Below are 72,089 nucleotides of genomic sequence, written 5' to 3' on the forward strand. Positions count from 1 at the left end.
CTGTGTTGACCGTCTGGTGAGGTCCATGTGTAAAGCCGCCTTTTAGGTTGTTGGAAGAGAGTATTCGTTATACACAGCGAGTTTTCCTGGCAAAATTCTATCAGCCTGCGTCCCGCTTCGTTTTGTTCTCCCAGACCATACTTGCCTGTGATCCCTGTTGTCATTTGACTTCCCACCTTGGCATTCCAGTCTCCTGTAATGAAAATAATGTCTCTTTTTGGTGTATTATCCAGTAGGTCCTGCAGATCCTCATAGAACTGATCTACATCTGCTTCTTCAGCAGCTGTGGTTGGGGCGTATATTTGGATCACTGTAATGTTGAAAGGCTTTCCTTGCACTCGAATTGAGATCATTCTGTCATTTTTTGGGTTGTATCCAAGCACTGCTTTAGCGAATTTCTTATTAATTATGAAGGCTACTCCATTTCTTTGATGTTCCTCTTGTCCGCAGTAGTAGATCTGGTGGTCATCTGATGTGAAGTGGCCCATTCCAGTCCATCTCAGTTCGCTGACCCCCAGAATGTCTATCTTTAGTCTTGACATCTCACCAATAACAACATCCAATTTGCCTTGGCTCATAGATCTTACATTCCAGGTTCCTATGGTGTGTTGATCTTTAGAGCATCGGATTCGTCGTTCACCTCCAGTACCGTCGGCCGCTAGCCTTCCTTTCGGCTTTGAGCTAGCTGCGTCATCACATCTGGGGCTAGTTGAACTTATCCTCTGCTCCTCCCCAGTAGCATTTTGGCCATCTTCCGACCTGGGAGTCCCATCTTCCAATGGCATACCGACATATCTCTGTTTGTACTGGTCCATTTAGTTTTCTTGGCAAGTATACTGGAGTGGTTTGCCATTGCCTTCCCCAGGGATCACGCTTGGTCTGACCTCTCTGCCACAACCGTCCCGTCTTGGGTGTCCCTTCACGGTTTCGCTCATGACATCATTGAGGTGCTCAAGCTCCAGCGCCCCGACAAGGCGGTGATCCTTTGCTGTGCCTACTAGAACAGATAAAATCCCAACTACCGACCTCTTGGATTACACAACTGACAAATTATATAAGAAGTTGTGGGCTTCCTGTCTCCTGCACCTCAACTGGCCAAGTAAGAAAGGGTTCTATACAAAGAATTTTGGATATAGAAGCACAAAAAGATATAGCCACCCACAGTAAGACTGCTAACCTAAAATGGCTGAGTCAATATAAACGTATCTTTCAAACTGCTATCTAAAAATGCAAATACCAAGACATCTCAGGGAGGTATTCACTCGAGCCAGATTTGATCAGCTCGAGACAATGGTTAGATACAGGAGATTTAACAGCATCCCTTATAATGAATGGAGTTGTATCTGTGGGGCACCTGAAATTGAGGATATAGCACACATATTATTTGATTGCAAATTGTATCAAAAGATGAGAGACTTCCACCTTGGTCCATATATCAAACGGACAATGTATTGGGAATCTCACATCAGAACAACATATTTTATGTGCAGCCAAGACCCAAAAATAACATATAAAACAGCTCTGTACTTAAGCAAAACAATATGTCTGAGAACCACATATGTAGGGCTGATTGGGGTAAATTGTAGGGGTGATAAGGAAATATGATGTATATACTCAGCTTGATCAGTTTTATAATGTCTTATATTTATTTACTGTATTGTTATGTCTTATTTTAACTTACTACGTGGAGTGTGATCGGGTCTTGTCAGGCCTTGTTGTTCTGTTTCTTATTGTGATATGGCCTAAGGGCTAATCAATAAAATTACTATTAAAAGATATTTCTGAAGCAACTGAGAAATTATCTAATTGGCTTAACATGGTTGGAAATGTGTATGATAAGGAATTGGGCACACATATAATTGATAAAGGAGCAGAAATTTGCAGTGATGAATTTAAGCAATTTTTAAGATCATAGGATATTGAATGGACGGAAATTAGTTAATTTAGGAATGAAGAAGGGGTTGCAGAAAAAAGAATGCAATTTTTGAATGAGATGAAAAAATGTATGTTGAAGGACAGCCATATGTCAAATGTGTATTGGCCGGAGTTGTTATACACTTGCAACTATTTAATGAATAGATTGTGGGATCAATGTTCGCAGGACATTCCTTTTCGTAAAATGTATAATTATGTGCCAAACTACAAGTACTTAAGGATTTTTGGACAGAAGGCTAATGTGTTGTCACCTGCAAATGAGAGAACTTACAAAAAACGGAGGTACAGAGAAATGACTTTCATTGGGTACCACAAAAGGTTTTATAAAATTTTGGACACTCCTAAAACAGTAAAGTTAGCTAAAATCGCCTATTTTGAAAAGCCAAGAGATTGGAACCAGATTCATTCAAACACAAAGAGCTTACACGTAGGCCTGTTTGATCAAGAAAAAATTTGTTTCTAAATTCGATTCGTAATTGGGGTGTTTTTTTGTTTCGATATTTAAAATATTTACAAAACTTTCCAAAAAAATGTTTTGTTATTTACGAAATTTCGTAAATATTTACAAAACATTTTAGAAACAAATTTTTTCTTGATCAAACAGGCCTAAGTGTGAATGTTGCAGTAATGCTCACCTTGATCAATGATTAGCATTGAATGGCTTTCATTTCTCCCACCCTGGACATTCCATAGATAATATTAGATGATATAACTCTCCATTTGCCTAGTTTCCAACAGACCTCTGAGGATGATGCCTGCCATAGATGTGGGCAAAATGTCAGGAGAGAATGCTTCTGGGTCATACATACAGCCCTGAAAACTCACACAAGCGGCCTCCGCGCGCCATCCGGCTCCGGCTCCTGCGCCCTTCTCCTCCTCCTCCTCGGGTGAGCGCGCGCGCGCCATCCAATCGCCTCCGGCTTCTGCGCCCCCCTCCTCCTCCTCCTCCTCCTCCTAGCACTTCCTGCAACACAGCTGGGAGGAGGAGGAGGGGGGGGGCGCAGAAGCCGGAGCCGGATGGCGCGCGGAGGCCGCTGGTGAGCGCGCGCGCGCGCCATCCAATCGCCTCCGGCTTCTGCGCCCCCCTCCTCCTCCTCCTCCTCCTCCTAGCACTTCCTGCAACACAGCTGGGAGGAGGAGGAGGAGGAGGAGGAGGGGGGCGCAGAAGCCGGAGCCGGATGGCGCGCGGAGGCCGCTTGTGAGTGCGCGCGCGCCATCCAATCAGCTTCTGCCACGGTGCACTGCTGGGGTGCTTGGGAGCGCCGGATTGGCTCCCAGGCACCAGCAGCAGCACTCAGTCAGCACAGCAGCCTCCATCCCATTAACGACACGAGCTGAAGCTCGTAAAATATATGGGGCTGCTGTTTCGATATTTTTAAACCCTTCCGGGTTTAAAAAAGTGTTTTGATATCGCGTTGGAAATGGTAAAAATAACGATTTAATTACGAAATAACGAATTAACGAACTAAAACCAACAGGCCTACTTACACGGTTTCCCTAAAGTTAGTGAGAACTTAAAGTTAAGTTAAAGTTAGTGAGAACACGGTTTCCCTAAAGTTAGTGGGCACACAGAAGACTGGACGACTTGGAAGGCGCTGAACAGACTGCGCTCTGGCATCACAAGATGCAGAGCCAACCTCAAGAAATGGGGCTACAAAGTGGAATCCACAACATGTGAGTGTGGAGAGGAGCAAACCACTGACCACCTGCTGCAATGGAACCGGAGCCCTGCCACTTGGCCAATGGAGGACCTTCTTGCAGCAACACCAGAAGCACTCCAAGTGGCCAGCTACTGGTCAAAGGACATTTAATCAACTACCAAACTCACAAATTTTGTATTTTGTCTGTTTGTTTGCTTTGTTCAGTTAGAAATGTAATATAATTGACTGGTTGCCCTGACACGACAAATTAATAAGTGAGAAGACAGAATGTGAAGGGATTCGGGTGACACCTTGTGATGAAGTTAGGCAACAGCAACAGCAACATCACTCAATTAAAGTGGAGGAAAGTGAACAGGGAATAGATTCTCCCCAACAGGTACTCAAAAGTTCACCCAAAAGCAAAACAACAAAAACAGCAGACAGAACAAGCGTACAGGTTAAGCAAGAGAGACAAGAAGAGAAAATTAAGTTGGAACAAGTAAGCGCAGGGAGCAAGAGAGATGAAATTAAATACATATCCATTCTTTGCTTGTCCAATCCAGGTACATTCCAGAGAGTTCCGGTGGGTAAAGACTATACTGATGATGACTGTGATTTCTAAATTGTTTTGTTCAAAGAATGTAACAGTGTAACAGTGATATGTTTTAAAGATGTGTTTTGAAAATGTGTTTTGCAGAAGATGTGAGTATTTTGTGTATTGTAGTTTATAAGATTAAGATTGTATTACATATTCCCTGTGCTGCTTATGTATTGAAATAAGAGATTGCTACATACAATTGTTCTGTTTTGATAAATGGTGTTATAAGTAATTGAGAGAAGGAAATGTATGTCACTTATAGAGGTTAAGTTGTTGTAGTAGTTAAGACAATGTGTGTATAGTAAGAACAGGAAATTACATTTAAAGAGGGGAAATTGTCACTGTGTATTTTCATGTATGATGTGTGCTTAAATGTAATCTCATGTAGTAGAAATGTGATTGCAATAGGATTGTAAGGCCAGGATGTATGTTTACACAGTAGAGTTAAAAACAGCAAAGCAACGAGCTGTGAGAATGTGACCTGTGACCCTGAGATTTCTAGCTGTGTGAAACTTTAAGGAGTTTAAGGAGTAGCTGTGAGATAACCACAAGCCAGCTGCAGTTTTGTTTTCGTTTGCACTTCCTTTGCTCAGTGTACTTCACGTCTGCTCACTTATGGTGTTGGTTGTGTTTTGGAACTGCTTAAGTAAAACTGAACCTGCTTTTTACTGACAACTCCACAGTCCATTATTCTGAGTTTTTACAATACTTCTGCTGACGCGAACAGTTTCTGGGATACCCTTTTCTCACCTGTTTTGCATTAAAACATCCCCAGAATACCTCTGATGGAGGAGGGTAAAGGTATATTTAGCCCAGTCTTATTTTACGACCGTCTAACAAGGAACCCCAAGGAAGTCCATAAAGAGGGCTCTGGTAATAACATCTCCCTTTTCCCAGGAATGTATATATTTAGATCTATGGTGTTTGTAACACTAGCTAGAGCACTAGTTCTCAACCTGTGGGTCACCAGATATTTGGGTGCCTCTACATTGTAGAAGTAATGTAGTTTGTACCCACTTTAACTTCCATAGCTTCATGTTATGGAATCCCAGGAATTGTAGTTTTACAGGGCCCTTAGTCTTCCCTGGGTTCATCTACACCAATGGTTCTCAGCCTGTGGGTCACCAGGTATTTGGGTGCCTCTACATTGTAGAAGTAATGTAGTTTGTCCCCACTTTAGCTTCCATAGCTTCATGTTATGGAATCCCAGGAATTGTAGTTTTACAGGGCCCTTAGTCTTCCCTGGGTTCATCTACACCAATGGTTCTCAACCTGTGGGTCACCAGGTATTTGGGTGCCTCTACATTGTAGAAGTAATGTAGTTTGTCCCCACTTTAGCTTCCATAGCTTTATGTTACGGAATCTGGGGAGTTGTAGTTTTACAGGGCCCTTAGTCTTCCCTGGGTTCATCTATGCCAATGGTTCTCAACCTTTGGGTCACCAGGTATTTGGGTGCCTCTACATTGTAGAAGTAATGTAGTTTGTCCCCACTTTAGCTGCCATAGCTTCATGTTACGGAATCCGGGGAGTTGTAGTTTTACAGGGCCCTTAGTCTTCCCTGGGTTCATCTACGCCAATGGTTCTCAACCTGTGGGTCACCAGGTATTTGGGTGCCTCTACATTGTAGAAGTAATGTAGTTTGTCCCCACTTTAGCTTCCATAGCTTCATGTTACGGAATCCCAGGAATTATAGTTTTACAGGGCCCTTAGTCTTCCCTGGGTTCATCTATGCCAATGGTTCTCAACCTGTGGGTCACCAGGTATTTGGGTGCCTCTACATTGTAGAAGTAATGTAGTTTGTCCCCACTTTAGCTGCCATAGCTTCATGTTATGGAATATGGGGAGCTGTAGTTTTACAGGGTCCTTAGTCTTCCCTGGGTGCATCTACACCAGTGGTTCTCAACCTGAGGGTTCCCAGGTGTTTTGGACTACATCTCCCAGAAATCCCAGCCAATTCACCAGCTGTTTGGATTTCTGGGAGTTGAAGGCCAAAACATCTGGGAACCCACAGGTTGAGAACCACTGAGCTAGAGACAATAACACTTGATAGCCTTATCACTCTCCACTATCTTATCTTATCCTATTTGTTGTCGATCTACTTATTTGGGCTTCACGCAATTCTACCATTTGCCAAGATATATGATCCTATACGCAAATCTAACATTTTCCAAAATATACAATTTTTCTAGAATATCATTTTAAACTTGGACGTTATCATTCTTTCTTCGAGAATCATAGAAAGAGTTGGAAGGGACCTCATGGGCCATCCAGTCCAACCGCCTGCCAAGAAGCAGGAATATTGCATTCAAATCACCCCTGACAGATGGCCACCCAGCCTCTGTTTAAAAGCTTCCAAAAAAGGAGCCTCCACCACACTCCAGGGCAGAGAGTTCCACTGCTGAACGGCTCTCACAGTCAGGAAGTTCTTCCTCATGTTCAGATGGAATCTCCTTTCTTGTAGTTCGAAGCCATTATTCCGCGTCCTAGTTTCCAGGGAAGCAGAAAACAAGCTTGCTCCCTCCTTCCTGTGGCTTCCTTTCACATATTTATACATGGCTATCATATATCCTCTCAGCCTTCTCTTCTTCAGGCTAAATATGCCCAGCTCCTTAAGCCACTCCTCATAGGGCTTGTTCTCCAGACCCTTGATCATTTTAGTTGCTGTAGTGAATCTTAGTCGCCCTCCTCTGGACACATTCCAGCTTGTCAATATCTCTCTTGAATTGTGGTGCCCAGAATTGGACACAATATTCCAGGTGTGGTCTAACCAAAGCAGAATAGAGGGGTAGCATTACTTTCCTAGATCTAGTCACTATGCTCCTATTGATGCAAGCCAAAATCCCATTGGCTTTTTTGTCGCCACATCACATTGTTGGCTCATGTTTAACTTGGTGTCCACAAGGACTCCAAGATCTTTTTCACACGTACTGCTCTCGAGCCAGGCATTGTCCCCCATTCTGTATCTGTGCATTTCATTTTTCCTGCCAAAGTGGAGTATCTTGCATTTGTCACTGTTGAACTTCATTTTGTTAGTTTTGGCCCATCTCTCTAATCTGTCAAGATCGTTTTGAATTCTGCTCCTGTCCTCTGGAGTATTGGCTATCCCTCCCAATTTGGTGTCATCTGCAAACTTGATTATCATGCCTTCTAGCCCTTCATCTAAATCGTTAATAAAGATGTTGAACAGGACCGGGCCCAGGACGGAACCCTGCGGCACTCCACTTGTCACTTCTTTCCAAGATGAAGAGGAAGCATTGGTGAGCACCATTTAACCAATTACAGATCCACCTCACCGTAGTTTTGGACTGGTTTCCTTGCCAGAAGGTCATGGGGAACCTTGTCAAAAGAAGGCCTTACTGAAATCCAGGTACGCTACATCCACGGCATTCCCTGCATCTACCCAGCTTGTAACTATTATCGAAAAAAGAGATCAGATTAGTCTGGCATGACTTGTTTTTGATAAATCCATGTTGACTATGAGCGATGACCGCATTTGTTTCTAAGTGTTTGCAGACCACTTCCTTAACAATCTTTTCCAGAATCTTGCCTGGTATCGACGTGAGGCTGACCGGACGGTAATTGTTTGGGTCATCCTTTTTTCCCTTCTTGAAGATTGGGACCACATTGGCCCTTCTCCAATCTGCTGGAACTTCTCCTGTTCTCCAAGAACTCTCAAAGATGATTGCCAATGGTTCCGAAATGACTTCCACTAGTTCCTTCAGTTCTCTTGGGTGTAGTTGATCTGGCCCTGGGGACTTGAACTCATTTAGAGTGGCCAGGTATTCCTGGACGACTTGTTTCCCAATTTGGAGTTGGATGTCCTCAAATCCCTCATCCACTCCGTCTTGCTGAGGTTGAAGATGACTTTCTTTTTGTGAGAAGACCAAGGCAAAGAAGGTATTAAGTAGGTCTGCCTTTTCCCTACCCCCTGTCAGCATTGCCCCATCTTCTCCTTGGAGAGGCCCTATCACCTCCTTGTTTTTCCTTTTTCTACTGACATAAGAAAAGAAGCCCTTTTTATTGTTTTTAATGTCCCTGGCAAGCCTGAGCTCGTTTAATCCCAGAGCCCATTTAAACGAAAATCCTAAAGTTTAACTGTGTCCGGTGTGAAGAGAAAATCCCAAAGTTTAACTGTGTCCGGTGAGAAGCGATACTTCACTTTGTCTGTTCTACATTTCACATCAATAGCTTCATGAAGTGATCAGGAACATCCTGTTTACTAGCGTTGTGGGCCAGGTGTTTTCTCAAGTCAGTTAATTAAACATCTCCTCAGCTTTGCTCACCAAAATTCTAGCGAGATTCCCAAGCAACTGCTTCCTATCCCTGCTAGCACATCAATGCCAGCCATCACATCACCTGCTTATAAGAAAATACGTCCATGAGAATGTAAACATGGGAAAATTACTGTTGCTTGTTTTCAAACAGTTTGTTGAGGAAGACATTTTACAGATGAAAAAGACAAAAGATGTCACACACAAGATGTTTGGTGAGAATTGATAGAATAATCTATTACAGCAAATGAGGATGGAGACAAATTGTTGCAGCTGACATAATACATCTTATTCTATGCTGTGCTATGTACTCTCTTTCAAATTCTGTACAAATGGAGATAGAAAGGAACACTGGAAGGTGTCTTTGATGGAGGAAACACATAAAATCTAAGATGAAATTGTCCCCCAATGAAAGAGTTCCTTGGGTGGTGGGCAGTATGGTGTTTGGAGAGGACATTGGTAGGGCTCTAGGACATATTCATTGTGCTATACACTCTCTTTCTTCTTGTACGTAATATTAGAATTGCTCACAAATGTTATGAAGAGTTCCCTCTCCAAACACCTGGGGAGCTGCAGAATTTTGAAAAGTTCTTATAGGAAAAGTGAACTTAATATGAATGAATGAAACAAATGGGGGGGGGGGACTGGTGGCACAACAGGTTAAACCGCTGAGCTGCTGAACATGCTGACCAAAAGGTTGGCAGTTTGAATCTGGGGAGTGAGGTGAACTCCCACTGTTAGGTCCAGCTTCTGCCAACCTAGCAGTTTGAAAACATGCAAATGTGAGTAGCTCAATAGGTAGTGCTTCTGCAGAACTTTAATGGCACTCCATGCTGTCTTTGCTGGCCACATAACCTTGGAGGCGTCTATGGACAATGTCAGCTCTTTGACTTAGAAATGGAGCTGAGCACCAGCCCCCAGAAATGGACACGACTAGACTTATTGTCAGGGGAAAACTTTACCTAAACCAAATTGGACACATTGACTGTGCTGACTGAGCAGAAATATTTTAGAATGAGTGGAACTTTTTCATTATCTTTTCACAACAATGATGAAGGCAATTTGTCAATTGTCAGGTTCATGATTTCTTAGAGTGCTGACAAAAGAAATATCTATATCTATAAATTTCCTACTGGCGTCCAACGGGGAAGCAAAACTCTAAAACCCCTCCACAAAACTCCACCAAAATTGCCATGCCCCAAGGACAACCCACTAGGTACAAACTAATCCAGTCAGAAATCAAAACAACACAACCACACACAGAAAAAACGGCAAAACAACTGAGCATGCGCACTGGCGCAAAGTCCCCAGCGCGCACGCACACATGGCCGAACGGCTAACGCACTTCCCTCCCTCCCTCGTCCCGCCCAGCGCGAACACGTCACCGCACTTCCCCACGGCACACACACACACACAAACAATGCAACTTCCCCCCTTCCCCTTCCCTCCACCCCCTCCTTCATCTTACTACTCCCACGCTGCCTCCAAGCCCCGCTCCGCACACTCCAAGCCCCTCCCTTCGCCCCACCCCTTCAATCCCCGAGACACTCCTTCCCTCCTCCCACCCCCGCCGGAAAGACACGCCCCCTCCCTTCGCCCCACCCCTTCCCTCCCTGAGACACTCCTGGAAGGAAAGGGGTGGGGTGAAGGGAGGGGGCGTGTCTAACCGGAGAGGGAGGGAGGAGGGAAGGAGTGAGTCACGGAGGAAAGGGGTGGGGTGAAGGGAGGGGGCATGTCTTCAAAGTCGCCCCCTCCCTTCTCCCCACCCCTTCCCTCCCTGAGTCACTCCTTCCCTCCTTCCACCCCCTCCGGAAAGACACGCCCCCTCCCTTCACCCCACCCCTTTCCTTCCAGGAGTCAATCAGGGAGGGAAGGGGTGGGGCGAAGGGAGGGGGCGTGTCTTTCCGGAGGGGGTGGGAGGAGGGAAGGAGTGACTCAGGGAGGGAAGGGGTGGGAAGAAGGGAGGGGGCAACTTTGAAGACACAATGATGGATCCGGACCAAAGCATTCAATACGCCCAAATATCCACACAGATGGAGTTTGAGGGAAATAGACCTTGACATTTGGGAGTTGTAGTCACTGGGATTCATAGTTCACCAACACTCAAAGAGCATCCTGAACCCCCATGACCAACAGAAGATACTCAAGTTTACACATAAGCATAAAGAAGGTGGAGGAAGGAGGGATGCCAGAGAGAGAGAGAGAGGGGGGGGGGGAAGGAAGGAGTGTGAGAGAGAGAAAGAGGGAAAGAGGGCGAGTGAAGGAAGGAAGAGAGGCCAGGCAGAGACTTCAAAACTCTTACTAAAGGCCACAGCAACGCGTGGCAGGGCACAGCTAGTGATTATATAATATCATTTAATGGGTGTAGACTACCAAGGGATAATAGCTTACAGAAAGAGAATGGTAAATTTGTAGAGCTTTTTGATTGTGTGTGTGTGTGTTTTGGAAGGCTGAGTGAAGGAAGATAGACACTTTTGAACTGTGGTGTTGGAGAAAAAATCTGAGAGTGCTTTGGACCACAAGGATATCCAACCAGTCCATACTTCAGGACAGAAAGCCCGACCTCTCACTGGAGGGAAGGATATTAGAGGCAAAGATGAAGTACTTTGGCCACATCATGAGAAGACAGGAAAACTTAGAGAAGACAATGATGTTGGGGAAAATCGAAGGAAAAAGGAAGAGGGGTCGACCAAGGGAAAGGTGTATGGATGGTATCCTTGAAGTGACTGGTTTGACTTTGAAGGAGCTGGGGGTGGTGATAGCTGACAGAGAACTCTGCGAAGGCTAGTTTCAGCTGAGCAATTGATGCAAAGGCAGTAGAACAGAATGAGACAAAATCTCTTTATGATTATGATAAACTTATGAGTCAAGTTTGCTTCAGGCCCTGTGAGTGGGGAAGAAGTTTCGGAACATTAAATGAAGAGTAAATTTCCTTTAAAATCACAGGATTAAATTGTAAGCCGTTGGAATTACAGTAGACTCCCAGTTAACCAAAACAAAACCAATCAGAGCTCTCAAGAAACCAGCAAAAATACGGTAAAATGCATCTATAATTCAGGAAAGCTCTACTACATTAAAGTAGGTTTATCTTTTGTCTTAATTTGTCCTAATTTCAACTACTGAATTTCAAAATTAATATCAAATCATTACAGAGTTTATGGTATGGTGTAGATCCATGATGGCGAACCTATGACATGCGTGTCAGCAATGACACGCTTAGCCATTTTTATGCTACGCGGCCACGTACAGAGAAGTATGGGGCCACATGCCAAGAAAGACATTTCATCCTTGGCTCCTGCATGGCCAGGTGCGGTAGCTAAGGATTAAAGATTTGCTGTAGTGTAGTGTAGACACAGGGCCCCCAGAAATGCGTCCCCCGTGGCATTCTGCTGTACTGGAGGTCTGTAGGCCAAAACAACAGAACTTCAGCATAGAGCGTCTTTTTCTGGGACGTTCTGGTTAGGCTTTTTGGGGATCCTTCACCTCACAACCAGCGAAGCAGAGAGCAGCAGAATGCTGTGGGGTACGCATCTCTGGGGGCCCTGTGATCGCCATTGCCAGCAGCCACATAAGCACTGCAACCATTGTCCAATCTACTATTCTGGGGTGTCGTGGATTTCTAATTGACCATAATTACTGAGATAAGTGGGGGGGGGGGTGTGGACTGGGAGAGGCAAGGGCCTGTGCTATGGGTGCCATTTCCCACCATTAGAAATAGTAGCAGATGAAGTTAGTAGCACATGCTCGGATTTGATGTGTACAAAATACCAACCTTCAATTGAAGATTTAGCCAATGAAATTCAACAACAAAAAAGTCACTCATAGGCAGGTGACTTAAAGATTTCCCCCTGACTTATTTTAGCTCACGGCACCCCACACAAGTTAAATAATATCAAGACCAACAAAAGAAACCGACTAATGAGTGAACATTATATTGTATATTACAATTATACGTTTTTTGTTATTTAAACTATAAATACCACGAAATTATGTTTTTCTGTCTCTTGACACACCACCCGAGTTATGCTCCGTGTTTTGGCGAATTTTGACACCAAGCTCAAAAGGTTGCCCATCACTGGTGTAGATATAATATTGGTCAGACCTGTTTCCAAAAATAACTCTCAACATTTATTCTGCACCTCAATCCCTATGAGTGCTAGTTGGTTAACTCAGAGTCTATTGCATTTTGTATACTTTATGATGAACTTTCACGAGGAACAGCACAAATTTTGTGAGGTTTGGGTGTCAGAAACATTCCTACTACAGTTTCTTCACTGAGCTCTTTGACTCCTGGAGGCAGCTGGAGATGGAACGCTTTCAACAGGCTAGTCAAGAAGAGGAAGTGCTGCATCCTCCCCATGTGTTCTCCCAAACACGCCCGAGCCCCTGCAAGGGAAATAAAGGCAGAAAATGAATATGTATCACATACAGTAAACAGAGAACAATCTGAAAATTGGGCTATGAATGTGTAAGTCATGGTCTACTTCTCCATCTCAAAGGAACCCATCAGATTCAAATGAGAAGAGAAGCAATTCTGCTTAAACATTAGGAAGGACGCATTAAATTTAAACAGCAACATTTTTTTACTACTGTCAAACAGAAAAGGAATAGTGAGAAACAGAGAGGAAGGAGTAAATGATGCAGAAGCAAGCCTACAACCACTTCATTGGTAAACACTTTCCCTAATAATAAAATATAAAGTTGTGAAAAATCAAACCAGAGAACTAAAAGTGGAAGATTGACTTGTTTATAAAGCTATTGTCCTCCCAACCCTAGGAATTGTGGGAGTTGAAGTCCAAGACACCCGGAGGGCTGAAGTTTGCCCATGCCTAGGCTAACCCCTCGTTCTGTTTACTGGGAAGTTACTCTAATCAGTAGGGGTGAGGGTGAACCCGTGGACATATACTGAGCCATGATCGAGGCTCTCATCAATTTCACTATGGAACACTGATGGGAGGGATGAGCGGGTATGTTTCCTACACTATGATTTCTGTATTTTTTTTCCTTATGAATGTGACCCTAGCCTGACCTTTCTGCGCTATTCCCCTTTATAAAAATTGTATAAAAATATAAGAAGCCACTCTCAGTGACCCTGGGAAGGAGGAAATATCCTGTTGAAAAGAACCTTGTCAAAAGACATATTTGCATGGACAATACAGTGGGCCGTGACCTTGGAGCTTGGAGTCGGTCCCCCCCAGCGGATGGTGCCCACTTGGCATAAACAATCATATCTCAACAGGACAAAGGGCCTTCGGAAAGCCACACTTTGTCCTGATCTGTTTGCTTATTCAAGCTTCTCTCAGCCGAAACTTCAGTCAAGATTGACTCATTGTTCTCATATCCCGTCTTAAAGAAAATCTGGATTTTGGCTATCTCGCCAGACCTCAATGTTGATTGCCACTCATCAAGACAATAGGCTGGTCAGCTAGAAGGCCCCTTCATCAAGACAATAGGCTGGTCGGCTAGAAGGCCATTTGGACACCACATATTTCCATAATCCACTCAAGAGTTCACTGTTTCCCTCTCGTCCTGCCTCCCTCTCTCCTGATTGGCCAGGAAGCCGAGGCGGCAGAAGCTCATCCATTGGCTAAGGCACTCAGGAGGCAGCCAAGCCTCCTCCCAGCTGTCGAGCACCAGCCAATCATCACCGAGCCAGCAGAGGCTTGGGGAGCAGGAAATTCAAATCTGACAGCTCTGTTTTATTTATAAAAAGGCCTTACTTTGTGCTCACTGTATACTTTGCTCATCGAATTATTGTGGCTTTGCATCCTTTCAAGCTGGATTGCAATAAAATCAACTTGGTGGTGCTTCCTTCAGCTTTGGTGAGATTCTTTTGGGAACTTAGGGAAATTTTAAAATGTGGCTTCTTCTTTCTTTTGCTCACCATATTGGCGAGCCCTCTTTGGTGGGTTCACAGGGTCTCTCCTTCCAGGGCGAGACTCTTCTAAATTCCTCCTAGATATCAGGGGCATTGCTGTTTTGATTTGGAAAAGATTCGACCCATTGACTACAATGGAAACTTTAAAGGCTCAATCCTCAGTCATTTTATTTATTTATTATTTTTTATTATTTATTTCACAGTTTTCTATACCGAGCTTCTCAACCTCATTGAGGGACTCAGCCCGGTTTCCAGCCATAAAAACAAACACTCATTAAAATATCATATAGCACAGATTACAAAAACAACTTTAAAAACACTATATGTAAACATTACAGTGGTCAGTCGTCCTATTAAGATGGGTCTACATCAACTTCCATCCAGGGTCTTATAGTGTTATCTCATTCGTTGAAGACCTGACTTCACAGCCACGTCTTCACCTGTTTCCTAAATGTTAAGATGGATGGGGCGGTTCTGACCTCCAGAGGGAGAGAGTTCCAGAGTTGCGGGGCCACCACTGAGAAGGCCCTGTCCCTCGTCCCCACCAGGTGCGCTTGCGAGGCCGGTGGGACCGAGAGCAGGGCCTCTCCAGGTGATCTTAATAGGCCTGGGTAACAACGCAAAAATTTGTTTCTAAAATCGATATGTATTTGGGGGTTTTTTTTGTTTCGATATTTAAAATAATTACAAAATTTTCCCTTAAAAAAGTTCGGTATTTACGAAATTTCGTTAATATTTACAAAACATTTTGTAAAGATGGCGCCCTTTTTTTTTCAATATTTTTTAAATATTTTTTTAATTTAATTATTAATTTAGTAGAATAGGGAGGAGAAATTATTATTGAGGGAAGGCAGGCACTCACTCTGGCAGGCCCTCTCGCTCGCCGCTCGCTCGCCGCTCGCCCTCTCGCTAGGATGGGTTCCTTCCAGGAGGGGCTCTTTTTCCCAGGCTGCCAAACTACAACTCCCAGGATGCTACAGCATTGAGCCAATGTGGTGCCAAACCTCATCCAGGCTGCAGTGTAGATCGCTGCAGGATGGAGGGGTTTCCTGCCTCGAATTGAGAGAGAGAGAGAGAGAGAGAGAGAGAAGAGGAAGCAAGTGAGACGTTTCCAAGGCTCTGCTGATCTGCTTCTGCCATGGCTGAGAAAGAAGGGCACAATGGGGGCTGCCTTTCCAACCAGGAGGGAAAGAAAGGGGAGCCTTCTTTGGAAGAGAGCTCAGAACCCCCCTGCGAAAGGTGCGAGAGAGAGAGAAAGAAGAGAAAAGGAAAGAAAGAGAAGGAGACCTCCCTCTCGCCCTCTCGCTCGCCCTCTCGCTCGCCCTCTCACTCGCCGCTCGCCCTCTCGCTCGCCGCTCGCCCTCTCACTCGCCCTCTCGCTCGCCGCTCGCCCTCTCGCTCGCCGCTCGCCCTCTCGCTCGCCGCTCGCTCGCCGCTCGCCCTCGCCCTCTCGCTCGCCCTCTCGCTCGCCCTCTCGCTCGCCCTCTCGCTCGCTTGCTCAGCCGGCGCCGAGAGAGGAGAGCTCCCAGCAAGCATTGCCAGGCGGCCATCTTACGTATTTCCGAAATAAAAAAGATGGAGGATGCCGTTTCGATATTTAAAAACACTTCCAGGTTTAAAAATAAGTTTTGTAATCGTTTTGTAATTCAAAAATTAACGAATTTTTTAACGAATTACGAATTAACGAAACGAATTGCCCAGCCCTAGATCTTAATAATCTTGATGGTTTGTAGGGGAGAATACATTCGGAGAGGTAAACAGGGCCGGAGACGTTTAGGGCTATATAGGTCAACACCAGCACTTTGAATTGTGCTCGGAAGCTAATTGGCAGCCAGTGGAGCTGGCGTAACAGCGGAGTGGTGTGCTCCCTGTACCCAGCCCCGGTTAGTAATCTGGCTGCCGCGCGTTGGACTTGCTGCAGCTTCTGGGCAGTCTTCAAAGGCAACCCCACGTAGATAGCGTTGCAGTAGTCTAAGCGGGATGTAACCAAAGCGTGTACTACCGTGGCCAAGTCAGCCCTCCCAAGGTACTAGGCCTGGGCGGTTTCATTTGTTAATTTTGTAATTCGTTAAATATTCGTAATTTTTTGCAATTACAAAACGATTACAAAACATATTTTCAAACCCGGAAGTGTTTTTAAATATCGAAACGGCATCCTCCATCTTTTTTACGGGCTTCCGCCCGTTTCGGAAATAACGTTTTAGGGATGGAGGATGCTGGGTGCGCCGGGAGCCAATCCGGCGCTCCCAAGCACCGTGGCTCATTCTTATTGGGCGGGCTGCCCTTTAAAAGCGGCTCCGCGTGGCCGCAGTGCTCATTGCGAAGGCGAGGAGACGGGAGGTGCGGGAGGGAGGCTTGGCTCTTGGCTGCTTGCTTGCATTCATTCATTCATTCATTGCTTGTGCTTGCATTCATTCATTCATTCATTGCTGGGAGCAGCGGGGAGGCTTTGACCTGTTTTCGCCCCACAACAGGGTAGGGCAAGCATTTTGTTAATTTTCCATTTTTAAATATTTCTGAAAAAATATCTTTCTTTTATTCTTCAAAAAATTCAAAAAATATTCTAAAAAAAGAAAAGACCCTTGTGTGCCTGTGTGTGAGAGTTTGTCCCTGTCCTGTGGCTGTGTTTGCTCCACAACAGGGCAAGCTTTGTTAATTTTCCATTTTTAAATATTTCTGAAAAATATCTTTCTTTTATTCTTCAAAAAATTAATTTTTTTTTAAAAAAAACGAAATTAATGAAATTAAGAAAATTTCGTAAATACTGAACTTTTTCAAAGGAAAATTTTGTAATTATTTTAAATATCAAAACGCAAAAACCCCCCAAATACAAATCGATTTTAGAAACAAATTTTTGCGTTGTTACCCAGGCCTACAAGGTACGGACGCAGCTGGCGCACAAGTTTTAATTGTGCGAATGCTCCCCTGACCACCGCTGAGACCTGGGGTTCCAGGCTCAGCGATGAATTCAGGAGAACTCCCAAGTTGCGTACCTGAGCTTTTAGGGGGAGTGTGACCCCGTCTAGCACAGGCTGTAACCCCGTACCGTGTTCGGTCTTACGACTGACCAGGAGTACCTCTGTCTTGTCTGGATTTAGTTTCAATCTGTTGTCCCTCATCCAGTCTGAGACAGCGGCCAAGCACCGGTTCATGACCTGAACAGCCTCCTTAGTGGTAGGTGGAAATGAGTGATAGAGTTGGACATCATCTGCGTACAGATGACATCGCACTCCAAAACTCCGGATGATCTCTCCCAACGGCTTAATGTAAATGTTAAACAACATAGGGGACAGTATTGAACCCTGCGGGACTCCACCGTGCAATGGCCGAGGAGTCGAGCAGGAGTCCCCTAGTGAAACCTTCTGAGAACGACTCTCGAGAAAAGACCGGAGCCACTGCAAGGCAGTGCCCCCAAGACCCATTCCCGCAAGGCGTCCCAGAAGGATACTGTGGTCGACAGTATCGAAGGCCGAAGAGAGGTCCAGCAGAACCAACAGGGACACACTGTCCAGTTCCCGGCGCAGATCATCAACTAAGGTGACCAAGGCTGCCTCAGTGCCATGTCCCGGCCTAAAGCCAGACTGTGACGGGTCTAGATAGTCCGTGTTCACCAGGAATTCCTGGAGTTGCGAGTTTTAAGGCCCCTTTGCATGAAATCTACATCAATTTTAGACGCCATTTACAACTGGAGGCCTGCCAAGTTTCAAAATCATTCACCAATCTACTGATATTTTACAATTCTTTTAATTTGTTACCATAACATTTATAAAATAAGACAAACCGCAAGAGAGGGGGCTGAATTGTAGTCGCTGGTTGTGTCCATTCTCATCCAATCAGAGCATGGACACAACCAGGATTTTTTTTGGCTGAGAATCAGAAAGAGAGAGAAAAAAATCTTCAACACCCATCATGCTCTGAGAGGAACTCAGAGACTTTTCAATGCCCACCTCATGCAAGTGATGCTGGGAAAGTGAGTATCCAGCAGGGCCCTCTCTGGCACCCTTTGTGGCAGTCATTAGGAAGAAAAGTAATTAGAAACTAATGAAATTAATGAGGAAGTCTTACCTTAAAGGCTTTCTTAAGGTTCGGGGGTAGAATTCTGGTGGAAGGGAAATTAACAGATGGAACAGGACTGGGACAAGGCAGGAGAAGCCATATCTTAAGTAAACAAATACAAGGACGGCTATGTGCTAAATGCGGAAGGTCAGAGAATTGGCTCTAAAAGTAAATCGATAATTATTGATCCAAACGAACATCTGAAGATATGGTACAACAGCGCCATCTATCCTCCATCTGTTGTAAATAGCAGGTAATTCAGTCCTATGAACAATCCTACATAAGTAAGAATATAGGAAAATAATGTGAAAGTAATTACAGAAGAATTAATAAGGGAAATGCTTGCTTTGAATAAGTTAAAGATACATATATGAAGATATATGGAGTCATATATGTGTGAAGAGATATATGAAGTTAAGATTCACTTAATTCATCTAGGAACGTGGCTGGTCAGCTGATGAAAGGGGAGCAGTGGAAATTATAGTATCTTGCCAACAAGTGTTCTTGGCCACGATTCCTCGAGGACAAACTGATATTGATTAGATTGTGTAAATGTCAAGAGAGTTATGCGCATGTGCGAACTAGGTAATTCTGCCTATAAATACTGGATGCTTTGGGGGTAGTGCTCTGTGCCACATCAGCCATTTTGAGAAGCTGGGGCGCCCTTACCCGGGGTAAGCATTAAATTCTGTGAACTAGCAAAAACTGTCTCTGTCTCTTCCTTCTCCACTGATCTCTTGGAATCCTGGAAATCGGGGACACCCCCGCAACATATGGCGCACCGAATAGGGACTGGAGAGCAGGGGAGAAGGAAAAGGTAAGCCTTTTGGGGGGGCTAATGCCTCATTCGGGGGGGGAGACAAGACATGGATCAGGGGAGATGAAAAAGGGTACCCACAAAAAAAAATCGCCTCCACTGGCCTGTTCCTTCCTCGGCCCCTTGACTGAAGTGCATTGAGAAGTAACAGCTGCAGTTCCAGAAAAAGGGAGAAGCTAGCTTTTAAGGTATAGGAAGGCATTTGTGGATATGCCTGGGGAAACATTTTGAGGGAACATTTTTTCAAAAGAGGTACTGCAGACCTCAAGTAAAAACCCCCCTGAGTGATGCTTTCACAGAAATCTCACTCTCAGGTTGGAAAGATGCACTTTTAAAAAGGGAAAAAGTGTTCATAAAAATTATGTTGATCATATGTGTTGTGTGTTGTGATATTTGGCTGTGTCTATATGCATTATCCCTTCTCGCTGCTTTGCAACCTTATGTTTGTGTTTGTTTTGGCTTTGTTTCTTTGTCAAATAGAAGGATGTTTATAATGAAAAGAGACTAATGGTTATAGGCTTCCGGGAAAAAGCCAAAAGAGAAAAAAATGAGAAAAAAAAGGAAAAGAGAAAAGAAAACATGTGAAATATGGTGCCTGTCTTTTGGAAAAAATGGAAAATGTCTGTTTACATTTCCTGAAAACTTGAATGTGTGTATGGCTAGCAAAAAGAATGCGTGTAGCTGTTTGCGTTGTGTGAAAAATAATCTTTAAAGGTTTCAAATAAAAGGAAAAAGAGGATAATTCAGGAAAAACCTGGAACAATACATATGATGATGGGGAAATGCCAAGTATGTGGGTAAGAGAAACCAAGAAGAAAGTTAAGGTATGTTGAGAATATATAGGAAAGCAGGGAAAAAGTAAGTCAGAACAGAGAATATGGTCAATCACAGGAGAAAAACCAGAGTGTGTGATTACCATGTGGAAAAAGAAATGAAAAGAGAGAGAATGAGAATGTAGAAGAAAGTCATACAGTAGTGATGAAATGTCAGTACAGAAATAAAGAGTGAATAAAGATAATGAAAGAAGAAAATTGTTGAGATGTGTGAGATTGAGAAGTGTGAGAAGTGAATGATTAGATTCCCTTTTGAGGAGGGAATTGCAGTAAAGAATAAGTGAATGCATGTATGAAATCAGTTTTGGGATGAATAAGATTGTTGTGTGAGGTTGATTGTGTGTAAATACTTGGTGGGGTTAAAAAAGGGAAATTATTATGTGTTGAGAGTATTCAAGAGTGGCCACTTGAATGCCCTCACTGGGAAAGGAAAAAATTGGAAACTTTTTGAAAGAAAAAAAATTGATATTAGTTTTGAAACTGTCTCAGAGAGAGAGAAAAAAAGTAGTGACAATTTGAGATACATTTAAATATAGAAGATTTTGTGGGGAGAGCTGTGATAAATTGAATGTTATGGGGTTACTTTGCCAATATTTTATTAATTGAGATGCTTTTTTAAGGTTCAAAAATGTTAGTAACTGAAGTGGTAGGGGAATGAAGATAAGCTATTGCAATATGATGTGGAAGTGAAGGAGGATTAAGCATTAAGGAAAGAAGTACAGATTTTGGAAATGTTAATTAATTGTATAACTACATTGGCCTGTTACAGTATCCCCCTGTTTTACCAGAGGATTTAAAGTGGCTGAAAGATCCTGGGGAGTGTAACACCTGAGACAGGAGTGGAAAGGGTCTGCTACTTGACGAATTCCCACTGTTACAAGGAAGTGCCAAATCGTGGATGAACTAAGCCTGCTTCAAAAAGAAGACTATACAGCAGAGGGCCCTGACTTACAGCAAATAAACTTAAGAGTTGGATGACTGAATAAAGAACTAATTAAACTACACATAAAAAAATAAAAAGATATATTTCAAAGACTTAGAACATAAGAGAATAAAGTTGCCCTGAATAGGAGAGAGATCTAGCTTTTGGAAACTGCAAGCAAGAAAGAAGAAAGAAGAAAGAAGATTGAATGGACTTTTTGGGTGAAGAGGGTGTGATTGTGGGACTCCTTATTGCATTGGGATTGGTTTGGTTGGGTTACAATTATAAACATGTCTTTTGGGGGAAAGCCTATACATTTCGGCATGTGGTATACATATTACCTGATTATGTTGAGTATGCTTATCCCGAAGATAGTGCAGGGAGGATGGGAGCAGAACATATTCCACCAGATGATTCGGGATATAGCGAATGAGACAGAAGTTACTGAATGTTGGATTTGTAGTCATGGGCCTACTTCCCAGCGTGAGGGATGGCCACTAATGGTAGGAACATTATTAAGTCAAAAAGGATGGAGCACTTTACGGCCTCAAAATTATGAGATGACTGAAACTTTACTTGATCCAGGACAAGCTATAGTAACACATGAAGGGACTTCACCGGAGGCCCCAGCATGCATTACTTGGGAAAAAGATGAGTGATGGACACAAGATCAGGAAAGCCCTCTCCACACACACCAAATAGAACTTGGTCATTATCCCAATTGCAATCTCCTTCTCCATGTATTCAAAACAGAGGCTTCTGAAGACATTAGCCTCCTAGCCCGTTTGGAACACTCAAAAAGGGTAAAAAGATTTGATGGAGTTATTTCACCGGGATTGGGTACTCACATTAAACAGGCCCAGGCAAAAGTGGCCAGCCGGAGTCGTGACCCACCAAAGGCTCCTATCAAGGAGTTGCCTCAGGGCCAGGGGGAACCACCCAATGAAAGACCACAGCAGAGTCGAGGAGAATCAAATCCTGCAAAAGTGGTAAAGGAGGTGGAAGCCCATCAGGAAGTGCCTAAATCTTTGGTAGCCAAAGGAGGGTTATCTCCGGGGTTGTACTGGATCTGTGGCCAGTGGGCAGGAAAGATTTTGCCACCTTTTTGGGAGGGTACGTGCACTATAGGTACCCTAATGCTAGCAGATGTGACAATATACACAGAACAACAATCCCAAATGACTTGGAGAAGGGAGCGTGAAGAACAACGTTTAAAAAGAGCTTATGATGAAACATTTGGATATGACCCAGACCGAACTTATTTAAATGAAGGAGAAAGGCTGGGAGCCATCTTGTTCCCTGCTGTGGGTGTAGCTCTAAATATAAGACAGATTCGGAGACTCTCAGCTCAAGTGGAGAAGCTGGCAAACAAAACTGTGGCTGGAATAAGAGCTCTGCAGGCGGAAGTTGATTCCTTGGCAGGGGTCCTGATGCAACACAAACTTGCTTTGGACTACCTATTGTCTGTAGAAGGAGGACTATGTTCTTTTCTTAATACCACATGTTGCCACTATATCAACAAGTCAGGAAAGGTCGAGTCTGATATAAATAAGATACAGGAAGTAGTATCTACCATCAGAACTGGATACGTCCCAAAGGGAGAGAGTGTTTTTGGTTGGTTAACTTCTTGGTTGCCGAATTTACAATGGTTAAAAGACCTTATCATCATAGGATTTGTTATTTTGATAATTGGTATTCTAATCATGTTCCTACTACCTTGTGTGATTACTTGCTTAAGAAATATGATTGAAGGAATTGTCACTGCTGCTAATGTCCGACATGGAAAACAATTGAAACAAATTATGACTATGGAGATAGAAGAGATGCAGCAGTTATCCAGGGAGGACAAGGTGATATAATCACACTTAGGGTGTGACTCCGAAAAGTGAAAGTTTTCTTCGTCACAAGATTTTGTGGGGTATGTGGCAGTCATTAGGAAGAAAAGTAATTAGAAACTAATGAAATTAATGAGGAAGTCTTACCATAAAGGCTTTCTTAAGGTTCGGGGGTAGAATTCTGGTGGAAGGGAAATTAACAGATGGAACAGGACTGGGACAAGGCAGGAGAAGCCATATCTTAAGTAAACAAATGCAAGGACGGCTATGTGCTAAATGCGGAAGGTCAGAGAATTGGCTCTAAAAGTAAATCGATAATTATTGATCCAAACGAACATCTGAAGATATGGTACAACAGCGCCATCTATCCTCCATCTGTTGTAAATAGCAGGTAATTCAGTCCTATGAACAATCCTACATAAGTAAGAATATAGGAAAATAATGTGAAAGTAATTACAGAAGAATTAATAAGGGAAATGCTTGCTTTGAATAAGTTAAAGATACATATATGAAGATATATGGAGTCATATATGTGTGAAGAGATATATGAAGTTAAGATTCACTTAATTCATCTAGGAACGTGGCTGGTCAGCTGATGAAAGGGGAGCAGTGGAAATTATAGTATCTTGCCAACAAGTGTTCTTGGCCACGATTCCTCGAGGACAAACTGATATTGATTAGATTGTGTAAATGTCAAGAGAGTTATGCGCATGTGCGAACTAGGTAATTCTGCCTATAAATACTGGATGCTTTTGAGGTAGTCCTCTGTGCCACATCAGCCATTTTGAGAAGCTGGGGCGCCCTTACCCGGGGTAAGCATTAAATTCTGTGAACTAGCAAAAGCTGTCTCTGTCTCTTCCTTCTCCACTGATCTCTTGGAATCCTGGAAATCGGGGACACCCCTGCAACACCTTAATACATTTTGGTCAGCTTTTCTGCTCCCTCCTCCCCATTCTGTTTTTGGAGGTTATACAAAATGGACCACCAAATATTACAAATCATTTTCGTTCAAAGTGATTCAGGCCCAAACCTCTTTCCTATGATGCTGAGAGAATATGTTTACCTGCTCCAAATAACAGGAACTCCTTTCTAGTAATGAAATTTCCATCTTTGTCCAAAAAATGATTAGGATTGAATTCTTCAGGAGTCTCCCAGTGCTGAGGATCATAAAAAATATCATACATATCGGGTATAACCACTGTCTCCTGAAAGATAGAAACAACGGAAGACAAATATTTAGTTGGAATGGGCTATTTAATAGCTTATTAAATAGCCCAACCATGTATTTTGCAGTTGCTGAGGCTTGCACAATGTAAATTTCCACTCACCTAATTATACGATGGTTGTGTTACTTAACCCTTCCAACATATGCCTTATTGCCAATGTTCCTACTGTGCAGTGTACAATGGGAATAGACAATTGATATTTTTGCTATCCTAATGGATCAATATGTGGACAAATAGTTGTGGACCATCCAAAAAGGTCCAAAATATGGCAGAAATTCTTCTTGGTTAGTCTTAACTCAAATAGAATCATTTAACCATTTGTTGGATGATGAGCTAACACATAGATAAAACAAAGGCCTCTTCTGCACTGCCATATAATCCAGATAATCAAAGCAAATAATCCACATTATCTTCTTTGATCTGGATTATATGAGTCTACGCTGCCATATAATCCAGTTCAAAGCATCTGGATTTTATATGACAATGTAGAAGGAGCCCAAAGGAGTTAATGATTTATTTAGAGCATTTATGCCTTTGCCCTCTTCTGAGACAAAGCAGTGTTTCCTGTCCAAGCTCACCAGTGAGTTTCCATGGTCAAATGGGGATTTAAACCTTAGTCTCAAGAATCATACTCCAACACTCACATACTACACCATGCTTTCTCTGTCCTGTCTGGATCTACATCTCCCTAAATGCCAACTTGTGAACCTCCTTGTTTTTGGGATACAGAAGTGCAGTCCGAATTGTAATCTGTACCTTTGGGATGAAATATCTCCCTATATTCACGTCTTTAGTAGTTTGCCTTCCAATCCCCATGAACACGACAAATCTGTAACGCATGATCTCATGAAACACAGCGTTAGTATAAGGCAGCTGCTTATGGTCTTCATAGCAGATGGAAGAGGAACCCAACACATCATCTATCTCCTTGATGATTTTATCTGAGGAAATAGACAGAAAAGGATGAAAGCTGAATTTTGAATATTACAGATTATTTGATAAAATGAACGAATTGATAAAGCTGTATTATACTCAATTGAAATGTCTAATGATTCACAAATCACTTTCAATTGATTACATTTTTGTTCTGCTTTTCTTCCAAAATGCCATTGAAATCTTAAACTGGTTCCCCTCAATCCAAGCATAACATTTCTATCCTATTTTAAATAGACATTTAAGACTTTGGCTGCCATATAATCCAGTTCCTGAACCCAGATAGTCTGTTTTGAACTGAATTATATAAATCTACATGGCCATACAATCCAGTGTAAAGCAGATAATGTGGATTCAGAAACTGGATTATAAGGCAGTGTAGATGGGGCCTAAATCAAGGGGTGTTAAGTAGTGTTTTATGTATTTGAATGTGTCTGCGGACATTAATGGAGATGGATGATTGTCATGTGGGATTTTTTCCTGGTCACTGACCGCAATGAAAGATTTGGAATAATTTGTTATAAGTTATTTTTAATGACTATATAATTATACAGTTGTTTTCCATTTTAGAAGTAGTAGTAGTAGTAGTAGTAGTAGTAATAATAATAATAATAATAATAATAATAATAAATTGTATTTTGTTCTATCTCCCTGAGGGTACTCAGGGTGGATTCCAGCATATACAGACACAAAGGCTAACATTCAATGTTTAGAAACAACAACACACAGAAACACAGATAAAGGTAAAGGCTTCCTCTTCATCTCCGACTCTGGGACATGGTCCTCATCTCCATTTCTAAGCCAAAGAGCCTGCATTGTCTGTAGACATCTCTTAGATCATGTGGCCAACATAACTGCCTGGAGCGCCATTTATCTTCCTGCCAAGGTGGTACCTATTGATCTACTCACATTTGCATGTGTTCGAACTGCTAGGTTTACAGAAGCTGGGGCTCACAGTGTGAACTCACCTCGTCCCACGGATTTGAACCACCACCCTTCCAGTCAGCAAGTTCAGGAGCTCAGCGATTTAACCTGTTGTGCCACTGATCATATGTTCAATCTCATTAGTGGGAGGCATTATTAGAGGAGAAGATGGATCTAATTGCCCCTGTTTCTAAGCACAAAGACCTTTTTTACCTTGGATATCTGGACGATTTGTCAAAAGGAGGATTGCCCATTGCATAAACAATGCAGATACATGTGTTCCAGCAATAAAGAGGTCACTAATACAATCATCCAGGCTATCTTCATCAAATGTCGAGGTAGGATCTTTCTTCTGTTCCTGAAAATGTGAATGGTGAAGTATATTTTATGACTGATAACAAAGCTACTCCACAATGTTGTCTTTAATCCTGCATGTATGTATGAGCCTTAAGGGCCTCATTCAATAAGGAGGGGGGGGGGGGAGTTGGGTGAATCATCTTTCAAGTGTGACATTCAGAGGCCTTCTGTTTACACCGTAAATTAAGAACTTAACAATAGTTCCCATCCCACCTTAAAATACCCAGTTTCAGTTATATCTATGCGCAGAGAGAGCAGTGGAGTTGATGTTTCCCCAACTTCACAAGTCTAATGTTTCTATTCATTGTAAAGACGAAATCCATTGGAAGCAGTACCGATTGATGGGCATCATGGTATTCCAGCATTAAAATGAATACAAATGATAAGAAGACACCACCACCACCACACCACCCCACCACCACATGGGATGAGGTTGCATTTGATGAGGTCATATGAGTTGTGTTTGTAACTCTGGGGCTGCCTGTACTTGGATACAAATCTGATACTTACTTTCTCTATATGAAGAAGGTAGTAATCAATGAAATCCTGTGGCTCATGAGAGGACAGTTCCTCCTTATGTTTAAGTATTTCTTTTTTCCCTAATGAAAGCATAATCTTTGTTCTCTCTAGTACCTTCATGTGAGGCCCTGGAAGACGCTTCATGATCCATGGGAACAATTCAAACAACTACAATGGAGAAAAGCAAAGGCCTATTATTAATATGGAGGAGGCAACACAGTCCATCAGTGAAAATAGTTTTGACACATGTAAGTTGCTTTGGACCTTTCTACACTGACCACTTTGATTAGTTTCAAATTGGTTTGGCAGAAACTGGTTTTGTTGTGCAGATGACTGGGTTGCCATTTTCTCAACAGGGTTGAGACCAGGATGCTGATGACATTAACCATGGAAGGTGGGCTCAAACCAATTCTAGAATCCACAGTATTCACATATTCACAGTTTGACAGCCATTGAGAATATATTATTTTTGCAATTTCCTGCTTGGGGAATGTGCAACATAAGCTGAAGTGACAGTTAGCAGTGGAGATTTGCAACAACCTATCCCAGGGGTTCAGTTGGCCAACCGAGGCCTAGCCATGCTCTTGGTTGTCTCCGATATACATCAGTGCATTCGGTGTTCACATCACAGAGTTGGTTTCATTGTGTGATGTGCCTTATATTGTGGCAGCACTGCAATGCATTCAGGGGTTTATTACAGAGTTTTCCCCAATTTAATTTAAGACAGTTTAAACTCCTTAAAATCACTGCAGCGTGCTTTTGCAATGTGCATAGTACAGTCACCACAGTTTTAAGCTAGCTGGTTGGTTTAGATGAGCCCTTTGCCATCACTACGTTTCTTGGAGGAAAGGAGACTTGTTTCCTTTCGGCTTAATTTTCTCACTCTTGCTACATTACTCAATTAATTAGAAGGGATGCTCCAAATTAATTCTGTGTTCACCCACTTTCTTAATTGCTTTTCAAACGTTCCAGTTTTCCCCTCCCACTACTACTTTGTCCTCAGTTTACTACAGTTACTACAACACAGTCTGAGCTCTGCGAGTGCAGTATTTTCCTGAGTGAAGCAGAGAACATTTGAGGATCTAGACATTCATAGGGATACCAAAGTGCTTGTTTATATGAGGTAAAGCTATTGTCTTCCCAACCCTGTTATATGCCTGCAAAATGTGGACCATCTACAGTAGTCACACTCAACTTCTGGAATAATTCCATCAGCATTGCCTCCAAGAAATCCTGCAAATCTCTTGGGAAGACAGGCAAACAAATGTCAGCATACTGGAAGAAGCAAAGACCACCACCATTGAAGCCATGATCCTCCACCATCAACTTTGCTGGACAGGCCACATTGTCCGAATGTCTGATGACCATCTCCTAAAGCATGCTCCTTACGATGCTCTCAACTCAAGTTGGAAAACGAAATGTTGGTGGACAGGAAAATTGATTTAAAGATGGGTCAAAGCCAATCTTTAAAATTGTGGCATAGACACTGAGAACTGACAAGTCCAGACTCTTGAGTGTCTAACTGGAGGTCAGCTGTTATTGACAATGCTGTGGAATTTAAAGAGGCATGAATGGAGGGAGAAATGGAGAAATGTGTCAAGAGGAAGGCACGCCAAGCCAATCCTGACTGGGACTGCCCTCCACCTGGACACTGATGTCCTCACTGTGGAAGAACATGCAGGTCAAGAATAGATCTCTACAGTCACCTACAGACCCATTGCCAAGACACAACACTTGGAAGGCCATCATATCCAGACACAAGGGATCACCAGTGATGATGATGATGATCACGATGACTACAGTTATGGTTAACTGAATTCAGAGTGCTTAGGCACTGAAGCAATTTTTATTTATTTATTTATTATTCAAACTTATATGCCGCCACTCCCCTGGGGCTCGGAGCGGCTTACAAGAACAGGCTAAAATCTAACACAATTTAAAAACAATTTAAAACAATTTAAAAACAGCAACATCAAAGGCCTGTCGAAACAAATATGTCTTACATGCCCTGCGGAAAGCTGATAAGTCCCACAAGGCACGGACTTCAGGTGGCAGAGTATTCCAGAGTGATGGTGCCACTGTGAAGAAACACTGTGTATATATGGGAAACATGGGGAAGGACCAAGGGGAACCCATCTCTGCATGCACAAGGCAAGAGCAAGTTGAGATACAGGTAGCAAAATCCAGCCAAGAGGGCCCTTCTAACTGATCCACAAAGCAGGCTCAATCTTGGGTCTGGGATGCTGGGTGTAATAGATTCTAACCTTTGCCGGTTAGGCCGAAGCCTGAGAGTCAGTGGGCTGGGTCTCCATCTTGGTAGGGCAGCTTAGAATAGCTGACATCTTAGTATAGGCAAAGAGGCAAGGGGAGGAGTCAGCCAACTCCTGATTGGTTTAAGCACCAAGGGGAGGAGTTGGGTGAGAGTGAAAAAGGCTGTCACTTCTGACAGGAGAGGGAGATGGGTTCTGAGAGAACAGAGAGAGGGATTCTAAGAGAGACAGGGAAAGATTCTAACAGAGCAGGGAGTAGGATTTCAACAGAGAAGAAGTATTATAGACAGGGAGAAGGAAGCTTTTGAATGACTTGATCTGTTAGGGAATATGAAAAGGACAAGGGCTTCAGTATTACTTGACTAGGAGAGTCAGTGAGAAGACTTGTCAGCTTGTATTTAGGAGAGAATACAAGTAGGCTTATTGCCCTATAGTGGAGAGTAGACTAGAGGAAGTCTGGTTACTCTGTAAGACAGTCAGGGTGACTGATCTTAGAAACACACTGTTTCAGAGGGTTGAATAGTGTGAAGAAGGTAACTCACTTCAAATAAAAGCTACTGTATTTTATGAGTTGTCATCTTCTTAAAGTTCAATAAACCTGTTATTAGTTCATCGTTAACTGGTCTCTGCCTTGTCTGTCATACTTAGTGAAACCAAGTCAGCCTAAACATCTTTATAGTCCAGTCAGCAAGCAAAGGAGCCCAAAAAGAAGAAACAGAAGCCTAGGCACATATTACCTCAAATACATTCACATCTTGTTTCCTCAAACAGTAAAATTCAGGTGGTGGCGGCAAAAATCTACCAGTATCATCGGTCTCTCACATCATTAGTCATTCCCTAACTCAAATTCCTGTCACGCAAGGTGATCGGTCAGCGTTCTCTATTACAGTGGTGTCAGGTGGGGATTTAAAAGCAAATATCTCCCCTGCCAGTAATACATCACAGTGGATCCCCTCACGTTGGGTGGGATCCGCAGCGCGTTCTTGTTTACATTGGTGGCAGCGGTGGGATTGAAATTTTCCCCCCTGTCACACAGGTGCGATAGAGACCCCTCGCCTTTCGTTCTTGTTTACACTGGGTCAAGCATTCGTCCACTTAGAAAGATGTGTCTTCTCAATAAGATTTTTGCCTCCCCCCCCCACCTCATGCAACTCAGCAGAAAGTATTCATCTTTACACAGGATTTGTTCTGGTCTCCCTTGACCAAATTCAACACCATTGCAAGGGTTTAATGATCGTTGTTAAGGACTTGGAATGTTTTCAAGATCCATTCAATTGAATGTAATTAACAAGTTTTACTTACAATATGACCAAGGGAACCTCCAAATTTGGTGATAAATTCAATGGAATCAACCAGTTCCTTAAAGTTTTCATCTTCAAGAGGGAACCGGTGTCCAAAAAGCATGTTACATGTCACATTGGAGACTGAATTGATGATAGGCAATGCAGGATCAAATGGCTGCCCTGTAAATGAAGTTCCATTAATATCAGTTCAACTTCTTAATACTCTGATTTGGATTTCCTTTTGGAGAAAGAGAACTTTTGTTTGTGACATCAACAAAGATATGACAAACACTACACCAATGGCAAGTACAGACCACACAAGGATTTATGCAATCTGAAAGACATACCAACATAATATCTGGGTCAGGCTTTAGCACAGCTGGCAAATCACCAGCAATGATAAGATCTGCCAGAGCCCCTAGTGGCAGAGTGGGTTAAAGCCCTGTGCCGGCAGGACTGAAGACCAACAGGTAGCAGGTTCGAATCCGGGGAGAGGCGGATGAGCTCCCTCTATCAGCTCCAGCTCCTCATGCGGGGACATGAGAGAAGCCTGCCACAAGGATGATAAAAACATCAAATCATCCGGGCGTCCCCTGGGCAACGTCCTTGCAGACGGCCAATTCTCTCACACCAGAAGTGACTTGCAGTTTCTCAGGTCACTCCTGACACAACAAAAAAAATCTGTCAACCAAAAGGTTGCCAGTTCAAAGCCCTGGGTCGACATGAACTTCTGACTATCAGCCCAGATTACTGTTTACCTAAGCAGTTCAAAAACAGCTTGAGCTGTAAGTAGAGAAATTAGGTACTGCTAAAACAAGCAAGCGGAGGTATTTTACACACCATAAAGAAAAAATATTAGAAAATTCCCAGCAACCAAAAAGGAAGGAGGAAGTCCTAATGGCTCTTTGTCATAGAGAATGGAGTGACAGCATCCCCTGTGGCTGGATTCAAGCACAACCCACAAAGGAACAAAACAACTGGATGTTGACACAACATACCTCCTTTCTGTTCTGTATATCCAAAACGGCATTGAATGTTTGCGGTGTATGTGTACTATGATCTGCTCTGAGTCCCCTTGGGGAGATAGGGCAGAATATAAATAAAGTGTTGTTGTTATTATTATTATTATTATTATTATTATTATTATTATTATTACATACCCTTTTCACATGCAAAAATCTCTACAAGCTTCTGGGCATCCACTTCTATTTGGCTCTCCATGCTTTTTCTCCCTGTCCCCAATTTCCTCATGGTAACCACTGCAAACCGCCTCTGTTGCTTCCAGAGGTCTCCATTTGAAAACGTAATACCTGTGGACACCCAAAATCAATATGCAATTATTACTCACAAAATTCAGGCCAAATAAAATAAGTAAGCCTATTATGCACTGTGTCAATGCATCCAGACATTGCTCATGATTTCAAAACCTATGACATATCGATTGAGCCTCCTTTATCAAGAATTCTGCAATCTCAAAATTTTCAGAAGTTGAAACTTTTAGCCTTATCATAATCACAACCTTGAAGGCAAAAGTCGCATTGAGTCGCCAATTTAGGCTGAAAAATGAAATAAAGCAAATAAATAAATAAATGAAAGTCTGTGGTTAGAGGAGAAAGGTTCCCACCAACCCTTATCTCCCTCTAGTGTTGCAACACAATTAGTGAATTCAAAAGATGTGAGGTTATTCCATTTTTTAAATGAATTCTTCCTCCAGATTGAAATAGTGCCATGTTGCAATGACATTTAGCAGCTCTGCTGAAGGAGAGGTACTACATGTAGCATTTACAAGTTGGATACGAGAGGCTCTGAGGATTGCACCATATCTCTCCTACTCATTCCCATTCCCAGTGAGAAAAAATGTGGGCCAAGGGTTTAGTGTTTATGTTAATCTTTGGAAAATCATTGTTTTAAGCGATGTATCAATGCTACTTGGCACTAGAGGGATTGTCTAAGGTGTTTAAAGATTCCACTAAAAGAAGAGCAAGGCAGTCACAAGGAACCAAGCTGTGTTGAAGAGCAGTGAAGTGGCAGGAGAAGCAGATCCAACAAAAAAGATGACTGATGGGATGGGAGAAGCTCTGAGTGTGTGGTGGAAGCTCCTTCTTTGGAGGCTTTTAAAGAGAGGCTGGGTGGCCATCTGTCGGAAATGCTTTGATTGTGCTTTTCCCGAATGGCAGGTGGTTGGACTGGATGGCCTGTGTGGTCTCTTCCAACCCTATGGTTCTATGACTCAAAGAGAGAAGGATTCTGGCATTCACATAGCCTATACCTGTGTTCCCAGTGCATTGTGTAGGACTATTTTCCAAGTCTTTGCTTTTCGGTTAGTGGAGTAATGCTACCCTAAAAAAAGCACAGGGGCTACCTAACAATGCAAGGCCCAAGGAAACTTACCTTTTCCTCTTTTTATAAATGTAACATATGGACTGCTCCCCTTTCCTGATAATTCTTCTGAGTGACCGATCAGTCCTTCCTTCACAGTTTCGAATCCAGACAGTAGTACTATTGGCATATCTCCCAACCACAAAGTGTAAACATTTCCATACTGTTTTGACATCTGCCATTTGGATTAAAGCAAGAAGGAGCAATGTTATGAACTATTTCAGTCAAGAACTTTCTGAATATGTATATGCTTTCTAATACAAACACATATTGCATTAGCTGTGCTGCACCCTGCTTGACACAGATATCAAATAAACCCACAGGTTACAATGCTAGTGCAAGCTTTCTTTGCTTTTAAAAAGTGGAGACACTTAGATGAGCAGTGATGGCGTAACCCACCATTAATGAACATATTTTAATTTCTATATTACTATTGTAAGAAGCAGATGACCTCACAACCTCTGTGGATGCTTGCCATAGATGCAGGCGAAACGTCAGGACAGAATGCCTCTAGAACATGTCCATATAGTCCGAAAAAAACCTACAACAATCCAGCAGATGCAAGTTTCTATTTGTAGAATTGAGAAGAAGGAAGATATTTCCCAAGTCATGAAAATTGCTCTGAAGGTTTGGAGGACAATCCATAGCAGATCTGTGGGCAAGAACGGGGTGCACCTACACTGTGGAAGTAATGCATTTTGACACCACTTTAATTACCTTGGGCCCATGTTATGTACCAACAGCTGCTTATGTGGAAGAAAGGGATGCATCAAGTCTAATTGAATGAACAGAAACATTCCCATTCAACACTGCATTCTGTTCATTGCATATTCACTATTTGTATCACTAGGGCAGTGTTTCCCAACCTGGGGGTTGTGACCCCTGGGGGGGTGGTGGTTGCGGTGGGGTGTCAGAGGGGTCACAATAGAAAATCAGAAAACTATTTTCTGTTGATCATGGGAGTTCTCTGTGTGAAGTTTGGCCCGATTCTATCATTGGTGGAGTTTAGAATGTAGGTGAGCTATTAATCCCAGCAACTACATCCCCAAATGTCAAGGTCTATGAACTCCATCAGTGTTCATATTTGGACATATTGAGTATCCATGCCAAGTTTGGTCCAGATACATCATTGTTTGAGTCCACAGTGCTCTCTGGATGTAGGTGAATTGCACCTTCAAAACTCAAGGTCAATGTCCACCAAACCCTTCCAGTATTTTCTGTTGGTCATGGGAGTTCTATGTGCCAAATTTGGTTCAATTCCATCATTGCAGGAGTTCAGAACGCTCTTTGATTGTAGGTGAACTATAAATCCAAGCAACTACAACTCCCAAATGGTACCCCCCCCCCCCCCGCAACTCCATCAGTATTTAAATTTGGGCATATTGGGTATTTGTGTCAAGTTTAGTCCAGTGAAGGAAAATACATCCTGCATATCAGATATTTACATTACGATTACATTACCATGCTACAACCAAACATACTAATAACAATTTTCCATATCAAACTTTTTTTCTAGCCTACATTTAATGCAGAAAAAAACATAACCCTTTGATTCAGATCCATAAGTTATTTTTGCATATTTAGAGAGAAGTACCTTGTTAATTGTTCTTTCATTCAATCCAATCCCAAACCTTATTCGCCATAGGCCTCCAATGATGGGAAGAGAAAGAGGCCCAGGAGGGTAACGTTGGTGTGACCACCATCTTTTCATCAAGTATAGAAGCAGAAGAATCGCCAGCAGAGCACTCAAAGGCTCCTGGATCGCCACCATTCTGCTGCCTCTTCTTCCACTCTCAATATTTCCAACAGCTATGGGAGAGTTGGGTTGGATATTCTGTCCTCACGCTCTCCCCTCTTATCTCTCCTACAAAAATCATTATTAAAATATGCATATGTATGTATGTGGGTCTCCAGGTATTGAAAAAATTAACAGGCAATTAATATTCTGATGTTCTATCCTGGTCACCTTGACATTTTGCCCTGGTGGCAACAATCCAAAGTAATACAATTCAGTTTGCAACATCTTTAATTGTGATATGTTGTGTGTTGCTCAAACAAATTAGAAGAAAGCGGGCAGACTGGGCCACTATTACTGCTTCTAGATGGCCACCAAGATTCATAGGGCTCCTGGCCATTGAGTTCCTTAGTGTGTTAGCATTCTAGTTGGTTACTGTTTGTGGAGTTTTAGGTCAAGGATTTATTAGCTGGTTTTAAGTTTGACTGAGTTTATTCTTAGGTTAATTTATAGTTCTATATATATGTGTATTTTTATATAAACACTAGCTTGGGTACCTGGCATTGCCCGGGTTATTAGAAGAAGTCATTTTTTCATTTTGCAAAATGCATAAGGTTGTGGGTGTACTACAACTCCCATCATGCCTGGTTAACCCCCTGAAACTCTTATCAATACTTACAGTTTATCATGTTGGGCAGATTTGCTCTAGATGCATCATCCGTGGGGTTCAGTATGCTCTCCAGCTGCAGGATGAATTACAACTCCCACTAAGGTGGGTCAGTGGCATTAAATCCATCCAGTGCGTTCAGTTGGTCATGGGGTTCTGGGTGCCGAGTCAGGTCCAGGTCTATCATTGGTTGGGTTTGGAGTGCTCTTTGATTGCAGATGAACACAATGGGTTTAAACCCTTATGCCAGCTGAACTGCTGACCTGAAGGAATGGTGGTTCAAATCCACGAGATGGAGTGAGCTCACATCTGTCAGCCCCACCTTTCCATGAGGGGAAATGAGAGAAGCATCCCATATGATGTTAACAAATTTGAGCATACCCTGGACAATGCGTTGAAGATGGTCGATTCTCTCACACCAGAAGTGACTTGAAGTTTCTCAAGTTGCTTCTGACATGATAAAAAAAACTTTAGAAGTAAAATGTAATAAATTAATTTAATAAAGTGAGAGCACTTGGGTGGGTCCAGATCACATTCTACATGAGTAATGATTAGGATGGGAAATTAGTTATAGATGGCCAGAACAACATATATGAATATGGGTATCCTCTTTTGCCTTTTGCTTTGAAAATAGAGTTCTAAATCGGCGGTCCCTATGGATTAAAGAGATGGTTCTTCTGAAGGAAATGCAGATCATTTGTAATTAACGCGCTGGACTGGAGCTTAAATTAAATTCCTCGTATGATCTTGGGCACTCTCTCTTAGCCTGACCACCCTAAGTAAAGAAATGCAAGAAATGCATGTAACTGGGAGGGTTTTTATTCGGCCCAAAGTTTTTGCTTAAAAACTTCCAGAAAAGGTGACTCATTTGTCCAAGGTGTTACTGTTGGCCAGTCATCATCATCATCATTTAATAACTTATTAATCGCCCTCCATCCGAGAATGCTCCAGGCGATTTACAGCTAAATTACAAAAGATAAAATACATACATACAAAAAATAAAAATCAACAGAGATCGAATGCTCTAGTAAAAAGCCAGGTCTTAAGTGTGAGAGTAAAAGGCCCTAAGTCACGCATGGCTCTCATATAAGGCGGCAAGGAATTCCACAAGGCAGGAGCAGAAATAGAAAAAGACCTGCGTCTGGTTTTTTCCAAGTGCACTTCTCTAGGACCCGGTATATGGAGGAAGTCACGTTGGGCTGGTCGTTGCGACTTCCGATGATGGGAGAATGAGAGACGGTCCCTAAGGTACGATGGACCCTGGCCGTAAAGAGTTTTAAAGGTCAGAACTAGCATCTTATACAGGCCACGGTACTCAGTTGGAAGCCAATGTAAATGTTGCAGCACTGGTATTTTATGGCATTTCATGGGCGTTCTTGTGAGTAACCTGGCTGCTGCATTCTGAACAATACGAAGATTTCGGGTCGTAGACATCGGAAGGCCCACATACAGGGTGTTGCAATAGTCCAGCCTAGACGTGACTGTGGCATGGATGACAGTTGCCAGAGCCTCGTCAGATAGGTAGGGTGCCAGTTGCCTTGCTTGTTGTAGATGGAAAAAGGCCTGTTTTCTGGCAGCAGCTACCTGAGCTTCCATTGTCAGCTGTGAATCCAGGATGACACCTAAGCTCTTAACAGTGGTCGATGGGGATAGGGCGGTGGGTAATGGAAGAGTCAGACCTGTTGAGCAGTCATGCCAGAGAATCTCAGTCTTCACTGGGTTCACCTTCAGTCTGCTAGCACGTAGCCAGTTTGACAGAGCTTCCAGACATAGGGTGAAATTGTCTGGAATTGACGTTGCTCCAGGCTCCAGACGCAGAAGGAGTTGGGTATCGTCTGCGTATTGGTAGCAGTCCAGGCCGAAACTCCGAGCCAAACTAGCAAGGGGTCTAAGGTAGATGTTGAAGAGAAGAGGAGAGAGAATTGCACCTTGGGGACCCCACATAGGAGGGAGGATCTATCAGAGACTTGATCCATGTACTCTACGCGTTGACTCCGGTTCCGGAGAGATGGGTTGAACCAATTGAGGGCCTGACCACGAACTCCGGACATGGCAAGACGGTGAATCATTAGATCGTAGTTGACGGTGTCAAACTCTGCGGTAATGTCGAGAAGTACCAGTAACGCGGATCCACCGTTGTCAGACTGGCGAGGGAGTTCATCCGTAATGGCAACCAGGACTGTCTCTGTCCCATGACCCGGGCGAAAACCTGACTGGAAAGGGTCCAGGCCAGCTGTGTCATCCAGGAATTGTTGCAATTGTCCCAGTACAGCCCGCTCTATCACCTTGCCTAAGAATGGCAGATTAGAAACAGAACAGTAATTGGCAAGGGTCATAGGATCCAAGCTAGGTTTCTTTAACAAAGGATGAACCCTTGCCTCTTTTAGGTTGTCCGGAAAAAAACCCTGTTCAAGAGAGCCATTGATTATACTGCACAACGGATCGAGTAGACCTACCAAGCAGCTCTTGATCAGCCAAGAGGGGCACGGATCAAGAGAACAGGTGGTTGCTTTTGCAATAGCCAGAATTTTGATGACATCCTCCGTGTGAAGTGGTGTAAATCGATCAAAGATAGGCCCGCTAAGTGGCCACAAGGTCTCCAGCTCACTCAAAGTATCAACTGTGGGAGGGAGTTCCCGCCGAAGCATAGTAATTTTGTTAGTGAAAAATTCCTGGAATGCCAAAGCTGTAATAGGCATAGTTGTTGGGTTCTGGATTAAAGGAGCCGGACTAATCAAGGCACGAACAATTTTGAATAACTGTGCTGGGCGTGATCTAGCAGAGGCTATTAAGGAAGAATTATAAGATTTTTTAGCATCCTTGACGGCTGACTCATAGGACTTGCGAAAAGCCTTAAAGTAGACATTGACACTCCGTCAGGTTTCCGTCTCCACCGATGTTCCAGCCGCTTTCGTGCTTGCTTCATCATCCGTAGCTCATTAGTGTACCAAGGGGAGCGATTCCAGCGAGGGCGGAAGTGGCGCATGGGAGCAATCTCATCCAAGGCAGCCAACAGACTGGTGTTCCAGTTGTTGACTTACTCATTGAGAGTGACGTACACAGTTCCAAGACCCTTAAGGGCATTCAAGAACCTGGCAGGTTCCATGAGTCTTCTGGAGCGGGCGAGGATTGGTTTGACAGCTTGGGAAGGAGGAGATGGAGTCTCAATCCGGACCTTCAGGGCAGCGTGGTCAGACCAGGGTACATCTGTGGCAGTCATTAGGGAGAAAATAATTATAATTTAAATGAATTTAAGAAGCAGAAGGTCCTACCTTAGTTCTGACGCTTGAAAGGAGATTTTTAGAGTAAGGGAAAATCAGCAGATGAATCAATAAGAGGTCGGGGTGGCTTGCTCCATAAACAAATATTTGAAGAAGCTGAAGGTTGACTCTAGGCTAAACATAGAAGGCCAGAGACCTGGCGCTTAAGGTAAATCGATAATATTGATCCAAGACTGGAACATCTAAGGTCATATAGTAAGAGAGCGCCATCTCCTGTCTATTTGATGTAAATAGCAGGTAATTTCAGACACATTCTATAAAATGACCAATTCCAGGGAAACAAGATTATGAAAATAATTACAGAAGAATTAATAAGGAAATTACTTTGAATAAGTTTTATGTTAAAAGCATATATGAAGTTATGATTCATTTTAAGATCTAAGAAAATTAGGAACACGTAAACATGTCATCTGGGGATAAGGCTAAAGGTTGATGGAAAGACAAATATTTGGGGTCGTGATGATTTGCCAAAAGTGTTCTTATATAAGAATTCTGTTTAATGATTATGTATTGTGTACGTGGCAGAGTTGGTATACGCATGTGCAAACTGGTAATTCTCTCTATAAATACTGGGCTAACTTGGACAGAGCTTTGTGCTTCATCAGCCATCTTGAGAAGCTGAGCACCCTTACCCGGGTAAGAATAAAATACTGGAACTCTGCCAAGCTGTATCTCTGCCTTCTTCCTTCCCCAACGAAACCCATGGAATCCTGGTAAATGGTTGCCCTGCTGCAACACATCAATTACCGCCCATAAAGATGTCTGTACTCCAATATGTAAAATCAGGTCTAAAGTATGACCGGTCCGATGAGTGGGGCGAGTCTTGATTAATGAGAGCCCCAAAGTTTCCAAGGTTAGTATTAGGTCCTTAGTTACTGATGAGGATGATGGTGCCTCGGCATGTACATTGAAGTCATCCAGGACAATACGTCTGGGGAACTTCAGGCCCAGTCCGCAACAAGATCTAATAGCTTAAGCAGACTCTCTCCCAACGACCCCGGTGCACAGTAAACTACAAGAATGGCTAAGGATTTCCTACTGGCCAAGACCGCACCGAGACATTTGATGCCGGCTATCTTCAGAGTTGGAACAATTTTGATGGTGAAATAATCACGGAGGAGTAATGCAACCCCTCCACCCGTCCCGCACTCCGAGGCTGTTTTAATATCTGGAAACCTGGAGGGGTCAGTTCATGTGAGGGGATGTTATCTCCCTCACTAATACAGGTCTCTGTAATGTAAACCAGGTCTGCTCCTTGGTCAAGAATGAAGTTATAGAGGGTAGCAGTTTTGGTAACAACAGATCTAGCATTGATTAGTAGCAGGGACAGGGGGAGGACAAAGATAGCACCTTCTCGGTCGTATGCTTGGGGATGGAACGCAAGTTGGCAAGGGAGCGAGTTTCCAAACGACTCAACCTCACTCTGGCGCTTGACCTAGGACTGCTGCCATTTGACCCTTTACTAATGATGACCGGAATCCCCCACCCAGATTTACATTCCACATTACAGCCTGCTAAGTTTTCTGGTTTTCGTCCCGCTAACTGAAGAAGGGACGGAATATAGTCGAACAAAGGAAGTTCTTGAGTCGGATTTCCTGAACAGGCTGGGGCAGGCGTAAAGACCAGGTCTCCCGGTTGATGATTAGAATAATGAGGTGGACACTAGAATAGCAAAGCCCCCCATTGCCCGGCCTTTTGAATTAAGCCGGCTGACATTCAGGGAATAAGTGATAAAGCCATTTAGAGCAATGTTATCTATGGCCCAAGTTTCCTGCAGAAGGATCTCATCGAAGGTAGAGATATAATTCCTAAAGAGGCTGTCGACCCATTTATTTGCCCAGTCCGTAATATTACAGGAGATAACCCTTAGTAGAGAATACTCCTGGGCCACTCGCATGAATCATCATGGCTGATCTGGTCAAAGAGACCTTCTAGGTCTTGCCTAATGCATCCATTTGTCCTGGGCTTAGAACTGGGCTTAGATCTGAGGGTCATCAAGGAAGAAACAAGGGCTGGAACTTTAGGATCCGGGGAGAGAAGTTCCTTTTGGCAGACAGCAGGTTTAATAGGTACATTGGCACTGGCGGGATGGAGTTTAGGAGGGGATACAATTTGCGCTGTTGTTAGGATTCTGGAAGATGGTTTGGCGTCAGCACAAGGTGACTCCACCACACTCCAGAGCTGTATTCTCCACTGCTGAACAGCTCACCAGAATGTTCTTCCTAACATTTAGGTGGAATCTCTTTTCCTTTAGTCCAACATTAATTGTACTACATAATGTTGCTTCCATCTCTATGTCTTTGTAGGAGTCCAGCCTGGGATTGTTTCTGTGCCTCAAGAACATGATGATGTTCAGTACCCTTCAGAGCAGGACTCTGCAGTCATTTCTATGTTTGATTTTAATAAATAGGACTTTGTACATTCTCAGGAGTTTGGGGATGCAGTAGATGCCCTAGAAAATACAGGTAGGGAGAGTGAAAGACAGGATTTGGAGATGCCTAGTTGCCAAGGCCGAGTTGTTTTGAGAGAGCCTGATAGGAACCAACTTGAGTCTGTAGATAGGGAAAGTGACAGGAATGTGCTAAATTTTTTTTTGTCGTGTCAGGAGCGACCTGCAAGTCTCTTCTGGTGTGAGAGAATTGGCCGTCTGCAAGGACGTTGCCCAGGGGACGCCTGGATGATTTGATGTTTTATCATCCTTGTGGGAGGCTTCTCTCATGTCCCCGCATGAGGAGCTGGAGCTGATAGAGGGAGCTCATCCGCCTCTCCCCGGATTTGAACCTGCAACCTGTCGGTCTTCAGTTCTGCCAGCACAGGGGTTTAACCTACTGCACCACCAGGGCTCCGATGTGCTAATGAGCAACCTGGAAGAGGAGGCTATCTTTAATTGTAGAGGGAAGATATGTCAGGATCGCCATCTGGACAGGGGAGTCAAGCCTTCTGCCAGAATAAGAAAAGAAAGAATTTCTCATGGGAATTGGAATGCTTTTGCTTAGACTCTTGTGAATAAATAGTAGGGCTGGGCGGTTTCGTTCGTTAATTTCATAATTCGTTATTAATTCGTTATTTTTTTGATAACGAAGCGATATTGAACCATTCAGGAGCAACTAAAAATCGAAACGAATTTTTCAATTCGTTTCGTAATTGTTTCGTAATTGTTTCGAAATTGTTTCAAAATCGTTTCGTTATTATTTCCGTATGTCTGGTCCAAGTTTTATAGTTGTTGTTTGTTTTATCAGTGAAAAAATAATAATTATCACACCAACAGTCAACAACAGAGGGAGAGGGAAGCTTCAGAAGTTCCCCCTGTCCCATTTGGAGGGTTTTTTAGCGTATTGCGAGGTCGCGTCTGCCATTAATGAATCGATTCGTAATTGTTTCATAATTGTTTCGTAATTGTTTCGTAATTGTTTCGAAATTTCATAAATTTCGAACTTTTTTAAAGAAAAATTTCAGAATTCTTTTAAAAATCGAAACGCAAAAACCCCCTAAAAACGAATCAAGTTTAGAAACAATTTTTTCCATGGTTGCCCAGCCCTAATAAATAGGGTTTCTGCAACCTTGTCCTTGTTGCATCCCAGTTCAAGAAACGAGACCATAAGATTAAATCCACCACACTGGACTGTAGGAAAAGCAATCCTTGTTTATTGATGAAAAATTGGTTACAAAAAAAGGTAAATGCAAAGTCAAAAAGCCACAGAAAAACACAGCAGTCAGTAGAATCTCTGTACTTGAGCAAAATTTCAAAAGCCACAATACAAGAACCAGGAACCTGTTAGTCTTTTACTAACCATGAACTTGATAAATACAAGCCTCTGGGATTACCGGCCATGAAACACAGGAATTCTGCCAAGGCACAGCCACAGTCCCAAACGTTGCTTGATCTAAAGAGGCACCCGGCAGGAGGCCTCTTAAACCAAAGAAGCTATTCTTTGAAACGCCCCTTGACTTTGGAGCCTGGGCCTGTCTCTCCTGTAAACGAAGTGACCTTCGTAGAAACTGGGAAATATTTCTGTCTCTAACTATCTGTTCTCTTCGGTCCTCATTAAAAACCCCAGGTGGAGAGATATCACGGCTAGTTTCCAAAACATTTTCCTCCAGCTGTTGAGTTTCATTTTCTTCACCGTTGACCTCTGTATCAACAACAGATTCCACACTGTCAGGGTCAGGGAGAGCTTGCTCAGTTGGAAAAACTATCAGAGAATCCGGTTCACACAGATCAGGATCAGGCTGAACCCCAACAGTCCTTCAGTGAGTTCAATGTCGAAGTTCAGGCCTATACCATGTATTCATGTTATGCTGAGACTCCTGTGATTTCCTGCTCCAGATTCATGTAAATGATGAGATTTTTTGTGTGAACTGCTTTTCTGATTCCCTGCAATGGTGTTGGGACAGGCTCAAGTTTGTTTCAGGTTTTTCAAGAGACTTTGGCTTGTTTCTTCTGTGGATTTAAGGACTATTTTCCTGTTAACCTTTCTCTGGATTTAAGAACTGAATTGGTTCTCCTCCCTGGAACTTTATTGGTGCAATCCACTGCTTTTGGAGTGCTGTTTGAACTTCTTTTTATATTCCTTTTGACTGCATTTTACTTTTTGCCAGTTGCTTTATACTTAAACAATAAACTGCTTGCTTATTAAAGAACATTGGTGTGTTTGTGGGTTCAAAGGTACTCATCACAGCCTTGGTGTGCGACAGTCCAATTTACACAGGTACTATAATCCATTTTAAAGTTAGTTCAAGGTCAGGGCACCTTCAAAACATTCTCCCCCAATGCGACATCCAACCTTCATCCAGCCAGAAAGCGTTTAAAAAACTCACCGTATAAAATGCAATGAAAGTTGATCACTCTATGTAGTCCTAAAAATGGAAGATGCATTATGAGGATATGTCATGACGGGGTGAAAGCTTCAGGAGTTGCAGACGGAACTTGGATAAACAGCTCGGAGGGAGGGGAAACAAATGCCTTCCCCCAACAAAGAAAGGGCAAATTTCCCATGGGAATGCTAAATGGTTCTTCTGTAGACAAACACTGTTTTCAACCAGCATATTTCAGAATGGAGCTAAGAAAAAGAAATACTCTAAGGCTTGGATAGTTCTGGGTCATGGAAGCATTGTGAACTCCCTGGGAGCTTGCATCCACTTTGCAGGGTGCCTTTGTAGGCACTCTGGAATGAACCGGACTTCTTTGATACACATCTTGAATCAGAATAAATGACTATGTGGAAGTAGCCTGAAGCTCTAGAACAGCAGAAAACTAATTTTCTTCTCCTTGATATCCTTTCAAATGTTGGGCTGTAATCAGTATAACCATGGCAGTTGTGTCCCATCGTAACCTTCTTTTTGCCAAGCTAAACATACCCAGCCCCCTAAGCTCCTTCTCATAGGGCTTGGTGTAATCAGTTTGTAAAATGCATGAAGCATATATAAAAGTACTTGCTTCATTGTGGCAATAGATAATTATTGCTTATAGGAGCACATATTATGATTAACTTTTATGGTAATTCTGCCATTTTAATTTTAAGTCCTGAATATTTAGTAGAAATGAATTAAAATCAACTGTACGAGACTGGATGTGACATATAATCAGAGGGGGAGAGAGGACAGGGACACAGCCAGAAGAAAGGAAGCCCAGCAGATTTCATGAATGAGACTGGATGGCACCTGTGGAAAACAAAAACAATAGGAAACTGTTAATATGTCCCAAGAGTTTTTTCCCCTCTTCTGGAGGTATACATCCCTCTACTGAAACAGCTGGCATTTCTGTCCTATGCAAGTTCCAAATTCTGTGTCCAGTTCAAATGGAAGCACACATGTGGTGCCATTGGGCAAATGTGTGTTGTACCTTCAGACACGTAGCCCATGTGGAGATACACAATGCATTGTGCACACATGTGTGCATCATGCATGAGCATGCATCACACATTGCTTATGAACACTGAGTTGCTTATTTTGTGAGTGTGCATTCGTTTTCTCTCTCTTTGATATAGGATCTTGATCTCTGACTATTCTTGCCCCTCTTTTGAGATTGACAGAGAAGGAAACAAGTACACACATTTTTGAAAAAAGCAATTCCTCATGCACAACACCATTTTTATTTCCCCCTTTATTCCTTATAAAGTTATCATCTTTCCCCTCTCTCTCTTCCATATACTGATTTCGATGTATTGTTCCCCTCCTTGAAATAGATTTGGAAGAAGTAAGGACCCTTCCCGTTATAATTTATCTGCTCCATTTCTTTCCTGCTTTCCTCCACAGAACACAAAGCAATGTACTTGCTTTCCTTTTCCCCACTTCCCACCCCATCAATCCTCTGCTGAAGGTGGGCAGGCTAAAAGAGAACACCCAAGATCGCATAGTGAATTTAAGCTCCAGTGTTCCGTCTTCCAGGAGCTTGGTTTGCATTGCTTTTTCTTGCATAAAATAACATTATTTTGCATTTTCCCCAGGGTTGAAGCAGCACCCTAAAAGTTAATTATTAACAGAGGTGGAAAGTCTGCCTGCAAGCCTTTTGCAGCTATTGGTTTAGAAAAGTATCTCTTTGGTCTAGTGACCGCACTTTTTCCTGGGGATGAGATCTCCATTTTGGAATCTCCCCTGCCTCCTTCAGTTTAGAAAAAAGCCTCAGATGTGCTGTTAGGTCAAGCTAAGGCAGCTGTGACAAACCATTGTAAGTACAATTGAGATACTGAGATAGATAGATAGATAGATAGATAGATAGATGATAGATAGATAAATAGAATAGGTATTGAGTAGCAATTGAGATATTGAGATAGATAGATAGAATAGCAATTGAGAAATTGAGATAGATAGATAGATAGATAGATAGATAGATAGATAGATAGATAGATAGAATAGGTACTGAGTAGCAACTGAGATATTGAGATAGACAGAATAGCGATTGAGTAATTGAGATAGATAGATAGATAGATAGATAGATAGATAGATAGATAGATAGATAGATAGTAGGGCTGGGCGGTTTCGTTCATTAATTTTGTAATTCGTTATTAATTCGTTATTTTTTTGATAACGAAGCGATATTGAACCATTCAGGAGCAACTAAAAAACGAAACGAATTTTTTAAATTTATTTCGTAATTGTTTCGTAATTGTTTCGAAATTGTTTCGTAATTGTTTCGTTATTATTTCGTTATTCCGTATGTCTGGTGCAAGTTTTATGGTTGTTGTTTGTGTTATCAGTGATAAAAAAATAAATTATCACACCAACAGTCAACAACAGAGGGAGAGGGAAGCTTCAGAAGTCCCCCCTGTCCCATTTGGAGGTTTTTTTTAGCGTATTGCGCAATCGCGTCCGCCATTAACAAATTGATTTGTTATTGTTTCGAAATTGTTTCGTAATTTCCGATATTTCGTAAATATCGAACTTTTTAAAAGAAAAATGTCGGAATTCTTTTAAATAACGAAACCAAAACCCCCCTAAAAACGAATCGAGTTTAGAAACAAATTTTTCCGTGTTTGGACAGCCCTAATAGATAGATAGAATAGCAATTGAGATATTGAGATAGATAAATGGAATAGCAATTGAGATATTGAGTTAGTTAGATAGAGAAGCTTATTGAGAAACATATTGAGATAGATAGATAGAGAGAGAGACTTCATTACTTCATCTCCAAAGCTAACCTTGAGCTTAGATAGGGGAAGACCTGTTCTTTCTAACCATAGCAGCTCAGGGTAGAGTGTCCCAGGATTTTCTTTCTTGCTTCCATTGGCCAAGGAAGGATGCCAGGGGAAAATTCCCAGATCAGGCATGTCTCAAAATTGCAGATGTTGACATTTTATAGACATTTCAAAATAACAGACATTGCTCTGATTGGTACAAGTTACAGTCTGCAGGTTTATTGGTTCACAGTACATTTGTTGCTGGAATGATAGACATTACTCTAATTGGTACAAATTACTATTAACAGTCTTTGTGGCATAAAGTATGTGGTGGGAAACTTAATAAAGCCTTTCATTGGAAGAATTATAGACTCTGCCTTTTGTATTTGTACCACCCTTTTTTGCCCACGGGAGCTCATTAAACTAAGGTAAACAATATTGGCTGATGGATATCAGTGCTGGGAAGGAAAAGACTCCTTGATTAAACAATACATAATAATTTATAGCAATTGTTTTGTTACACAAGCAGAACAATAAAAAAATTGTGATTGCTGCCATTCTCTTGCCTCTTTTGCTTTGTTTATTTCCAGTTAGCTGTGGACAAGTTGAAAAATGTTGGCTCAATGTTCTTTCCTCAGTGATGATGCCACATTTCCTTTTCTCTTTCCTACTAACATCCATATATATGTAAATGTAGATGTATACACAAACACACACACACACATTCCATATATAAAAAAGCCAGGCAATCATATTCTGAAATCCTTTTCAAGTAGCCATTAAACTTTGCCCTTTGGACTGCTGCCATAATAACACATATCAGTTTTGCAATCTGTTTAATTATGATCTGTTGTGTGCTGCACAAACAAATTAGTAGAAAGGCAGTCTGAGACTATAGGATCAATTCTGTGCCATGTATGTTCAAATGAATAAAAAACGAATCAGAAAAAAACCCCACACTAAATGAACAGTGGAACTTCTCATGTGCACCAGAAGTCCAATGTGTAATGAATCTAAGGACTTTATTGCAGAAGAAAGGCAAATCAGCATTCAAGCAGGACCTTCATGTAAAAGGAGCACGTGGCATCCTTATCACACATCCTGTTGCCAGTTTGCCTCCTCCCTCAAATTAAGTGGAGGTGTGAATTTCTCTGTGTGTGTGTGCCCTCAAAGTGCTGGTTTTGACCTACAAAGCCTCGCATGGCTCTGGTCCAGGTTATCTGATGGACCATTTTGAGTTCAGTCCATACAGAGAAGCCTTTCATGCAGGACATAAAACCAAGAGCTCCTGTAGAAAGCTTCGTCTTCTACAGCTTGGCCGGGGAGAAAGGTCCCATAGCTTGGCCGAGGATTATACAGCCTTACAGCTCCTTCGCTGAGGAACTTCAGTCAGCCATCACCGAAGCCTGAATTCTTTCTTTCTTCCCCTGGAAGTCTACAAAGCTCTGCTTGGTAAGGGTCACTCGCAGAAGCCAGAAGCAGTTGGTACTGGGTGCAGGGGCTCAATGCCAACAGAGGCATAGACAGACTGCCCAGATTAGAAGTTAAGGATTTCCCCATTAGTTAATGTACAGTTTATGAAGATAGTGCCTGTTCCCTGTGGACAAGATTGAGAGAGAGCCAATAGACTATTAAGAAAGCCTTAAAATGCCTGTTTGTTTTCAATGATAAAGAACTTTGTTGAACCTTTGAGCAATCTAAAGACTCTGTTTTAAGGAAATCCAACAGTATTTTATGGAAGCCCCAAATGAAAGATTTGTAAGGAGCCAAGAAATTCCCTAGACTATCTTTCTGAGACCTCTGTAGATGCCATTAGCCACAGATGCAGGTGAAACGCTAGGAGAGAATGCTTCTGGAACATGGCCATACATACAACATGAAAAACTCACAGCAACTCAGTGATTCTGGCCATGAAAGCCTTCAACAACACAACAGCAATATAATTTGTACCCTGCTTATAAGCTATATAATTAAACGTCAAAAGCTATATAATTAAATGGCAAAATTAAAGGTTTCCGAGGTGGCGTATGTCAGAGTGAGACCCTCCGGTCTGGCACAGCAAACTTGAGGTTTCCAAAACACACACTCAATTACCACACAGCATTCTTCTTCGGTTTCAAAATAATAAGCTTTACTGGAAGCATCTATATACAGGCGACTACATGTTGATGAGGAAAGATGGCGACTGACTAAGTACAGGACTAAACACACAGACAAAGAAACACCCTGCCCTTTTGTCTTATCTGTCTACTAGCCGGTTAACCCCCTTTTCTTCTCAGGGCTGTTATCTCAGTCTCAAGGACTTTACTCTCTGGCCTATAACAATAATAATCTACTACACAAATGAACATAACTGAAACCATCTTGAATTACATTATTAACACATTGAAAAACATGCATATAACATTTGCAATTATCCTGACAGCGTACACCATAAATCAGTCAGGTCATCATAACCTAGATGAGGGAGAATGAAGAGAAGTTCAATCCAAACAAGTCATCAATATTGATGAGGGCTTGGTTATCTCATCAGGAACAAGACACTGAGTCAAAGCGTTGCTAAAACGGGTTTGACTTTATCACACCTTCTCCAATGAAATAGGTGATAGCATAGCAGTGCCCTTTCCTGTGGATCATTTCTCGTCAGCCAGCAATCCGACTCTTCTTGACCTCATGGACCAGCCCACGCCAGAGCTCCCTGTCGGCTGTCACCAGCCCCAGCTCTTTCAAGGTCAATTCAGTCACTTCAAGAATGCCATCAGTTATAGTAAAAGGTCTAGAATCATAGAATCATAGAATCCTAGAGTTGGAAGAGACCTCATGGGCCATTCAGTCCAACCCCATTCTGCCAAGAAGCAGGACTATTGCATTCAAAGCACCCCTGACAGATAGCCATCCAGCCTCTGTTTAGAAGCTTCCAAAGAAGGAGCCTCCACCACACTCTGGGGCAGAGAGTTCCACTGCTGAACGGCTCTCACAGTCAGGAAGTTCTTCCTCATGTTCAGATGGAATCTCCTTTCTTGTAGTTTGATGCTATTGTTCCTTCTTCTAGTAAAGTTAGCTAAAATCGCCTATTTTGAAAAGCCAAGAGATTGGAACCAGATTCATTCAAACACAAAGAGCTTAAACGGTTTCCCTAAAGTTAGTGAGAACTTAAAGTTAGTGAGAACATGGTTTCCCTAAAGTCAGTGGGCACACAGAAAACTGGACGACTTGGAAAGCGCTGAACAGACTGCGCTCTGGCATCACAAGATGCAGAGCCAACCTCAAGAAATGGAGCTACAAAGTGGAATCCACGACATGCGAGTGTGGAGAAGAGCAAACCACTGACCACCTGCTGCAATGCAACCGGAGCCCTGCCACTTGCACAATGGAGGACCTTCTTGCAGCAACACCAGAAGCACTCCAAGTGGCCAGCTACTGGTCAAAGGACATTTAATCAACTACCAAACTCACAAATTTTGTATTTTGTCTGTTTGTTTGCTTTGTTCAGTTAGAAATGTAATATAACTGACTGGTTACCCTGACACGACAAATAGATAAGTGAGAAGACCGAAAGTGAAGGGATTCGGGTGACACCTTGTGATGAAGTTAGGCAACAGCAACAGCAACATCACTCCATTAAAGTGGCGGAAAGTGAACAGGGAATAGATTCTTCCCAACAGGTACTCAAAAGTTCACCCAAAAGCAAAACAACAAAAACAGCAGACAGAACAAGCGTACAGGTTAAGCAAGAGAGACAAGAAGAGAAAATTAAGTTGGAACAAGTAAGCGCAGGGAGCAAGAGAGATGAAATTAAATACATATCCATTCTTTGCTTGTCCAATCCAGGTACATTCCAGAGAGTTCCGGTGGGTAAAGACTATACTGATGATGACTGTGATTTCTAAATTGTTTTGTTCAAAGAATGTAACAGTGTAACAGTGATATGTTTTAAAGATGTGTTTTGAAAATGTGTTTTGCAGAAGATGTGAGTGTTTTGTGTATTGTAGTTTATAAGATTAAGATTGTATTACATATTCCCTGTGCTGCTTATGTATTGAAATAAGAGATTGCTACATACAATTGTTCAGTTTTGATAAATGGTGTTATAAGTAATTGAGAGAAGAAAATGTATGTCACTTATAGAGGTTAAGTTGTTGTAGTAGTTAAGACAATGTGTGTATAGTAAGAACAGGAAATTACATTTAAAGAGGGGGAACTATCAGTGTGTTTAAGGAGTAGCCGTGAGATAAGTACTAGCCAGCTGCAGTTTTGTTCTCGTTTGCACTTCCTTTGCTCAGTGTACTTCACGTCTGCTCGCTTATGGTGTTGGTTGTGTTTTGGAACTGCTTAAGTAAAACTGAACCTGATTTTAACTGACGACTCCAGAGTCGATTATTCTGAGTTTTTACAATACTTCTGCTGATGCGAACAGTTTCTGGGATACCCTTTTCTCACCTGTTTTGCAGTACTGTATACTGCTCTGAACATGTTCAACATTAAAACATCCCCAGAATAGCTCTGATGGAGGAGGGTAAAGGTATATTTAGTAGTCTTGGGCGGTTTCGTTCATTAATTTCGTAATTCGTTATTAATTCATATTTAAATTAGCTTACGATCCAATATTGAGCCATGTAGGAATTGTGTGAGGAGTAATAAAGATTCGAAACAATTTTTTCAATTTATTTCGTAATTGTTTCGTAATTATTTCGTAATTATTTCGTAATTATTTCATAATTATTTTCGCATGTCTGGTGCAAATTTTATAGTTGTTCAATGTATTGTTGAAGGCTTTCATGGCTGGAATCACTAGGTTCTTGTGGGTTTTTTCGGGCTATAGAGCCATGTTCTAGAGGCATTTCTCCTGACGTTTCGCCTGCATCTATGGCAAGCATTCTCAGAGGTTGTGAGGTCTGTTGGAAGTAGGAAAAATGGGTTTATATATCTGTGGAATGGCTGGGGTGGGGCAAGGAGCTCTTCCCTGCTGCAGTTAGGTGTGAATGTTTAGCTGATCACCTTCATTAGCATTTGAAGGCCTGCCTGAGCCTGGGAAAATCTGTTGCTGGGAGGTGTTAATCTGTGCCTGGTTTTTTCCTCTCTGTTGTTTAGCTGTTATAATTTTAGAGTTTTTTTAATACTGGTAGCCAGATTTTGTTCATTTTCATGGTTTCTTCCTTTCTGTTGAAATTGTCCACATGCTTGTGGATTTCAATGGCTTCTCTGTGTAGTCTGACATGGTGGTTGTTGGTGTGGTCCAGCATTTCTGTGTTCTCAAATAAAATGCTGTGTCCAGGCTGGTTCATCAGGTGCTCTGCTATGGCTGACTTCTCTGGTTGAAGTAGTCTGCAGTGCCTCTCATGTTCCTTGATGCGTGTCTGGGCGCTGCGTTGTTGTTTGTTTTATAGTTGTTGTTTGTTTTATCACACCAACAGTCAACAACAGAGGGAGAAGGAAGCTTCAGAAGTTCCTCCTGTCCCATTTGGAGGTTTTTTTAGCATATTGCGCAATCTCGTCCGCCATTAACAAATCGATTCGTAATTTTACGAAAGTGTTTGCAGACCACTTCCTTAACAATCTTTTCCAGAACCTTGCCTGGTATTGATGTGAGGCTGACCGGACAGTAGTTGTTTGGGTCATCCTTTTTTCCCTTCTTGAAGATTGGGACCACACTGGCCCTCCTCCAATCTGCTGGAACTTCTCCTGTTCTCCAAGAACTCTCAAAGATGGTTGCCAATGGTTCCAAAATGACTTCCGCTTGTTCCTTCAATACTCTTGGGTGTAGTTGATCTGGCCCTGAAAGGGGACTTGAACTCGTTTAGAGTGGCAGGCCCGTAGCCAGGATTTCGTTTCAGGGGGGCTAAAAATTTTTCAGGGGTGGTTCAGGGGGGGCTGAGTTTCGGGTGGGGGCTGAGTCTGAGTGAAAGAGGTCTAGCCTAGCAAACCTTTTGTATCATTACGCCAATACCCCCATGCATATGGGATATATTGATTATGGTGATCAGATCATGATATGAATAAACATAACAGTTTTAAAAATGCACCAGTAAGGACTTTTCGCGAACCACCATGAGAATTTGGGGGGGGGGGCTCAAGCCCCTCAAGCCCCTCAAGCCCCCCCCCCCCCCCGGCTACATGCCTGCCCTGGGGACTTGAACTTATTTAGAGCGGCCAGGTATTCCTGGACGACTTGTTTCCCAATTTGGGGTTGGATGTCCTTGAAAACCTCAACCACTCCATCTTGCTGAGGTTGAAGATGACTTTCTTTTTGTGAGAAGACCAAGGCAAAGAAGGTATTAAGTAGGTCTGCCTTTTCCCTACCCCCTGTCAGCATTGCCCCATCTTCTCCTTGGAGAGGCCCTATCGCCTCCTTGTTTTTCCTTTTTCTACTGACATAAGAAAAGAAGCCCTTTTTATTGTTTTTAATGTCCCTGGCAAGCCTGAGCTCGTTTAATCCCAGAGCCCATTTAAACGAAAATCCTAAAGTTTAACTGTGTCCGGTGAGAAGCGATACTTCACTTTGTCTGTTCTACATTTCACATCAATAGCTTCATGAAGTGATCAGGAACATCCTGTTTAATAGTGCTGTGGGTCAAATGTTGATTTTCTCACGTCAGTTAATAAAACATCTCAGCTTTGCTCACCAAAATTCTAGCGAGATTCCCAAGCAACTGCTTCCTATACCTGCTAGCACATCAACGCCAACCATCACATTGCCTGCTTATCAGAAAACATGTTCATGAGAATGTAAACATGGGAACATTGCTGTTGCTTGTTTTCAAACTATTTGTTTAGGAAGACTTTTTACAGATGAAAAAGAAAAAAGATGTAACACACAAGATGTTTGGTGAGAATTGATAGAATAAACTATTACATCAAATGAGGATGGAGACAAATTGTCACAGCTGATATAATACATATTATTCTATGCTGTGCTATGTACTCTCTTTCAAACTCTGTACAAATGGAGAAAGAACGGAACACTAAAAGCTGTCTTTGCTGGAAGGCTGAGTGAAGGAAGATAGACACTTTTGAACTGTGGTGTTGGAGAAAAATTGTGAGAGTGCCTTGGACCACAAGAAGATCCAACCAGTCCATACTTCAGCAAAGAAAGCTCGACTGTTCACTGGGGGGAAGGATATTAGAGGCAAAGATGAAGTACTTTGGCCACATCATGAGAAGACTGGAAAGTTTAGAGAAGACAATGATGTTGGGGAAAATCGAAGGAAAAAGGAAGAGGGGCCGACCAAGGGAAAGGTGGATGGATGGTATCCTTGAAGTGACTGGCTTGACTTTGAAGGAGCTGGGGGTGGTGATAGCTGACAGAGAACTCTGCGAAGGCTAGTTTCAGCTGAGCAATTGATGCAAAGGCAGTAGAACAGAATGAGACAAAATCTCTTTATGATTATGATAGACTTATGAGTCAAGTTTGCTTCAGGCCCTGTGAGTGGGGAAGAAGTTTCGGGACATTAAATGAAGAGTAAATTTCCTTTAAAATCACAGGATTAAATTGTAAGCCGTTGGAATTACAGTAGACTCTCAGTTAACCAAAACAAAACCAATCAGAGCTCTCAGGCAACCAGCAAAAATACTTTAAATGACTGTTAAAATGCATCTATAATTCAGGAAAGCTCTATTACATTAAAGTAGGTTTATCTTTTGTCTTAATTTGTCCTAATTTCAACTACTGAATTTCAAAATTAATATCAAAGCATTACAGAGTTTATGGTATGGTATAGATATAATATTGGTCAGACCTGTTTCCAAAAATAACTCTCAACATTTATTCTGCATCTCAATCCCTATGAGTGCTAGTTGGTTAACTTTTGTATACTTTATGATGTACTTTCACGAGGAACAAAGCAAATTTTGTGAGGTTTGGGTTTCAGAAACATTCCTGGTACAGTTTCTTCACTGAGCTCTTTGACTCCTGGAGGCAGCTGGAAATGGAACGCCTTCAACAGTCTGGTCAAGAAGAGGAAGTGCTCCATCCTCCCCATGTGTTCTCCCAAACACGCCCGAGCCCCTGCAAGGGAAATAAAGGCAGAAAATGAATATGTATCACATTCAGTAAACAGAGAACAATCTGAAAATTGGGCTATGAATGTGTAAGTCATGGTCTACTTCTCCATCTCAAAGGAACCCATCAGATTCAAATGAGGAGAGAAGCAATTCTGCTTAAACATTGGGAAGGATGCATTAAATTTAAACAGCAACTTTTTTACTACTGTCAAACAGAAAAGGAATAGTGAGAAACAGAGAGGAAGGAGTAAATGATGCAGAAGCAAGCCTACAACCACTTCATTGGTAAACACTTTCCCTAATAATAAAATATAAAGTTGTGAAAAATCAAACCAGAGAACTAACAGTGGAAAATTGACTTGTTTATAAAGTTATTGTCCTCCCAACCCTAGGAATTGTGGGAGTTGAAGTCCAAAACACCCGGACGGCTGAAGTTTGCCCATGCCTAGGCTAACCCCTCGTTCTGTTTACTGGGAAATTACTCTAATCAGTAGGGGTGAGGGTGAACCCGTGGACATATACTGAGCCATGATCGAGGCTCTCATCAATTTCACTATTGAACACTGGTGGGAGGGATGAGCGGGTATGTTTCCTACACTATGATTTCTGTATTTTTTTCCTTATGAATGTGACCCTAGCCTGACCTTTCTGCGCTATTCCCCTTTATAAAAATTGTATAAAAATATAAGAAGCCACTCTCAGAGACCCTGGGAAGGAGGAAATATCCTGTTGAAAAGAAACTTGTCAAAAGACATATTTGCATGAACAATACAATGGGCCGTGACCTTGGAGCTCGGAGTCGGTCCCCCCCAGCGGAAGGTGCCCACTTGGCATAAACAATCATATCTCAACAAGACAAAGGGCCTTTGGAAAGCCACACTTTGTCCTGATCTGTTTGCTTATTCAAGCTTCTCTCAGTCGAAACTTCAGTCAAGATTGACTCATTGTTCTTATATCCTGGCTCAAAGAAAATCCGGATTTTGGCTAGCTCACCAGACCTCAATGTTGATTGCCACTCATCAAGACAATAGGCTGGTCGGCTAGAAGGCCAACTCGCCGGCCATTTGGACACCACATATTTCCATAATCCACTCAAGAATTCATTGTTTCCCTCTCGTCCTGCCTCCCTCTCTCCTGATTGTCCAGGAAGCCAAGGCGGCAGAAGCTCATCCATTGGCTAAGGCGCTCAGGAGGCGGCCAAGCCTCCTCCCAGCTGTCGAGCGCCAGGCAATCATCGCCGAGCCGGCAGAGGGATGGGAGCGGGAAATTCAAACCTGACGGCTCTGTTTTATTTATAAAAAGGCCTTACTTTGTGTACACTGTATGATTTGTTCGTCGAATTATTGCGGCTTTGCATCCTTTCAAGCTGGATCACAATAAAATCAACTTGGTGGTGCTTCCTTCAGCTTTGGTGAGATTCTTTTGGGAACTTAGGGAAATTTTAAACTGTGGCTTCTTCTTTCTTTTGCTCACCAAATTGGCGAGCCCTCTTTGGTGGGTCCGCAGAGTCTCTCCTTCCAGGGCGAGACTCTTCTAAATTCCTCCTAGATATCAGGGGCATTGCTGTTTTAATTTGGCAAAGATTCAACCCATTGACTACAATGGAAACTTTAAAGGCTCAATCCTCAGTCATTTTAAGGCCCATCTGCATGAAACCTACATCAATTTTAGACGCCATTTACAACTGGAGGCCTGCCAAGTTTCAAAACCATTCACCAATCTACTGATATTTTACAATTCTTTTAAGTTTTTACCATAACATTTTTAAAATAAGACAAACCACATGAGAGTGTTGGGAATCAGCCTGTGTTTGTGTTTCGGGATTCTGATGTTACCATAACATTTATAAAATAAGACAAACCGCAAGAGAGGGTGCTGAATTGTAGTCGCTGGTTGTGTCCATTCTCATCCAATCAGAGCATGGACACAACGAGGATTCTTTTTTTGGCTGAGAATCAGAAAGAGAGAGAAAAAAATCTTCAACACCCATCATGCTCTGAGAGGAACTCAGAGACTTTTCAATGCCCACCTCATGCAAGTGATGCTGGGAAAGTGAGTATCCAGCAGGGCCCTCTCTGGCACCCTTAATACATTTTGGTCAGCTTTTCTGCTCCCTCCTCCCCATTCTGTTTTCGGAGATTATACAAAATGGACCACCAAATATTACAAATCATTTTCATTCAAAGTGATTCAGGCCCAAACCTCTTTCCTATGATGCTGAGAGAGTATGTTTACCTGCTCCAAATAACAGGAACTCCTTTCTATTAACGAAATTTCCATCTTTGTCCAAAAAATGATTAGGATTGAATTCTTCAGGAGTCTCCCAGTGCTGAGGATCATAAAAAATACCATACATATCAAGTATAACCACTGTCTCCTGAAAGATAGAAACAACGGAAAACAAATATTTAGTTGGAATGGGCTATTTAATAGCTTATTAAATAGCTCAACGATATATTTTGCAGTTGCTGCGGCTTGCACAATGTAAATTTCCACTCACCTAATTATACGATGGTTGTGTTACATAACTCTTCCAACATATGCCTTATTGCCAATGTTCCTACTGTGCAGTGTACAATGGGAATAGACAATTGATATTTTTGCTATCCTTATGATCAATATGTGGACAAATAGTTGTGGACCATCCAAAAAGGTCCACAATATGGCAGAAATTCTTCTTGGTTAGTCTTAACTCAAATAGAATCATTTAACCATTTGTTGGATGATGAGCTAACACATTGATAGAACAAAGGCCTCTTCTGCCCTGCCATATAATCCAGATAATCAAAGCAAATAATCCACATTATCTTCTTTGATCTGGATTATATGAGTCTCCGCTGCCATATAATCCAGTTCAAAGCATCTGGATTTTATATGACAGTGTAGAAGGAGCCTAAATGAGTTAAAGATTTATTTAGAGCATGTATGCCTTTGCCTTCTTCTGAGACAGAGCAGTGTTTCCTGTCCAAGCTCACCAGTGAGTTTCCATGGCCAAATGGGGATTTAAACTTTGCTCTCAGGAATCATACTCCAACACTCACATACTACACCATGCTTGCTCTGTCGTGCGTGGATCTACATCTCCCTAAATGCCAACTTGTGAACCTCCTTGTTTTTGGGATACAGAAGTGCAGTCCGAATTGTAATCTGTACCTTTGGGATGAAATATCTCCCTATATTCACGTCTTTAGTAGTTTGCCTTCCAATCCCCATTAACATGACAAATCTGTAACGCATGATCTCATGAAACACAGCGTTAGTATAAGGCAGCTGCTTATGGTCTTCATAGCAGATGGAAGAGGAACCCAAAACATCATCTATCTCCTTGATGATTTTATCTGAGGAAATAGACAGAAAAGGATGAAAGCTGAATTTTGAATATTACAGATTATTTGATAAAATGAACAAATTGATAAATGCATTATACTCAATTGAAATGTCTAATGATTCACAAATCACATTCAATTGATTACATTTTTGTTCTGCTTTTCTTCCAAAATGCCATTGAAATCTTAAACTGGTTCCCCTCAATCCAAGCATAACATTTCTATCCTATTTTAAATAGACATTTAAGACTTTGGCTGGATATAATCCAGTTCCTGAACCCAGATAGTCTGTTTTGAACTGAATTATATAAATCTACACAGCCATACAATCCAGTGTAAAGCAGATAATGTGGATTCAGAAACTGGATTACAAGGCAGTGTAGATGGGGCCTAAATCAAGGGGTGCTAAGTAGTGTTTTATGTGTTTGAATGTGTCTGCGGACATTAATGTGGATGGATGAGTGTCATGTGGGATTTTTTCCTGGTCACTGACCACAATGAAACATTTGGAATAATTTGTTATTTTTAATTACTATATAATTATGCAGGTGTTTCCCATTTTAGTAGTAGTAGTAGTAGTAGTAGTAGTAGTAAATTGTATTTTGTTCTATCTCCCTGAGGGTACTCAGGGTGGATTCCAGCATATACAGACACAAAGGCTAACATTCAATGTTTAGAAACAACAACACAAAGATACACAGATAAAGGTAAAGGCTTCCTCTTCATCTCCGACTCTGGGACATGGTCCTAATCTCCACTTCTAAGCCAAAGAGCCTGCATTGTCTGTAGACACCTCTTAGATCATGTGGCCAACATGACTGCATGGAGCGCCATTTATCTTCCTGGCAAGGTGGTAACTATTGATCTACTCACATTTGCATGTTTTCGAACTGCTAGGTTTACAGAAGCTGGGACTAACAGTGCGAACTCACCTCGTCCCACGGATTTGAACTGCCACCCTTCCAGTCAGCAAGTTCAGCAGCTCAGCAATTTGACCTGTTGTGCCACTGGTCATATGTTCAATCTCATTAGTGGGAGGCATTATTAAAGGAGAAGATGGATCTAATTTCCCCTGTTTCTGCACACAAAGACCTTTTTTTACCTTGGATATCTGGACGATTTGTCAAAAGAAGGATTGCCCATTGCATAAACAATGCAGTTACATGCGTTCCAGCAATAAAGAGGTCAATAATACAATCAGCCAGGTTATCTTCATCAAATGTCGAGGTAGGATCATTCTTCTGTTCCTGAAAATGTGAATGGTGAAGTATAATTTATGACAGATAACAAAGCTACTTCACAATGTTGTCTTCAATCCTGCATGTATGTATGAGCCTTAAGGGCCTCATTCAATAAGGAGGGGGGGGGGGGGGAGTTGGGTGAATCATCTTTCAAGTGTGACATTCAGAGGCCTCCTGTTTACACAGTAAATTGAGAACTTAACAATAGTTCCCATCCCACCTTAAAATACCCAGTTTTAGTTATATCAATGTGCAGAGAGAGCAGTGGAGTTGATGTTTCCCCAACTTCACAAGTCTAATGTTTCTATTTATTGCAAAGACGAAATCCATTGGAAGCAGCACAGACTGATGGGCATCATGGTACTCCAGCATTAAAATGAATACAAATGATAAGAAGACACCACCACCACCACCTCACCCCACCCCACCCCACCACCACATGGGATGAGGTTGCATTTGATGAGGTCATATGAGTTGTGTTTGTAACTCTGGGGCTGCCTGTACTTGGATTCAAATCTGATACTTACTTTCTCTATACGAAGAAGGTAGTGATCAATGAAATCCTGTGGCTCACAAGAGGACAGTTCCTCCTTATGTTTAAGTATTTCTTTTTTCCCTAATGAAAGCATAAACTTTGTTCTCTCTAGTGCCTTCATGTGAGGCCCTGGAAGATGCTTCATGATCCATGGGAACAATTCAAACAACTACAATGGAGAAAAGCAAAGGCCTATTATTAATATGGAGGAGGCAACACAGTCCATCAGTCAAAACAGTTTTGACACATGTAAGTTGCTTTGGACTTTTCTACACTGACCACTTTGATTGGTTTCAAATTGGTTTGGCAGAAACTGGTTTTGTTGTGCAGATGACTGGATTGCCATTTTCTCAACAGGGTTGAGACCAGGATGCTGATGACATTAACCATGGAAGGTGGGCTCAAACCAATTCTAGAATCCACAGTATTCACATATTCACAGTTTGACAGCCAAGGAGAATATATTATTTTTGCAATTTCCTGCTTGGGGAATGTGCAACATAAGCTGAAGTGACAGTTAGCAGTGGAGGTTTGCAACAACCTATCCCAGGGATGAGTTGGCCAACTGATGCCTTGCCATGCTCTTTGTTGTCTCCAATATACATAAGTGCATTGGTGTTCCCATCACAGAGTTGGTTTCATTGTGTGATGTGCCTTATATTGTGGCAGCACTGCAATGCATTCAGGGGTTTATTACAGAGTTTTCCCCAATTTAATTTTTGCTCATTCGTTCAGTCGTTCACTCTTCGTGACCTCATGGACCAGCCCACGCCAGAGCTCCCTGTCGGCCGTCACCACCCCCAGCTCCTTCAAGTCCAGTCACTTCAAGGATGCCATCCATCCATCTTGCCCTTGGTCAGCCCCTCTTCCTTTTACCTTCCACCTTCCCCAGCATAATTGTCTTCTCTAGGCTTTGCTGTCTCCTCATGATGTGGCCAAAGAACTTCAACTTTGTCTCTAGTATCCTTCCCTCCAATGAGCAGTCGGGCTTTATTTCCTGGAGGATGGACTGGTTGGATCTTCTCGCAGTCCAAGGCACTCTCAGAACTTTCCTCCAACACCACAGTTCAAAAGCATCGATCTTCCTTCGCTCAGCCTTCCCTAAGGTCCAGCTCTCACATCCGTAGGTTACTACAGGGAATACCATGGCTTTGACTAGACGGATCTTTGTTGCCAGTGTGATGTCTCTACTCTTTATGATTTTATCGAGACTGGACATCTCTCTCTGAGTTGTTTTTTCAGGATACCTGCTGTAGATTCAAAGTCCTTTTGTGTGCTAGAATTACGTTTCAGTCTTAAAACTGAGAAAATGGTAAATTAGATTTAAGAGAAAAGTGATGAAAGCTGGAAAAATGTAAAAAAGAATTCTTATCTGTAGGTTTACTATAATTTTTCACTAATAGTTTCTGACCACTGTAAATATATCATCTAGATACCTTCCACGCAAATCCCCAGTTCCTCCCACTCACTTCCTCATGGATTTACTAGACATTGTGCTAGAATACAACTATTTTAGTTTTGATAAACAATTTTATTTACAAAATTACCATTTTCTCAGTTTTTAAGACTGAAACGTAATTCTAGCACACAAAAGGACTTTGAATCTACAGCAGGTATCCTGAAAAAACAACTCAGAGAGAGAGGATACCCTAATAGGATACTCAACACAGCCAAGAGCAAGGCAAACTCCATCAACAGAGGTGAATTACTACAGGAACGCCCTAGAAAACATAATAACCGCATTATATGGCCTTTGACATTGACACAATATTCATCCAAAATCACTAAGATCACTAAGATTATTTCAAAACACTGGCATTTACTACAGGACATTCCTGGATGCAAAGAGAGCATAGAATATTGTTGTATATTACTTTCTTGAGAGTCTTATAAGATATACATACATACATTTTTGTTCTATGTCATTATAGATACTTGTGCATTGTTTGCTTTTGCACGTTGTCCGAATGTCTGATGACCGTCTCCGAAAGCAGTTACTATACTCTCAACTCAAGTTGGAGAACGAAATGTTGGTGGACAGGAAAATTGATTTAAAGATGGGTCAAAGCCAATCTTAAAAACTGTGGCATAGACACTGAGAACTGGGAAGTCCAGACTCCTGAGTGTCTAACCGGAGGTCAGCTGTTATTGACAATACTGTGGAATTTAAAGAGGCATGAATGGAGGGAGAAAGGGAGAAATGTGTCAAGAGTAAGGCACGCCAAGCCAATCCTGACTGGGACTTCCATCCACCTGGACACTGATGTCCTCACTGTGGAAGAGCATGCAGGTCAAGAATAGATCTCTACAGTCACCTACAGACCCACCGCCAAGACACAACACTTGGAAGGCCATCATACTCAGACACAAGGGATCACCAATGATGATGATGATGACCATGACGACTACAGTCACCTACAGACCCATTGCCAAGACACAACACTTGGAAGGCCATCATACCCAGACACAAGGGATCACCAATGATGATGATGATGACCATGACGACTACAGTTATGGTTAACTGAATTCAGAGTGCTTAGGCACTGAAGTAATTTTTATTTATTTATTTATTTATTATTCAAACTTATATGCCGCCACTCGAAGCGGCTTACAAGAACAGGCTAAAATCTAAAAGAATTTAAAAACAAGGTTCTTGTGGGTTTTTTCGGGCTATAGCGCCATGTTCTATGCCTGGTTGTTTCCTCTCTGTTGTTTTGCTGTTGTAATTTTAGATTAACAGATTAACACCTCCCAGCAAGAGATTTTCCCAGGCTCAGGAAGGCCTTCAAATGCTAATGAAGGTGATCAGCTGAAACATTCACACCTAACTGCAGCAGGGAAGAGCTCCTTGCCCCACCCCAGCCATTCCACAGATATATAAACCCATTGTCCTATTTCCAACAGACCTCATTATCTCTGAGGATGCTTGCCATAGATGCAGGCGAAACGTCAGGAGAAATGCCTCTAGAACATGGCTCTATAGCCCGAAAAAACCCACAAGAACCTAGTGATTCCAGCCACGAAAGCCTTCAACAATACATTAATTTAAAAACAATTTAAAACTATTTAAAAACAGCAACATCAAAGATCAAAGGCCTGTCGAAACAAATGTCTTACATGCCCTATGGAAAGCTGATAAGTCTCGCAAGACACGGACTTCAGGTGGCAGAGTATTCCAGAGTGATGGTGCCACTGTGAAGAAACACTGTGTATATATGGGAAACATGGGGAGGGACCAAGGGGAACCCATCTCTGCATGCACAAGGCAAGAGCAAGTTGAGATACAGGTAGCGAAATCCAGCCAAGAGGGCCCTTCTAACTGATCCACAAGGCAAGCTCAATCTTGGGTCTGGGATGCTGGGTCAAGCATTCATCCACTTAGAAAGATGTCACTTCTCAATAGGATTTCTGCCTCCGCCCCCCCCCCCCCCCCGCCCCCCACACACACACCTCATGTAACTCAGCAGAAAGTATTCATCTTTACACAGGATTTGTTCTGGTCTCCCTTGACCAAATTCAACACCATTGCAAGGGTTTAATGATTGTTGTTAAGGACTTGGAATCCTTTGAAGTTCCATTTAATTGAATGTAATTAACAAGTTTTACTTACAATATGACCAAGAGAACCTACAAATTTGGTGGTAAATTCAATGGCATCAACCAGTTCCTTAAAGTTTTCATCTTCAAGAGGGAACCGGTGTCCAAAAAGCATGTTGCATGTCACATTGGAGATTGAATTGATGATAGGCAATGCAGGATCAAATGTAAAGGAAGTTCCATTAATATCAGTTCAACTTCTTAATACTCTGATTTGGATTTCCTTTTGGAGAAAGAGAACTTATGTTTGCTACATCAACAAAGATATGACAAACACTACACCAATGGCAAGTACAGACCACACAAGGATTTATGCAATCTGAGAGACATACCAACATAATAGCACAGCTGGCAAATCACCAGCAATGATAAGATCTGCCGGAGCCCCCGGTGGCACAGTGGGTTAAAGCCCTGTGCCGGCAGGACTGAAGACCAACAGGTAGCAGGTTCGAATCCGGGGAGAGGCAGATGAGCTCCCTCTATCAGCTCCAGCTCCTCATGCAGGGACATGAGAGAAGCCTCCCACAAGGATGATAAAAACATCAAATCATGCGGGCGTCCCCTAGGCAATGTCCTTGCAGACGGCCAATTCTCTCACACCAGAAGCGACTTGCAGTTTCTAAGGTTGCTCCTGACATGACAAAAAAAATCTGCCAACCAAAAGGTTGCCAGTTCAAAGCCCAGGGTTAACATGAGCTTCTGACTATCAGCCCAGCTTACTGCTTACCTAAGCAGTTCGAAAACAGCTTGAGCTGTAAGTAGAGAAATTAGGTACTGCTAAAACAAGCAAGCGGAGGTATTTTACACACCATAAAGAAAAAATATTAGAAAATTCCCAGCAACCAAAAAGGAAGGAGGAAGTCCTAATGGCTCTTTGTCATAGAGAATGGAGTGACAGCATCCCCTGTGGCTGGATTCAAGCACAACCCACAAAGGAACAAAACAACTGGATGTTGACACAACATACCTCCTTTCTGTTCTGTATATCCAAAACGGCATTGAATGTTTGCGGTGTATGTGTACTATGATCTGCTCTGAGTCCCCTTGGGGAGATAGGGCAGAATATAAATAAAGTGTTGTTGTTATTATTATTATTATTATTATTATTATTATTATTATTATTATTACATACCCTTTTCACATGCAAAAATCTCTACAAGCTTCTGGGCATCCACTTCTATTTGGCTCTCCATGCTTTTTCTCCCTGTCCCCAATTTCCTCATGGTAACCACTGCAAACCGCCTCTGTTGCTTCCAGAGGTCTCCATTTGAAAACATAATACCTGTGGACACCCAAAATCAATATGCAATTATTACTCACAAAATTCAGGCCAAATAAAATAAGTAAGCTTATTATGCACTGTGTCAATGCATCCAGACATTGCTCATGATTTCAAAACCTATGACTTATCGATTGAGCCTCCTTTATCAAGAATTCTGCAATCTCAAAATTTTCAGAAGTCGAAACTTTTAGCCTTATCATAATCACAACCTTGAAGGCAAAAGTCTGTGGCTAGAGGAAAAACGTTCCCCACCAACTCTTATCTCTCTCCAGTGTTGCAACACAATTAGTGAATTAAAAAGATGTGAAGTGATTCCCTTTTTTAAAATGAATTCTGCCTCCAGATTGAAATAGTGCTGTGTTGCAATGACATTTAGCAGCTCTGCTGAAGGAGAGGTACTACATTTAGCATTTGCAAGTTGGATACGAGAGGCCCTGAGGATTGCACCATATCTCTCCTACTCATTCCCATTCCCAGTGAGAAAAAATGTGGACCAAGGGTTTAGTGTTTATGTTAATTGAATGTAATTAAGGTGTTTAAAGATTCCACTAAAAGAAGAGCAAGGCAGCATCAAGGAATTAAGCGGGATGTAAACAATGCTTGGACCACCGTGGCCAAGTCAGACTTCCCAGGATACGGGCGCAGCTGGCACACAAGGAACCAAGCTGTGGTGAAGAGCAGTGAAGTGGCAGGAGAAGTGGCTCCAGCAAAGAAGGTGAGTGATGGGAAGGGAGAAGCTCTGAGTGTGTGGTGGAAGCTCCTTCTTTGGAGGCTTTTAAAGAGAGGCTGGGTGGCCATCTGTCAGGAGTGCTTTGATTGTGCTTTTCCTGAGTGGCAGGGGGTTGGACTGGATGGCCTGTTTGGTCTCTTCCAATCCTATGATTCTATGACTCAGAGAGGGAAGGATTCTGGCATTCACATAGCCTATACCTGTGCTCCCAGTTCATTGTGTAGGACTATTTTCCAAGTCTTTTTTCGGTTAGTGGAGCAATGTCACCCCAAAAAAGCACAGGGGCTACCTAACAGTGCAAGGCCCAAGGAAACTTACCTTTTCCTTTTCCTATAAATTTAACATATGGACTGATTCCCTTTCCCGATAATTCTTCTGAGTGACTGATCAGTCCTTCCTTCACAGTTTCGAATCCAGACAGTAGTACTATTGGCATATCTCCTATCCACACAGTGTAAACATTTCCATACTGTTTTGACATCTGTCATTTGGATTACAGCAAGAAGGAGAAATGTTATGAACTATTTCAGTCAAGAACTTTCTGAATATGTATATGCTTTCTAATACAAACACATATTTCACTGGCTCTGCTGCACCCTGCTTGACACAGATATCAAATAAACCCACAGGTTATAATGCTAGTGCAAGCTTTCTCAGCTTTTAAAAAGTGGAGATGCTTAGATGAGCTGTGATGGCGTAACCCACCATTAATGAACATATTTTAATTTCTATATTACTATTTTAAGAAGCAGATGACCTCACAACCTCTGAGGATGCTTGCCATAGATGCAGGCGAAACATCAGGAGAGAATGCCTCTAGAACATGGCCATATAGCCCAAAAAAAACCTACAACGATCCAGCAGATGAAACAGTTTATATTTGTAGAATTGTGAAGAAGGAAGATATCTCCCAAGTCATGAAAATTGCTCTGAAGGTTTGGAGGACAATCCATAGCAGATCTGTGGGCAAGAACGGGGTGCACCTACACTGTGGAAGTAATTCATTTTGACACCACTTTAATTACCTTGGGCCCATGCTATGCACCAACAGCTGCTTATGTGGAAGAAAGGGATGCATCAAGTCTAATTGAATGAACAGAAACATTCCCATTCAACACGGCATTCTGTTCATTGCATATTCACTATTTGTATCACTAAGGCAGTGTTTCCCAACCTGGGGGTCGTGACCCCTGAGGGGGGTCGTGTGGGGGTATCAGAGGGATCACAAAAGAACATCAGAAAACAGTATTTTCTGTTGATCATGGGGGTCCTGTGTGGGAAGTTTGGCCCAATTCTATGATTAGTGGAGTTCAGAATGCTCTTGGGTTGCAGGTAAATTATAAATCCCAACAACTACATTCCCAAATGTCAAGGTCTACTTTCCCCAAACTCCACCAGTGTTCACATTTGGACATATTGAGTATCCATGCCAAGTTTGGTCCAGATCCATCATTGTTTGAGTTTACAGTGCTCTCTGGATATAGGTGAACTACAACTCCCAAACTCAAGATCAATGTCCACCACACCCTTCCAGTGTTTTCTGTTGGTCATGGGAGTTCTGTGTACCAAGTCTGCTTCAATTCCATCGTTGTAAGACTTCAGAATGCTCTATTTGTATCACTAGGGCAGTGTTTCCCAACCTGGGGGTTGTGACCCCTTGGGGGGGGAGTTGCATGGGGGTGTCAGAGGGGTCACAAAAGAAAATCAGAAAACTATTTTCTGTTGCTCATGGGGGTTCTGTGTGTGAAGTTTGGCCCAATTCTATCATTGGTGGAGATTAGAATGTAGGTGAGCTATAAATCCCAGCAACTACATCCCCAAATGTCAAGGTCTATTTTCCCCAAACTCCATCAGTGTTCATATTTGGACATATTGAGTATCCGTGCCAAGTTTGTTCCAGATCCATCATTGTTTGAGTCTACAGTGCTCTCTGGAAGTAGGTGAACTACAACTCCCAATCTCAAGGTCAATGTCCACCAAACCCTTTCAGTATTTTCTGTTGGTCATGGGAGTTCTGTGTGCCAAATTTGGATCAATTCCATCATTGTAGGAGTTCAGCAACTACAACTCCCAAATGTTACCCCCCCCCCCCCGCAACTCCATCAGTATTCAAATTTGAGCATATTGGGTATTTGTGCCAAGATTAGTCCAGTGAATGAAAATACATCCTGCATATGAGATATTTATATTTCGATTCATAACAGCAGCAAAATTACAGTTGTGAAAATAATGTTATGGTTGGGGGTCACCACAACATGAGGAACTGTATGAAGGTGTTGCGGCATTAGGAAGGTTGAGAACAACTGCACAAGGGGATCCTGGGGGCATAAAGCAGAGCTGGAAAACGTTACTTTTTGAACTGCACCTGCAACATGCAAAAGCATTACAATCTAGGAGATTCTAGAGATGTATGACATAGTTCTTGTGGGTTTTTTCGGGCTATATGGCCATGTTCTAGAGGCATTTCTTGTGATGTTTCGCCTGCATCTATGGCAAGCATCCTCAGAGGTAGTGAGGTCTGTTGGAACTAGGAAAAAGGGTTTATATATCTGTGGAATGACCAGGGTGAGACAAAGGACTTTTGTCAGTTGGGCTAGGTGTGAATATTTCAACTGACCACCTTGATTAGCATACAATGGGCTGACTGTGCCTGGAGCAAACTCTTCTTGAAAGGTAATTAGATGTCCCTGCAGGAGTCTACCGTGTACCATGCAGCTGTGGACAAGTCTACATAGGGATCACCAAACACAGCGCCCAAACAAGAATCAAGGAACATGAAAGGCACTGCAGACTACTTCAACCAGAGAAGTCAGCCATAGCAGAGCACCCGATGAACCAACCTGGACACAGCATTTTATTTGAGAACACAAAAATGCTGGACCACTCTCACAACGACCATGTCAGACTACACAGAGAAGCCATTGAAATACACAAGCATGTGGACAATTTCAACAGAAAGGAGGAACCCATGAAAATGAACAAGATCTGGCTACCAGTATTAAAAAATTCTAAAATTGCAACAGCAAAAACAGCAGAGAGGAAACAGGCAGGGATATCTAATTACCTTTCAAGAAGAGTTTGCTTTGTCTCACCCTGGTCATTCCACAGATATATAAACCCTTTTTCCCAGTTCCAACAGACCTCACCTCTGAGGATGCTTGCCATAGATGCAGGCGAAACGTCAGGAGAAATGCCTCTAGAACATGGCCATATAGCCTGAAAAAACCCACAAGAACTTAGTGATTCCAGCCATGAAAGCCTTCGACAATACATTGTATGACATAGTATTTACAAGCTGGCAAAAAGAGATAAACTAATAGTATCACCATGCTACAACCAAACATACTAGTAACAATTTTCCATATCAAACTTTTTTTTCTAGCCCACAGTTAATGCAGAAAAAAAAACACAGTTATCTTCATAACTCTTTGATTCAGATCCATAAGTTATTTTTGCATATTTAGAGAGAAGTACCTTGTTAATTGTTCTTTCATTACATCCAATCCCAAACCTTATTCTCCATAGGCCTCCAATGAGGGGAAGAGAAAGAGGCCCAGGAGGGTAACGTTGGTGTGACCACCATCTTTTCATCAAGTATAGAAGCAGAAGAATCGCCAGCAGAGCACTCAAAGTCTCCTGGATCGCCACCATTCTGCTGCCTCTCCTTCCACTCTCAATATTTCCAACCAACTACGGGAGAGTTGGGTTGGATATTCTGTCCTCACCCTCTCCCCTCTTATCTCTCCTACAAAAATCATTATTAAAATATGTATATGTATGTATGTGGGTCTCCAGGTATTGAAAAAGTTAACAGGCAATTAATATTCTGATGTTCTATCCTGGTCACCTTGACATTTTGCCCTCGTGGCAACAATCCAAAATAATACAATTCAGTTTGCAACATCTTTAATTGTGATATGTTGTGTGTTGCTCAAACAAATTAGAAGAAAGGGGGCAGACTGCGCCACTATTACTGCTTCTAGATGGCCACCAAGATTCATAGGGCTCCTGGCCATTGAGTTCCTTAGTGTGTTAGCATTCAAGTTGGTTACTGTTTGTGGAGTTTTAGGTCAAGGATTTAGTTGTTGTTGTTCATTCGTTCAGTCGTCTCCGACTCTTCGTGACCTCATGGACCAGCCTACGCCAGAGCTCCCTGTCGGCCGTTACCACCCCCAGCTCCCTCAAGGTCAGTCCAGTCACTTCAAGGATGCCATCCATCCATCTTGCCCTTGGTCGGCCCCTCTTCCTTTTGCCTTCCACTTTCCCCAGCATAATTGTCTTCTCTAGGCTTTCCTGTCTCCTCATGATGTGGCCAAAGTACTTCAACTTTGTCTCTAGTATCCTTCCCTCCAATGAGCAGTCAGGCTTTATTTCCTGGAGGATGGACTGGTTGGATCTTCTCACAGTCCAAGGCACTCTCAGCACTTTCCTCCAACACCACAGTTCAAAAGCATCGATCTCCTTCGCTCAGACTTCCCTAAGGTCCAGCTCTCACATCCGTAGGTTACTACAGGGAATACCATGGCTTTGACTAGGCGGATCTTTGTTGCCAGTCTGATGTCTCTACTCTTCATTATTTTATCGAGACTGGACATTGCTCTCCTCCCAAGAAGTAAGCGTCTTCTGATTTCCTGGCTACAGTCTGCATCTGCAGTAATCTTTGCACCTAGAAATACAAAGTCTGTCACGGCCTCCACGGTTTCTCCCTCTATTTTCCAGTTGTCAATCATTCTTGTTGCCATAATCTTGGTTTTTTTGACGTTTAGCTGCAACCCGGCTTTTGCGCTTTCTTCTTTCACCTTGATTAGAAGGCTCCTCAGCTCCTCCTCGCTTTCGGCCATCAGAGTGGTGTCATCTGCATATCTGAGGTTATTAATGTTTCTTCCAGCAATTTTCACCCCAGCTTTGCATTCATCCAGCCCCGCACATCGCATGATGTGTTCTGCATACAAGTTAAAAAGGTTGGGTGAGAGTATGCAGCCTTGCCGTACGCCTTTCCCAATCTTGAACCAATCTGTTGTTCCGTGGTCAGTTCTGACTGTTGCTACTTGGTCCTTGTACAGATTCCTCAGGAGAGAGACAAGGTGGCTTGGGATGCCCATCCCACTAAGAACTTGCCACAATTTATTATGATCCACACAGTCAAAGGCTTTAGAATAGTCAATGAAGCAGAAGTAGATGTTTTTCTGAAACTCCCTGCCTTTCTCCATTATCCAGCGGATATTGGCAATCTGGTCTCTCGTTCCTCTGCCTTTTCTAAACCCAGCTTGAACATCTGGCAACTCTCGCTCCATGTATTGCTGGAGTCTTCCTTGCAGGATCTTGAGCATTACCTTACTGGCATGAGAAATAAGGGCCACTGTACGGAAGTTTGAGCAGTCTTTCGCATTTCCCTTTTTTGGTATGGGGATATAAGTTGATTTTTTCCAGTCTGATGGCCATTCTTGTGTTTTCCATATTTGCTGGCAAATGGCATGCATCACCTTGACAGCATCATCTTTTAAGATTTTAAACAGTTCAGCTGGGATCCCGTCGTCTCCTGCTGCCTTGTTGTTAGCAATGCTTCTTAAGGCCCATTCAACCTCACTCCTCAGGATGTCTGGTTCTAATTCATTCACCACACCGTCAAAGCTATCCTCAATATTATTATCCTTCCTATACAGATCTTCTGTATAGTCTCGCCACCTTCTCTTGATCTCTTCAGCTTCTGTTAGGTCCCTGCCATCTTTGTTTCTTATCATACCAATTTTTGCCTGAAATTTACCTCCAATGTTTCTAATTTTCTGGAAGAGGTCTCTTGTCCTTCCTATTCTGTTGTCTTCCTCCACTTCCATGCATTGCTTATTTAAAAATAGTTCCTTATCTCTTCTGGCTAACCTCTGGAATTGCGCATTTAACTGGGCATATCTCCCCTTTTCACTGTTTCCTTTTGCTTTCCTCCTTTCTTGGGCTACTTCCAGTGTCTCAGCAGACAACCATTTTGCCTTCTTGGTTTTCTTTTTCTTTGGAACGTACTTTGTTGCCACCTCCTGAACAATGTCGCGGACTTCTGTCCATAGTTCTTCTGGGACTCTGTTTACTAAATCTAGTCCTTCAAATCTGTTCTTCACTTCCACTGTATATTCGCTAGGAATGTTAGTGAGATCATATCTAACTGGTCTGTGTATTTTCCCTGATCTCTTTAGTTTTATTCTAAATTGGGCAATAAGAAGTTCGTGATCTGAGCTACAGTCAGCCCCAGGTCTTGTTTTCACCGACTGGATGGATGTCCGCCACGTTTGGCTGCAAAGGATGTAGTCAATCTGATTTCGGTGTTGACCATCTGGTGAGGTCCATGTATAAAGCCGTCTTTTAGGTTGTTGGAAGAGAGTATTCGTTATACACAGCGAGTTTTCCTGGCAAAATTCTATCAGCCTGCGTCCCGCTTCATTTTGTTCTCCCAGACCATGCTTGCCTGTGAGTAGTAAAAGGTGGCACCTCTCGTCAAACTCAAATTTGACAGGTACCACGCCCACTTTGGGGGAAGGCCCCTCCCACGCCCCTCCCACTCAATGCCCGGAAGTCCCGCCTCTCCTAAACAGGAAATGGATGCCCGAGAGCCCTCCCACTGGGTGAAACCCCACCCCACGGGCCACCCCACCCCCACCCTAACCCGTTGTGTGGAACATAGCGTGGATAGACCTATCCCCAATGAATGGCATGTGGAAATGAACAGCCAGGCGCCCGTGTGCTAGTTCTAAGCTGACATCACGTGATGCATAGTAACCAATAGGGAATGGTTTAGGCTCATAAGGTGACCATGTGATAGTGGGACCCAATAGGCGTTGTTTTTAGGGGTTTAAATAACTGTACTAGAGTTTTAGGGAGCCTGCTCTGACTATTTTGCGGAACAACACATAATATGGATTCGCCCGCTGGACCTTCAACCTCCGCGAGCCTTTCAGTACCAGATGCGCCTAGAAAGAAACAAGCAACTATGAAGAGAACAGCTGAAAGCGACTACAGGTACTGGACTTACCCAATCACGGAGGGGGCAACAGGATTTTCCATACCGGGAACACCTGTGAACAGTCCTAAAAAGCGGAGAGAATCCTCGAGTGCAAAACCACCGACAAGGCTCAACTTATTACCGGGTCTTTATGCTGTGGAAAATAAATTCACAGATGTTGAGCCTGATTTTTATGGTCGGGGTACAGAGCGTGTCGAATTGAAAAAGCTTTTCCCTGAAATGCCGAGAATGCGATGTGGCGACGCTGATGTGGATGTTGATGATGAAGGGTATGGAAGTCTGACTAATAACCTCGGCTACCAGGACGAAGAGATAGTGCCTGATACAGACCCCGAGGATTTGAGAAGATGGCATTCCAAAATGCAGGAAAAACGCCGGGCGGAGGCTGAGGCT

General features: G+C 42.5%; 2 protein-coding genes and 1 pseudogene across 2 annotated transcripts in view; 1 reads left to right on the forward strand and 2 right to left on the reverse strand.

Annotated features, from left to right (window-relative positions):
- Positions 1–12,639: 12,639 nt before the first annotated feature.
- LOC137096526 (cytochrome P450 2J6-like) lies at positions 12,640–34,459 on the reverse strand. Its single transcript, XM_067466086.1, has 9 exons — positions 34,271–34,459; positions 32,689–32,851; positions 31,458–31,607; positions 30,317–30,477; positions 26,736–26,912; positions 26,082–26,220; positions 24,768–24,952; positions 23,849–23,990; positions 12,640–12,830 (listed from the first exon to the last, which is right to left on the reverse strand). Exons 1-9 carry the CDS (start codon positions 34,445–34,447, stop codon positions 12,640–12,642), a joined length of 1,485 nt encoding a protein of 494 aa, XP_067322187.1. The 5' UTR covers positions 34,448–34,459.
- An 18,715-nt stretch (positions 34,460–53,174) lies between these two features.
- LOC137096595 (cytochrome P450 2J6-like) lies at positions 53,175–68,338 on the reverse strand (annotated as a pseudogene).
- A 3,126-nt stretch (positions 68,339–71,464) lies between these two features.
- Positions 71,465–72,089, forward strand: part of LOC137096672 (uncharacterized) — a 1,087-nt gene continuing 462 nt past the window's right edge. Inside the window, exon 1 of the mRNA XM_067466336.1 lies at positions 71,465–72,089. This exon is cut by the window's right edge and continues 186 nt beyond it. Within this exon, the coding sequence (XP_067322437.1) occupies positions 71,589–72,089 (501 nt within the window). The 5' untranslated portion in view covers positions 71,465–71,588.

This window comes from Anolis sagrei, chromosome 3 (genome assembly GCF_037176765.1).
Source record: "Anolis sagrei isolate rAnoSag1 chromosome 3, rAnoSag1.mat, whole genome shotgun sequence".
In the NCBI taxonomy this organism is placed as follows: Eukaryota; Metazoa; Chordata; class Lepidosauria; order Squamata; family Dactyloidae; genus Anolis; species Anolis sagrei.

What these genes read in the sequence shown, in the direction of transcription:
- LOC137096526 (XM_067466086.1), bottom strand. Translation starts at nt 34,447, where the DNA reads ATGGTGGCGATCCAGGAGCCTTTGAGTGCTCTGCTGGCGATTCTTCTG. An exon ending in GATTTTTGCATGTGAAAAGG is followed by an intron (nt 30,478 to 31,457) that starts GTATGTAATAAT and finishes CTTCATTTACAG; the next exon opens with GGCAGCCATTTGATCCTGCA. An exon ending in AAATCGTCCAGATATCCAAG is followed by an intron (nt 24,953 to 26,081) that starts GTAAAAAAGGTC and finishes CTATTTCCTCAG; the next exon opens with ATAAAATCATCAAGGAGATA.